We start from the raw sequence: 60,948 nt of genomic DNA, 5'->3' as shown, positions 1-60,948 counted from the left end.
CATAATCTCCGCTGATTGTGTTTACGATATATATTGTAATAAAAGGTTTCGAATGGAAAGGAGTATTTTTTTCGACTCGAATGACATGCATTCGTTCTCACGTAGAGGTTGTTGGAAGCCAGGACGTTTGATTAATTATGCAGAAAAATGTCACGCTCAAGGATGTGCCGTTGGTATGGCACAACGAAAGGAAAAACAAAAATTCTGGCCCCTCCAATTTCCCAGATCCCACCGAAACATTGGATGGGTGGACTGTGACCGGAATATAAATAAAAACGAAACAGTTGGGCGTCCTTGGACGTGTCCAGTTCGCGAGGGACGTAACGTGGAAAAAGCGTGGGACATTTTTCAATCCCCATTCTCCCCCCTCGTTGGTCAGGTTGCACAATAGGCGAGGTATGCCCAAGGGTGGGTGTAATAAAAAGAAATGTCCCCCATTTTCCCTTCCGAACACAAGGATCAAAAAACCCAACAAATAGACTGTGAAGCGTCTCGGGAAAGTCGCGCCATCCGGCAGTCTTACCGGTTCGGTCGAGCACGCACGTGCCTTCGTGTGCCAAGAAGTACGGAGTTTAACTTGCCCATCGCTAGGCGCCAGGATTCGTGAGTCAAGTGCCTGTGTCTGTGTGTGGCTTGGCATTAGAGGGCAATAAATTGTAATTGTCTTCATTTCCCCCTGCGGCACGCATTCATCGCAAGGATACCTTGGGCGGGAGGATCGCTATCTCTTTCTCTGTCCGGGTCGTGGCGCGGGAAGTCCTTGGCAAATGCCCGTACCCCCTTGAGCCGGGGCCGGACGCGCACCGGAACGGGAAGCAATAAAAGCCTTAACACTTGCGACTCTGTCGACGGGTTGGGATTGTTTTATCTCCATTGCACTAACGGGGTTCTTTTGCCTTTGGAAAATGCGCCCTTTTTGTCATGGGTCGAGGTGGATAATGTGGTTCGTTTCCCCTTTTTTTTCTTTCCCTGCATGCCCCAACAGTGACGAGTTCGACGAGGACGAGCAGCTCAAGTGTTCGAAATGCTGCTGCGCCTGTTGCGCACCCTGCTGGACACGGACCTGCCTGCCGTTTAGGCGATGCTTCCGGAGCTGCAGCGGGTGCTGCGGTGGACGACGGGGCCGACTCGGCAAGCGTAAGGCCGACGGTGAGCTGGCCAAGGAGCCGGCAGCATCGAAGGCGACGCGCCCGGAGGAACAGAGCGGCAACGGCAGCTGCTGGTCGCGGTTGCTGGGCTGCTGTCGGAGGTGTCGCAACTCGAAGACCTCGCCCGAGACGGCCCTCGTGCCGAAGCAGGGGGCGACGGGTGGTACGCCGGAGGAGTCGACGAAGAAGTCCTGCTGGCAGTCGCTGAACTGCTGCGCCAGCTGTCGGCGGAACAAATCGAGGGAATTAGTGGTAAGTATGTTGTGACGCTGGAAAGTTCATTTGCGTAAAAAGTAAACCATGTGTTTCGTATCAACTCAATTACATCCTGTGGCTTGAACTTTTTTTTTAATTTTTAGTATAAATCACATTAACAAATGTTTTATTTTCCTATTTTTAACACTTTGAAAAACTGTTTTTTATACATATTTTTAAGATTTTTTTTTTAATGTGTTGATAATGTGTTGATAATTTTCAAATGATGTGTTGATAATTTTCAAATCAACGGTTTTCGAAAACAAAGCAAAGACTAAGCATCCCAAAGGATTGATTCGTAGATTATTACAACTTTAATGTTCTATTTGTTATTTATTTTTGCCTTTACAACATTTTTGAACTTATTCCAATTGAATTTCAAAAATGATAGCAGTCAACGTGTTAGTAAACGCGATAACTTTATGTTAAAAACAATGTCTTTGTGAAGATTAACAATTGTGTACATAATTGTTGTGATTTTATAATTAATTGGATAGACAAATACAGGTTAAATACTTCTTGTTTTGTATGTTTTGTTTTATTTTATCCAAACAGATTGACATTACAAATACTCTTGTTTGATTATAGTATAACTTTTCCTCATGGTTTTGATAGAAAAGATTTTGTTATATTAAAGCGATATTAAGTTGTACTAACAGTAAACCTTGTTTTTACGAACAAATTATTGATTCGTTTGCTTCGTTCTATTTGTTTCTCGCCCCAACCTCGTAAAAACCAGCCCCGATCGTCGATCGACAGCGATCCACCGGCCGAAGATCAGTCCCGATGCCGATCGTGCTGGAGTAAGCTGCTGTGCTGCTGCCGCCCAAAGCCCGTTCCGCCCGGCAAGACCAACATCAAGCGCACCAGGATGGTGGAGAAGGAACCGGTCGAGATGGAGACGATCAAGTGTTGCTTTTGCTTCAAGCGCCAGCGGCCGAAGGTGAAGGCGAAACCGAAGAAAAAGGTGCCGGTACGATCGAGGTAAGGGGGTTTTTGGGAAAATTACGATAAGCAAACATTTCTGAAACTCTCTTTCTCTCTCTATCACAGCTTCAACTGCTTCAGCTGCTGCATGATGTGCTGCCGGAAAAAGGGCGATAATCAGAGCCGGAGGACGAGCAATCTGAGCAAGAAGCAAAGTATCGCCCCAACGATTCCACCGGAGGTAAGCAAGCTGCTCAGCAAGGGATCAAAGGTCTCGCAACTGATTTCTTATCGTCCGGGTTTGTTTACTTCGTGCCGTTTAAGGATTTGCGGCCGAAAATCGATATGTCGCTGGTCGAGCACTCCTCTTTGATGCGTGGTGCCATTCCGGTGTTGCCGCTGTGTTTGGCCTACTTCTGCTTGGTACGTATTCCGAATTGAGAGGGTTTGATGATAAATTTCTGCAATATGGAATCAAAATTATTTGCGTGGAGTGATTGTGAATTTTTCTACTTGCTTTCGTTCACTTCTTCTGACTTTCTTAATGAATTTACCTTGCGATTTCACGATCATACCAGCTCCTCAATGTGCTCCTGCCCGGCACCGGGACGGTCCTGTCCGGTGGGCTGTGTTTGTGCATCGGCAAGCCTCGTTTTTCCCAGCACGACTCGATCAAAGGTCGCATAGGATCGTTTATTATCAACTGCATCGTGGGCGTCTCGCAGTGCTTCACGATCATCTTCTGTGTCGTCGGCTGGGGTTGGGCGATTTGGTGGGGGACGATCATGTTGCGGTTGGCAAGTAAGCATAATACCACGTACACACAGAGAATGCCATTGCTTTAGCAATACAAACAATTGTTTTTATTTTCCACTCATCAGAACAACACCAGAAGATCCTGGAAATGGAAGCTAATCAGGACGATGGGGAAGATCAGACCACACTCTCTCAGCGGACCGGTGCTTCCAACCCGCCCGTGGCATTGGTTTCCAAAACGCACCGGGACGTGGAAACGGGACGATAAGTCAACTCAACTCTAATTGTGGTTCTCCTCTTCGTGATATCCGTGCTTCGAGGGAAGATTGAATCGAAGGACCTTCTAAGGATCGGGTTTCGTGTTCGACAGACTCGTGTTTGGAACACAAGTCGAAGATGGCCGCTGGCTGAATACTGCCCTACTTTTGTACATTAGATCCACTAGCAAGCGGAAGCAAAGAATTCCCGGGGGGCGGACGAACGCTGTAAAAAGAACGTTTAAGTGGGTAGTAAAAGTGAAGTGTAAAAAGAAAAGAAAAACCAAACCAAATCTAAGTAAATACCAAAACAAAATCACCTCCACCTCTATTGCTCGTTTCTCTGTTTGGTGCGTTAATTGGGAAGAATAAAGTAAAGTCTTTTAACTTTTACACAAAACATCCAAACGATCGATTTATCTCATGTTAAACCGTGAATGTTCTTTCCTTCACAAAGATGCAACAGTTCTTTTTCAGTAGTTCAATTTCACATTCCGCAAACGTCGGCCATTTCGATTTTATTATTGTTATACACTCCACAAGCAACGGATTTAGTTCGCCACAGTGTTGTTTCCCTCGTAACTCCGCCTCTGTTGGGTAGGAAACCTACTTACATAGCACAAGTACGTACGCAATGTTATGGATGTATACAGCTTACGAGAGAAAAATATATATTTATGATTTTTTTTTCTTTACTATATAAGTATATACTCAGTTTAGAAGTATTCAATGGTTGTATATATATGGTATATAAATACAGCTCTGTGATGGTAATTTTTCTCATTTCTGTATCAATTCTATTCGGCCACCATCGGCTATCGGCTATAGGACGTTCCCTTTACCGTTTTCGCTAAAGAGTTTTTGCGTGAAAAATATCGCCATCTGACGTGCCGGTGATAAGCATTTCAATAACCTCACCATCGCCATCTTCGATCGTTACAGTCGTCGACTAAGAAGATAGAAACGGTTTACCGGGGGGTTTTGCTGGTGCGCTAATATTCAATACTACGTCAAAATACATCTTAGCATGCTCCGCAGTGTCATGTAGCAATAGGTGTCGTCGCCCTCTCTTTGTGTCCTCTTTCCATTTCCATTTCCTTCATTCATTATCCCCTGTGTAGTCTTAGTGCAGCGTTTTTATTTTCATTTCATTTTTAACCCGAATTGTTTATCGTTTAAAAAAATCTTTTTTTATCATATAAGTAGTACATTCGTTTACTTTCCTAAATAATCTGTTGTTTTTCCTTTTGTTCATCTACACCCAACACGCTTGCCCAACTTAGGCGATTTGATAGTTGTTGCCAGCTCAGTGTGGTTAATGTTTTATTCGAATTTCAATCAATTTTACTATGTGCACATTTATATTCTCTCCGGATTTTCTCACCGTTTAATACGCGCATGAAGGCTAAAGTTTGACTTTTCTACCTTCACTTTTTTTTAACGTTTGGGGATCTGTTGATAGTGTGTCTATGTACGTGGCTTGTTTGCCACTAATAATTTTAACGAGTTTTATCTCCGAATGCGTGTTTGCAATGGGGCATGGTATTGCGATAAGCATACGTATGTCAGCAATAAGTTAATTTACGTGATCCTTTGCGATTCGTTATTTAAATACATAAGCTAGATGATGAGAACGCGAAGGGGCAAACTTTTTGCAATGGTAGATGAATGAATGTTTCATACTAGAATTTAATTGTTTGAGTTTCAATCATTGCGATTTATATTTAGTTTTCAATACCGGTTTGATAAGTGAAGATAAATTACCTTTTTTTCTCAACAGTTTATATTTTTGTGTCGTAGTTTATTGGACTATCTAGTCACTGGGTTTACCGTCGCGCTACTGAGTCATAAGATGGATACATGTTTACGTCCTTCCAGGTGATATAACTCACTTAGAACGCGTGCGCGTAGCAAATTGCGTGCTTGTAGGATCGATCCTACAATTTAGCTCACTGATCACTTTGCCTTTCAAACGATCGCAGCGTTCGCTCGTGAAAGCAACAGAAGCAGCAGTCAGTCATCTTCGTGCCAGCCGAAGCAAATTCATGTTTTGGGAAATATATAGTGGGGGAGGGGAATATGAAAATCTCATACGAATTGAGCTGTGTGGGTGAAAACTAAACGAGCTGATTCTCATCGCTGCATTTCTTTGGCTCTCTAAGTTATACCTTCTTCAAAGCTCAAATTTTTCCTCATCGACGTTGTTTTTCATTCGTGTTGGATTAGCGTCTTGTAGTTCTTTTCACCACAATTCTCGTTTCCACAAAGTTTTATGCGTCGCAGAAAATCGAAATGTGACAATTTTTAATATTAAAACTTTTATTCGTCAAGCAACTTCAACGCGTACGATCTGAAAACCCCTAACTTTCAGTTGTCAAACTTGACTTGTTTCATTGGTAAGATGAAATTTAACTGTTTTGCTCTTTCAAGTACGTCTAAACCAACATATTCTAACCTTAGCCATACACCGCATCCTAGGCGGAAATCGATTTTCCCAAGGGCTACCCAACACCGAGTCGCGAAGTGACGCGCAGATAGGATCGAATTTGATAAACTAAAAGAAAATTCTTCTTCACCGCTACAACCATCCGTTTCAAACAACCTAGACATTACACTTGCCCAATCCCAGCCCGATGAGTATCCCCGGAAAGCTGTGGGAAAAACCCGTACCCTGGGCGGGTCCATTTCCGTTGTGACTAGAATATCTTCCGCGTGTATAATGTTATTATTGGGGCATAAAGCAATCCTCTCACCGAAGGGTACTCGAAGGTAGCAGTTTACTAGCGGTAGTAAAAGAAGTAAACTTGTTCTCTGTCGAGATAAGTAGATGGGTTTAAAGAAGCATGAATAGATAGTGCTGATTATTATCAAAAAGCAAAAGCCTACACATTATTTCTCGTACTCTTTTGCGCAAGTTTACAAAATACGACAAAACATTGTTTGATAGCATTGCGAGTTTATATCCCCTGTGCGCTATGGTACATTAACACAATGAGGAAGAACTGAAAGCGTCACCTATACGAAATTAATAGTAGGATATTTTGCTGAATGAGTTCCATTTTTCGACACATTTCGAATCGCGAGTTATCGAAAGTGATTCACCGCAGCAAAAGGCGTCCATTTCGGGGCGAATCTTTGTTGGCAGCTTCAACAACAAGCTCCAGCTTATTTTTGTCTCTACATTATCACTACGTATATCTACTATCTGTTAGAATAAGATTTTAGGAGTATAAATAAGAATTCTTATAAAATCCTCACTCGGTTGCCTCGCTCTAATATCACTTCGAATGGTTGTTGGTTGTTTTTACTCAGCTCAGGCATCATCATTTTGTTATTTCTTACTTTTTGTTTACTACGCAAGCACTTATTTCATCTCCTTCCATCACGGTCCTTTTCTCTGACTATTTATCTTTTTTTTTCTCTCTTCAATCTGATGCCTTTCTATCCACTTTCACTGTTTCTAACGATCAACGAGAAATGAAAGTGAAGTTTATAAAAATAAACCTAATGCAATTGGGTTCGTTTTAAAAGAAATGTACATGCTATGGATTGATGATGTAAAAGGACGATAAGTTAAAAGCATTTACGAAAGGTTCCCTATGGTAATAAATAGGTGTTCCGGGCTAAGCGGGCGTGTTTCATACCGATACCGTTTTATACACGATCGTCCATTCGAGAGACCAGTTAGGAATCTTAGAAAATCTTATTGCAGAAGTTACGTTTAGGGTGTTTTTTAGGGCAATAAAGAACCACGTGACGTTTGCTAAATAGTCAAACCACCAACAACCGTTTGCGACACAAACGAATCGCTTACACAATCAATATAATGAATTCAACCATCCATGAATCAGCCTCCATTCGTCGAGTTTTGTATCATCCTGCCGTGGATTCCCTTCCAAGTTCTCTTGGGATATACTCTAGCTAATTCTCTGGTGTTCGCCTCTATTGCATTATAAGCATCAGCGCTACTTGTAACCTGAAGGTCGCTGGTCAGGCCGATCAGCTTGGTGAATACACAACACAACAGTCTATGCTTCCTTTCCAGGAAGAGCGGTACACTCAACTATTAAACCCACACACACACACACACACACCAATACACAACACGCTACGCACACGTAGTCTGCGGACGGAATTGATCACGAAAAAACGGAATTCAAAACCTAGAACGGAAATGGCTCTGGTGCAGCGCAGGCGTGTGTCGTCGTGGCGAATAAACGATGATGATTGTACTTGTACGAGTTGCTGGTTGTTCACAAGGGTATCCTGGAGGGGATGGATTCGTTTCCTTCCGTGACGTGAAATATGTTTAACGACTTTGCGAGTCAAGTATGTGCTTCTACGTTCGCTCATAGCGCTTCGATTGAGAGAATGTGCTCCGGTCGTTTCCTGGGTGGAACGTTATTGAGGCAATCTAAAATTGTAACAGAAGCGGGTTGATAAGTATTTCGAATAGAAAAGAAATTAATATAAAAGTTGCTTTAAACATCACCAATATTTCCACCACGCGTGGCGTACAAAATGAAAATGATATTCAATTGAATGTAATTGTTTTGAACTTGACATGGAAAATTGCCAGATCAAACACAAGAATAGTTAATTAAAGATAGTTACTGCACTAAAAAATCTTATTTGCTTCCTTGAATTCCTCTTAATTCTTTGTTATCGAACATATGTCTTCATTTGATAAAAATTGGCGATATCTAGAGCAGCATTAACATAATAACTACCTCTCTACTGAATGACACATTTTTCATCCTTCTGATTAATGTCCACGGTTTCCAGCTTTCGCTCGATCTCATCGTCATCTTCAATACTGCAAAGTTAAAAATGTAGAAAAGAAAATTAAATTCCAATCTCTGTAATCTTGCGGACTAAAAACTTACGCCTGTTCTTGGCTGTGCAGATTCTGTACAAGCTCGTTCCGCTTGTCCACGATCGCCACCAGTTCCGCCAGCAGCAAAGCTTCCTTCTCACGCTGCTCCTCGGTTTTCTGCCAGTCCTCGACGGAGAGGGCAGCCCGCAGCTCCATGTTTAACATTTCATACTTTTTCTCAAGATCGTTCTCTTGTTCACTAGAGAAGGAGGAACATAGTAGGATATTCAATCATTATGGTTATTTCCGAAATACGAAATAAAACTAAAATTACACTCACAGTAGATTAAGCTGCATTTGTCGTCGTAACAGTGCATTTTTCTTGTTAACTAAGGTAAACCATTGGGACATTAGTTGATCTTCCGTTTCGGAAACGTCTGTTGACGAAAAACAAAATAAAAAGGTACGATTGGGTTAAAGAAACCATGGATTGGAATGGTATTTAAAGGCTGTAAAGTGCAATCTTACTCGTCATTGTTCCACCCATCACAGCGCGAAGCTTCTTTTCCAGCGCGTTGGCCTTTAGATCGATCGCCTCCTGCTCACGTTCCAATTTGTTAAGCTCACTTTGAATGTAATTTACACGTTCAACCTGGAATAGAAGAGGGAAAAGTTTTAATTTGGTAACTTGTTTAGTGCTTTCCATATACATTTACTCCCTAGTCTTTGACAGATTGTGCTACAATCAAATGTAGCAACTAATTATCAGCCTTTATCATAAAATCTGTTTCAATTCAAGTTCTCCGCAAAATAGAAAATGCTTAATCGGCAAGTAGTCCTATGATCATAGTAGCCCACACAAAAAACTTCACTCGTTTGCATTAAAACTGCGCAATTCAAATCGTTCAAACCTCACGCAAAATACCTACCTGGCCACCGTCGTCGTCACTCTTTGGTCCGATAAACTCGATTAACTTGCTCGGCGATGGTGTGCCACGCTTCAGTAGATGGTGGCTGTTACTATTTGCATCGTCCGTGTGCTTCCCGGTCCCCCCGGTACCAACACCGAGTTGCTGCAACGACGGCGAAGACAGATCCTTCCGATGGTGAGAGGGATGCATACCACCGCCGATAGGAAAGATAAACTCCGACCCATTGTTGATGGGCGAGATGGCACGATCTGGCGATAGCGGTGGTCCTCCTGTTCCGGCGCGTCCCCCGGACGGGAACAGTTTCGTCGGCGACGAGGGTGAATCGAGCCCGGAAAGTTTCAACTTTGCGCCGGCAATCAGCTTTCTCGCTTCCTCACGCAATCGTGCCTGTCGTTCGGCCTTTGGTTACGCAGAGGTTGGCAGAGGTGAAAAACGGTTACGAAAGTGGTTGAACAAAAAACAAAACCATTTCAGTTAGCAAGTTCAATAGCAAACTTAACAAAACAAATTATTTTAAAAAAAACTAAATTAAGTAAAAAAGGACTAAGAGCTGAAGAAAGAATAAAACAAACACCAAAGACTTGAAGAATAAACAAATAAAATGTAAAACACTTACTGCATCCTTGTCCCCTTTGCTATCTACGTGCGACGATCTAAGCCGTTCTATCATGAGCCTTGCCCGTACACTCATTTCTTTGTGCCGTAAAATCAATTTCTAAAATCAAAAATGAAAGCCAAAAGAAAAAAACAAAACCAAAATACAAACCGGCAAAGAAAAGAAGGTATACATATATACATAATCAAAATGTTCAGCGTCCATCGGAGCAATCCGTGAGTGTGTTGTTGGGTTTGAGGCATAGAGAAAATTATTAAAACAAAAATGTACACACTACAAAGGAAATGAAATTGAACTCATTCAACGTACGAAACTACAATCGTAATATAAAGTGCATCAACAAACTCCATGCCAACAAACGTTTGAAAAGGGAAGCAAAGGAACTCTCGCCTTAAGCTTGTCGATTTGAACGCGCACACACTCACACGGAACCGGACAATATTACTTACGTTCGCTTTGCTCGTATCAAGCGGATTGAATGGAAGCGTCTGAATCTCTTCATCATCGCCACCATCGCCACTGTACGAGGGATCGTTCGTTTCGCTCCGGTTTCGAGCATCCGTAGACCCAGTTCCGTTATCCTCCTCTTCGCAGGCATTGTTCACGTTGCCTCCATTGTGGTATCCCTCGATGGCACTGTCCACCGTAGTTGGCACATTTCCATTCTCTGCCGTTCCATCACCGTCATTGCCACTGCCATTCCTTGCCGAGTTATTATTAACACTGTTATGGTTACCACTTATACCATTGGATATTCTACCACCACCGTCACTACTATTGCTGTTATCACTGAGTCCGGTTGATGCTTTGTTGTCGGTGTTGCCAAAGTCCGCTGGGGACCCGGCGGTGTTACCGGCGATATGACCGGGACCGAGAGGACCGTCCAGCAGATTGAAGGGAAAGTTCGGAAGCTTATCTTTGGTAGGGGACAGCACGCGACCCAACAGGTGCTTGGAGTTAGCAAGCAGGGCCGCTTTGGTGTCCAGCTTCGGCCCTAACGGATCATCGTTGTTCGGCGTAATGATGTCGGATAAATTGAGCAGGTTTTTGCACAGTTTGTCCGATTTGTAGTTACCGATCACATAACTCGAGTCGTCCGTTGTTTCGCCTGTAAACGGGGGTAAACATTAGTTATGGTAATGGACATGTTACACACTTTTAATTAAAACAATGAATATCAAACTAAAAACATCATCATTTTTCAATATCACTTTTGTCAACTGAAAGCAATCAACAGCATTTAGCGAAGTGTTAGTATAATTTTGTAAAATCAAAAACACCAGGAAATTATTTTTAAAATCCTGTTTTAATTTACTATGGGTAAAGAAAAAGGTCGGCTTTTATCAAATATCAAAGGTTAGGGTAACGAAAAAGAAAAAAATAAACAAAATAGGATAAAAACGCTCAAATACAAAAAAAAACGTTGTTTTTGAAACTAAACCATTCCACTTCAAACCCAGCGTCCCATCACATTATCGGGCCAAAGACGAAACGTAACACAAAAAAAAGTCGTATAAAATTGATTTTCACTCCAAATGTAATACCAGTCACTATCTTGAACAACTCTATTTTTGTTTTGTCGTGGCAAAAATTGCCTAAATTTGGCAATGTGATGTGTAAAGTGATAATCAACGTTTTACATTGGCTATTGAGGGATTTGCATAAGATTCACTCTGAATCACTAACGCCTAATAAACAAACGCACCGCAGAAGGCGACGATCACACAAGAAAAGCGATTGCAGCGGTTAATGATTAGTTTGCCATGAGATTTTTGTACTTTTGTATGGGCTTGGGTGTTGTTTAAGTCATTAAAAAAGAACTCTTCTAGAATCGCTTGCCTAACCACTCGTCAAACTCATTCCATTACCTCCTCGGCCAGCGCTCGGTGGCGAGTGGTAGGAGCAAACGGCCTGTTCCGCCACAAGGCAGCACGCCCGACACACGATACCACCATCTGATCCGAACGGTTAAAGAAGAAAACATTTGACAAAAATACGACGCAACGACGCAACGACGCTCCCTCCCTCTCGCGGGGTGTCCTTCCCCTCATTTCGACAGCTTTGATTCGTATACGTACCGATCGATTGGACCTCCAACTGATGACCGGTGAAGTGTGCTCGCAGCTGATAAAGGTATGTCATTACGGCCAGCTTGTCCGGTACGGCAAGAAGATTCATATCCCGTGGCTCAATAACACGCGGGATGCCGAGCTTTTCCGCGGCATCGAACGCTGTTCGACAGTTTTCGATCACGTTCCCGGGGGACAGTTTGCTCATGTCACTGAGAGGGGTTAAAAAGATGAAATAACAATTGTATTATGATAATATTGGATTAGAAACTTTACGCTTCTTTACGGATTACTTACATAAGATTAGGATAAAAATGATGTATAACAGCACAGAACGCCATCCCGTTCCGCCAGCTGGTGGTCAAGTTCGTCACCTTGACGCCGTTGTAGTTTCGTGTCACCTCCTTGCACCACTCGAGCAGATCCTGCCCGGGTGTACTATCCTTAAGAGTGCCGATGGGTCTCGTAATCGGTTGTAGCGTAGCCTTCGTGGTGGATTTCGGTACGTCCACCGTGTCCGGTTGTCTTGCGGGTGCGTCCACCGCCACCGATGGTACAGTGGGTTTTTCCGGCGTGTCTACCTTCGGTTGTTCACCGTGTTTCTGATCGTGATCATAACTCTTGACCAGGTTCAGCGGTTTCAGGTCAGATCGACTACTGTTGAATGCTTGTTTACTACTGTCCGGGGTTATGATCGGCGGGATTTTTTGGGGTTCCGGTGTGACTTCGGTGTGCTTTTTCTCCTCGACGACCGGTGGTGGCTGTGGTTCCGGTGTCGGCATCCGGTCCGGTGGTACCGATATGATCGGTGTTGAACGCCCGGATGCGTCGTCATTAAAATCACCATTCTCCTCTTCGTCCGCGATTGCCCCGAGAGCGTCCAGTTGCTTGTCCAGCGGGTCGTCTTCCTCTTCTCCGTGACCCTCGAGCGACCGCACCGTGACCGGTATACCACTACCACCACCGTCCATCTGACTAGCGTGTGCAATCTCCTGATTCTCCTGCTGTTGTGATGCTTCCTTGGCGTTGTTTTCGTTTTCATCTAGCTCTTTCCTTTCGTAGCCCTGATCGTGCAGCATGTCTAGGAACATCTCGCGCGACCCTCCGACGATCGGCGTTTGGTCGTCTGAAAGCAACGACGGTACGCCACTCATCGGCGTCAGCAGCTCCGAACTGTTCAGACTCGTCGTCAGCTGCTCGAGCTGGTTCGTCAGGTCGGACATGTTCTCGGTGAAGTCGATCGAATTTTCCAGATCGGGAATGTCTTCCAGGTCGTCGAGGGGCGCAATATCGGACACGTTGTTCACCGACATCAGCGAGATAATGCTTTGCATGTCCTCATCCGTCGCTTTGCCCTCCCGCAAGAACACGCAGCTGAGCGTGAGTTCGAGGTTCGCCGCAAGGATTTTCTTCGAAACTGGCCGCAACCGAAGGGTAAACGTTTGCTGCGTCGACTCGATACTGGCGTACTTGCGCATGTTGATCGTGGCGGAAGCGAGTGCCCGCTTCTTTCCCATCTGCGATACGTCCTCGAGCACGAACGTCCAGTCCTTGTCCTCCAGCTCGTGCGTCCGGATGTCCTTGAACAGTGTTACCGCGATCGTGTGGTTGTCGGGCATTGGCCACGACATGGTACTGCTCAGCGGGTTGATAAGGTCCGGTTGCCACTCGAGGGCACTCGAGAGGACGCGACGAGACCGACGCGTCCAAACGACGTGCAGTTTGTGCGGGCGCCTACAAAGCAGAAGGAGGGTGAAAAAAACAACAACCGTGGCCCAATTAATTAAAAGTAATGAAATCAATTCGCGAAAGCAATTTATTTATTGGAACGCGTGCCACAGTCGGGCCTCTCTCGTGCATTCGTATTTTCCAAGCGGCAGCAGAGGATGCGAACCATTCGTCAACGGAACGACCGGAACGTCGATGGGACTTAATTGATTTGTTTTCTGCGTCCAGAGGTTTGCGCAATGTGCGAAATTGGCATCCGACAAATTGTTTGTTTTGCTTGCATGTGAAAATGACAAACAGATCTAAAAGTAGTTGAATATGTTTTTGTGTAAAATCACTAAGTAAAATAAAAAAAATTTAAAAAAACATTTTACCAAGAATTTTACAAAATTAATCAACTTTGCAAAAACCATGAGCCACTACATAAAATCTCGTATAAGTTATCAATTCAAATAAGTGGACAATGAATCATTCAGTCAGTCAAATATAAGAAACATGCATCCGGCTGCAGCCGCAGCCATGTCTCGATCATCTTAAATTTATCGATGGTTCGGTTACCAAAAACAAAATCGAATGCAGGTCGTCCAGAGCTATTAATAACCAGGGGCTGATGCATGCTGGAGACCATAGCGAAGATGGGGATAAAATGGAGTAAATGGGGAGAAACAATCTGCCTCATCTCAAAACAAATCATAGTCGGCGTGTTCTTAATCAATGTTAAAATGTTTTTTTTTTCTCGTTTTTCATACTTTTAACGGGTTTGACTGAACTGACTGAAATTCAATACATTTGATTGTGCTTTTATGCAATACATTGTAGGCTTCAGGGTGTTATCCATAATGCTTTAAAAAGTTATTCAACAGCTTTATATCCCGCAATGGGTAAAACAAAAAAGGCTTTTAGCTTTTATCCCTCTCTTTACAAGCGTTTCTGACGTTTTCTTCCAATTTCACGCTAAGAAATTACTGCTGCAACAATTTCGTTCCACTGACCATACGAACAGCGAATGCTGGTGATAATGAATTAACCACAAGTGCATGCCGATCACTACAAGATGGTCGACCCCGCCACCGATATACTCGGAGTGTGTGTATGAGTATTCTGGGCCATGAGGGTCGGACGAAGAAGCCCCTTGAGGAGATTTCGTGCAGCTACCCACCATGTTACGTCCGGCAAAGAGCTGGACACAGAGCTCACAAGCGTAAAGCTATTTGTATCATCATTTTCCTTGGCAGATGAACAAATTCCAACGATGCACCATAGTTGGGCGGGGGTTTCGTACATTAAACTTCCCGCTCTTTTGATAAGAAACGACGAATAGGAAAAAAGTGGAGTAGCGTAACTCGGTGCATTTTTTATTCACAGATCGTTGGCGAACGGCATAAAATTCCGCTATGGTTGGATTGAAATCTTTTCGACCGTCTTCGGAATGGTGAGAGAAGATTTGGTTCGGCAACAACAACATCCTGCCCTCACTCTCCCACCCGCTGAAGGTCAATTGATAGAGGTATGCGTTTCCGATGCATATGCGCATTTCAAAAAGATCATGTTTGGCAAAATTTTTGAAGACGTTGCGTGCCTCGCGTACCACATGTTTTGTCGGCACGGATTTCCACAGATGTGAATAAATTGACCATCAGGTTAACCATCAGGTTAACCTGGCGATAGATTATGGAGCCGTTAAAATTCAACAACTAATCGCAAGGAAGGAATAAAAATTCGAAGAAAAGGCAATTCGTATCACATTCCATGAATAAAAAAAAATCTGAGAGACCACCCCACGCGGACAGTATGACGGCAGCCCCGGGATCGATTCGAGTAAAAAAAAAATGTAACACGCTATCTAACATCGAGCGTAAAGACCCAAAAGACGGTAGAAGTGGGTGAGGGAGATGCGGAAGCGGTTTCTCAAGCAAAAGATAAACAAAACAAGCCGCGACTGCATCGAGATGTGGGCGATGACGCGATGGCACGTTGACGATAGTTCCCTTGTTGATGTGTGTGTATTACGGATGATGATTTCCGAATACGATTACGTAGTCGTCTTCTTCGTAGTTCAAGGAGGTTACAGTACCTTCGAAGTAAATCGAGATACAGATCTACAGCTTTGCCCCGTGATCTCACCGGTAGATCTTTGGGTAGCTTATTGTCCGATTGGGAAAACGATCACATCATTTCCGTAGAAAGAGGATGATGATTGAGAAAGGAGCCAGCTAAAAAGGAAAGAAATGCATTAAAGGGAACCTACCATCTCGCAGTTGTCTCCAGGAACAGCTCATGGTAGGACACGGTGAAGGAAAACTTGGCCGCACGCTTGTTAACGCGCTGCAACCGCTTCCAAACGCTTCCCATTTTGTTCGCTCGAGAACAACGAAGATGTTGCCTGCTCGGATGTTGTTATTCTTGAAGGTTTTTCGTTTTCGGCTCGCCTCTTCTCGGTGTGCCCTTTCCGGTCTTCGATTTGTTTTTATTCTGCTGTTCGCTTGGATAAATGAAAAGGCAGGGTGCCTTAGGAGTGTCCCTTTCCGTTCATTCTCAGCAAAAGTTTTCCGTGCGGTGCTTTTGTCCCGGATCACATTACACACCCGGCGGGCAACTGTTGAGCGAAGCCCATCACCAGCTAAACATTCTGTTTAGCGACAAACAATCGTCTCAAATCTTCCGCCGTTAGCTCATTAGCGGTAGCGCTCGCGATCTCACTGATTATGTTTCATACTTGCTTGCTTTTCTTTATTTCCAAACAACACTACCGTTGCACTTTTATCACGTTGTGCCACTTTGGGAATGTTCACTGCCACAATTGCCTTGCGCGCACACGGATCGATCTAGTGACCTCGTGCACTTAATCGTCAGCGCAACTGTTCCGAACTGCACCAGCTACTTTCGTCGGTGTTGATTTTCCTACTCTTGTATTTGCATAAACAACGATCGAACGAAGAAAAAGTGCACTGCTGACGCTTGGGAATACCAACAGGAATTCCGATTATTGCGTTGTTTTCGCTTTGCTTACTACTAGTCTGGGTCGCTGGTAGTTTGCCCGCTTGGACCTTGGCCTGGTCGTTTCGCCGATTTCTCGTTTGCTTCCTTTGACGTAGCTCCGATGATCGGCGACAATGGTTCACGTCACAAGGTTGTTTTTACTATCCTCCCCGAGCAGGACGAACAGTAGCTGTAGCCGCTTGTTTTTGTTTGTTTTTTTTTCTGACTTTTTCCTCCACCAAACCTGCACCAATGTTCCAAAGCAAGTCTAGGCCAATCCTGGGACGGGGGTTTGGGTTGGTCGCGTCTGATTCATGCTCTGATGCTCGTTGGTTCTACCACCCGACGGTGTACCAGCACTTCTTTTTTACATTTTTTTCGCAAACACATTTCATACAACCCGTTCACAGCAGACGGACGCTCCTACCTGCCGTACCGTTACTACCCTTTTGCCCATGGCCGATCCAAGGTTTCGGTTTCATCATTTTTTTCCACTTCGACAGTATTCCTGCAGCAGAGATTCCTGCTAGTACATTCGATGGTTGTTGGGTGGTGCTACCGAGGATAAACAACAGAGCAGCAGCACACCCGCACCCAGTATCACACTCGCATATTATGAACGCCACTGTTTAGAGAGCCTTCCGCAGTACAGCGAATGTAATAAATTCGATGGCTCGCGAAAAGAAAATCCGTTCGACTAGCACGGTCTTACAACACACTCTTTTTGCACAACTTTACCATAATAACTGTTTGACAGATTGGTTTCACGGAGCGAGTGATGGAATGAGCCTGAAGCGGACGGGAGGGAGGAAGCGAAATGGCAATAGTTGGTTGTCAGTTGGATTGTCAAACAGGTTCGCGGGTCTATCACGATCGAATTTTGTTCCGATTACGATGGAAAACAGTAAAAAAACTGAGAGTGGAATTGAAACTAGTACCTTTAACGATTCATATACACAATTTATTAAAAACACTGTACTAGACATCTCAACATTTTGCAATGGGCAACTAAACATCGATGACCCCTTGGCTAGTGGTACCCAAAGATGCTTCCATCCCATCGGCTAGCTCGGCGCGGCAACAAAACGTCAAAATAACATTCCATCTCCGTCAACAAAGTTTTGCTGGAACATAGCTGCGTGAAAAACGCACAGAGTGGAGGGCTTTTAAAGATTAATGTTGCCTTTCCGTAAGTGGTCATCTCGTGTGGACCGTGGGCATTGAGTGCTTTGTTTAAACAATGTCGTGTTATCTTGTGTAGACAAACACGGCGCGATAAGATTCTTCACTTGCTACTCTGTGATTCTGCCGATCCCACTTCTCATGTTGCTCGGCGTCGAAAATGAAATTGCCCAGTTGGATACTGCAATGGCCATCGATAGTGCAAAATAATAGCAGTGCAAATGTGCTGGAAGCCAATCAGCCGTGAGACCATACCGACTCCGAACGGGTGTACGGTAAAGTGAAAGTGAAATTGGATCGCCCCGGGGCAGAAAGTGGTGTGCGTCCAAGCGTCGTTACCGCCGACGTTTTCGTCGGGGTACTGTGGTGTTCCGCTGATTGCAGTTGCAAAATCAAAGCAACACAGAAATCACTAGACGTGGCTAGTCGTTGCTACTGGGCGGCAGGTGCTATTTGCGCATCGTCAGCATGTTGCCCAACACCCGATCCCGAGTCGGCACCGTGGTCAGTTCTTGGCTGGTGCTGTGGTGTGCATGTTTTTCCGGTGGCTTCGAGCGGTCGGTCGAAGCAGCCCACCTTACGGGCACGTTCGAGGTAGACGAGTTCTTTCGGTTTTTGCAAAAGTTTGGCTTCCAAAAGACGGAAAAGCACTCCCAAAAGGATACAGAATGGGACACGTTTGGATACATCTACGGGAATATTACCGCGCAGGTGAATTTCACCGCCCCGGTCACGCTGGCGGTGCTGGATAAGCGTAGTTTTCTGGAGTACTACGCAAACCGCAACGATTACGATCGAGATTCGGCCTGCCAGCGGATGTTCGACAAGCTGGACAAGATCGTGTACAGTCGGGCGTGCAATCCGCACGCGGAAGCTGACTACCTGAGGCGTATACCGTGCGAGAAGGGAAAATTGTGCCCTGATGAGGACACCCGAGAAAATGTCGTTCCGGGTAGTCAGTTTACGTTCGTCATTAGTGATCCTAATGTGCCAAGGTACGGAACGTCCTTCAAATTGTCGGCCGATATCTTTCACCTACTTAGCTAATTGTCCCACTGTTCTCATGCGAGATTTCTTTCCGATTACTTATCGCCCACAGGTTCTGGTACGTGTCAATGGTGGCCTGTTATCAGAATGTAACCACCTGCCAGTGGCACTACTACGACTATCGCAAGTACCACACCGAACCGCCGAAGATAGAGTTCGATATTACGCTGGTGAATGGAAACCCCAACAGGCAGACGCTTTCCTTCTTCAATCCGCTCCTGTTTCACTTTTCCTTCGATCGACAAAACACGCTGGAAATGTATCTGATCTTCTTCGTCGTGTACCTACTAATGGTTCCCCTGCAGATCTACGCCGTACGGATGCAGAAACACCCCGTCACGCGGCTCTTTACCGTCAGCCTGGTGCTGGAATTTGTGAGCGTGTGTCTCTTACTGACGCATACCATCCGGTACGCCGTGAACGGCGTCGGTAACGAGAAACTGGCCGTTATGGGGGATATATTTGATATTTTTAGCAGAGTGAGTTACGACGTTATCATTCGCCATCATTACAACAACTGACTGTTCTCTTTTTGATTTTATTTTGCAGACCTCATTCATGCTAATATTGCTACTCCTGGCTAAGGGGTGGGCTGTGACTCGGTTACAAATCAGCGTCAGCAGTTGGATCTTGCTGATGGTCATCTGGATACCGTACTGTGCCATACACGTGCTACTTTACATATGGAACAGGGTAAAGCAAAATGCATCCGGTTGGTAGTAGTGCCTTAAATAACTCTTCTCCCATTCTTCCACCAGACGGAAGTTGATATTATTTCCGATATTGACGAGTACCAAACGTGGCCCGGATGGTTGGTGCTAGCCTGCCGAACCACGATGATGCTGTGGTTTCTCTGGGAACTGCGTACGACCATGAAGTACGAGCACTCATCGCAGAAGCTGGACTTTCTGCTCCATTTCGGCGCCTCGAGCCTGGTGTGGTTCATCTACCTACCGATCGTGGCCATCATCGCTGTGAATGTTAGTCCGCTGTGGCGGTATAAGCTTTTACTAGGTACGATGCAGCTATTCGGATGAAGAATTCTTGTAGCAAAACGGGTAATTTATTAATAACAAATGTTATTTTAGGTATAACGAATTCCGCTGACTGCTTGGCGTACTGTGTGATGATGGGCTTACTGTGGCCTAACCGTGCAGGGCAATATTTGCTGTTGACGGGATCAAACTTTGGTGGTAAGTCGATCATTTTTAGTTGTTTTATTTGATATAATTTAGTGAAGATAGTGTTATATAGTAGAGTTGTGTAAATCTGTATGAATCTCTGCTGTTTGAGGGAATCATGAATCATTCGTCGAGAGATTCATGAACCCCAAACACATACCAAGTGATGAAAAATGAGCAGCCAAAATGGGGAGAAGAACCCACCTTTGTTTTTTTTGGTCCACGCTAATGAAAGAATTGTGAAGATTTGTGACAGATACATGAAAGATTCATGAAGATTCATTAAGGAAGATTCATTAACCAGTCGAGCTGAGACAAGTTGATACTCCCAGGCATAGATTTTCTTTTCAACCAATAGACATGAGCAAGGTTAGGCAGATATGTTTTGACCTGACCAAAACGGCAGGAATAGGGAATGTAAATGCAAAAACTTTGCAGGATTGCCTTCATGTAGCAGGGGAGACGCTCCTGGATTTGATTAACCAATCGATGGAGAGGGGTGTTTTTTCGGAGACATGGAAGGAGTCATTGGTTGTACCTATTTCAAAGCTGACTGGAGCTACCAAAGCGGAAGAGTTCCGCATCAACATGCTTCACACTGTCGAGAAGGTCCTGGAGGTTGTTATCGAAGACCAATTGGTACAATACCTGGACCAGACTGGACTGCTGGCCCGGGAGCAGTCGGGATATCGGGAAGGACATTCCTGTGAAACTGCACTGAACCTGGTGCTTGCGAAGTGGAAGGGGTTGATGGACAGTGGACAGCCGGTGCTTACAGTTTTCTTGGATCTAAAGCGGGCATTTGAAACAATATCGAGACCCTTGTTGATCACAACACTTAAACGATTCGGTATTGAGGGAAGGAAACTCAGTTGATTCAGCGATTATCTGACAGGTAGAGGACAATTTTCAAAAAATCTGTTTCAGATCCCATTGAAAACACCCTTGGGGTGCCACAAGGAAGTGTTCTTGGACCAATTTTGTTTATCATGTGCATAAATGACATAAGCAGGTCTTACGTTCCTGCGAGATAAATCTTTTTGCTGATGACACAGTAATATTTATATCGTGAAAGGACGTGAAACAGGTAGAGTCCCTTTTAAATACAGACTTGGTGGCTCTGGATGGCTGGTTGAAATACAAGAAACTCGCATTAAACATTAGTAAAACACACTAGATGGTGTGACAATTGACCGAGTCTCTCATGTGAAATATTTGGGAGTCATTCTTGACGGCGGACTTACATTCAGTGCACAATTTGATGGGGTCATCGCTAACGTGGCAAAGAAGTGTAGTGTGATAAGTAGACTGGGGAACAACCTAAATTTTTTTGGGAAAGTTCACATCTACAAAGCAATTATCTCACCACATTTTGATTTTTGTCCATCAATATTGTTCCTCGGCAATCGGACACAGCTCAAAAGGTTGCAAAAAGTGTAATGAGGTTAGTGTTGTGTTGTAGTCCGTACACGCCGTCTACTGTTATGCTGGATGTCCTTCAATGGATATAGGTAGAGCAGCGGATAGTATATCAGACTATGATACTAATATTCAAACTCCTGAGGGGCTTGTTACCGGGGTAGAAAGAGTAGTTAGGGGTGCTGACGTTCACCGGTACAACACTCGTAGGACTCATGACAAATTTATTTTCGATTAGGTATTTTTTCAATATTTTGCATATGACTTCTTTTTAAACCCATAAATAAGTAGTTCTATAATTATCCAAAGAAATTCCTCTCCGTCATTCTTATCACTCGGTCATACTATTGCTCCTGGTATTTGATCGTAACCCGATACTTCCGATAGGTATGGATGAGCTGGATGAGTTCAATGAGGCACCGCACATAGTGCATCGGGACTCCGACACGCTCCACAGTAGCAACGGAGATCTGGCGGTGGACGACTATCTGGACAATGATGACGATGAGATAGAAACGCTCGTGCTCAGTACTGACGATCTGCTGCATGCGGGCAACTCGCTGCCCATTTCGGGTGGCGGTAGCAAACCCCTCACGTTGCACAACGGAAGTGCAATGAACGGTGGCCTCGGTAAAAGTGGTAGATCCTTCGACTAGATTACTTCGACTAGGCGCAAAGGGCATGCTTTCTCTCAGGTTCGATCGGATCCGAAAGGGGCAGAACTAAACCGTGTCATTAAGAACCCCAACAAACACACACGCATCGTAGTGTAAACGACGAATCTTTAGAACGAATTTAATTCATCCAATGCCAACCGGTGTTGGGAGTAGGGGGGTTTGTCACCGCGTATCGATCGTAAGGAACTTTTTGAAACAATTTTTGAGGAAAAGATAACCTAACCAACAGAGGAAGAAACATTCAAGCCGTTAAAAAAACTCGGCATGAAATAGATATAAAAATATCTGGTCACTAATTAATAACGACCGAATTAGTAGGAAACAACGTCGTGTATTCCAGCACACCAGTGTGAACCACTAAAGCCACTCGCTCAACGCTACGTTCGCGTTTGAGAAACTCTTCCATTTGCTTGAACAAATTATGAATATAACGAACTATTTCTTATGCGTCAACCCGACGGATGGTGCACGGATAGTTTTAACGCATGGGCTCAGCGAGACATAAGAGAGCCCTTATCGTAAAACAAATATGCAACAATAGCAGTAAATTGTAGAGAAATTTGATCGGATGAAACGTTTGATTTTGTAGAAACGCCGATTGGAAGGATAGAGGGAAATGAATGAAGTGAAAAACAAAACAAGTATTGTGTGATATGGAATTCATAGCAATTATGCAAACCGAATGAGATATAAACTATTAACTACTTTTACTAGCGCATTAAGCATAGTCACTATTTTACCCGTACACTATTTTAAATTTGTCTCCGGGTCTGATACTGATAGGATACGAACAGCTGTGTGGTGTTTATTTTAAGTATTGCGTGTAGTATTCTCTCGATCGCTGTGGTAAACGTATTGATATTTCCAGGAGCGTTACATTTTGAATGTCCCTTTTCTTCATACATACTTACTTACGCGACGTCCATTTTCCACATTTTATTTCTGTGTTCAAGCAAGCATACTTTCGGCTTCAAATTCATTAGCCCCCAGCGATGGGTTTTACTCGTTAGCGTAACATGATATCAATTCGCTAGCCCACCGTCCTTGAAAGTCAATACTGTCAATACTTACCCACGAATTATGCGTGGTACATACGATAAATACTAATAAAACTTTAAACTATCCTCGCTTTAAATATTGTTTGTGTGATCTTTAAACCTACGTCAGTTTGGAAAGCATGAGTGTGCTTGAAATCTCTGAATAATTTCCAATAAAGTGAATCTTTTTCTTTGCTGACAGTATTCTGCAGTGTCTGTAAGAGGTACGAAACCGAAAAGAACCAAACATTAGCGAAACACACTAGCTTAAATTAAATTGTGCAAAGCGATTGAAATGAAAAAAAAAAACATGTTTAGCGCAGCGAGGACAGAGTTAAAAACAGATGGCCGTTTTAATGAAAAAAAAAGTTCATTCATCAACCTGCTACCTAGTTGGGGAAATAGATACAACAATATTTTTAGCTAAGCAAAACCTCACCAAACGGTCAGTACCGATCGTGTAGAACGAGTCACAAACATAAATTCAAACACATTAAAAAGGGAAGACACAATTTAAACAAAGCCTACAACTTAAAGTACCTTTTTTTAACCATACACACATAGCTTTGCTGAGATGTTTTCAAAAAGCCGATGGCTACGAAGTACTAAATACTAGTAAATGCAGCACGTCGACAACGTGCACTAGAATCTGCAAAACTGCTTAGTGCGCAGCATTAGAAACAGAGCATTGAATAGTCTTACGCACTCATCAACCAATGAACATTTGCTTATAATGCTCAAAATTGTTGCAAACATTGATATACAATTCTAACTTCATAAAGCAAGCGATAGGAACGAAAACAAGTAGTGAAACTCGGCGTCACCGATCGATCGGTTGACGAATAGCGCGGTGATCGGCGGTAGAAAACAGAGAGCCCCAAAGAAAAACAACACCTCTAATCGATAAAGACAAAACTCTGACGCTAATCAAACGCTGTGTGAATGTTGTTTCCCGTGCGACGTATGTTAACGTTCGAAATGGGAAAGTCCAGTCAACGATCAATTATGACAGTTTTAATCCAACGAGTCCCCAAACTTTCTTGCGTACACAAACACGAACAACTATTCAGTGCAAGCGTTTGGTCAGATGGCTCCAACCCGGCACGACGGTGCGTAGCTGAGAGAGTTGTGATAGAATAATAAGAATATTTTTCTATTTTTAAAACAAAACTGATGCAAATGTCGGCAGCAAGAGAATCTGATCGGATTGGAACCCAAAATACTTACTGCTATCCGGAGAACGTATGAAGGAACGTTCCACAAAACGTATCCGATTGTTCTGTGAGGCGTAACGGCAGAAAGCAAACAAACTTTACTTGTACAAATACTAAAGATAGTTGTTGGGAGATAAGAACATTAAATTCAAATTCATAAACAAAGGCATTTGGGTCACTCTTTTTGTATGTTACATCCGATATAAATGTATTTTCGCTGTTTTTCGTAGCTTTTGTTTTGTGCTTATGCTTATGTTATATGTTAGAAATAAACCTAGTTACATTATGGTAGCCATATAATTCTATAACAAATGCCTAAATACAGAAGTTTCGCTTTCCTGCGTCCAGCAAGATGCTCAATCGATGCACCATGATTAAGGGTGTGTGTTATTTGCACTTTTTAACGCTATAAACCGTGTTTCAAGCGTATACTTTTGAAGCAAACCTTAAAATACGTAGTGATTTCTTTAGTTTCATATTTCGCAATGTTGCCTGTAACGATCGTTGGATCAATCCCCTATCGCTTCTTTTACTTTCACCTTCATGCAGCAGTCCTTGCAAGTCGTCATCGGGACTTTCGTTGTAGGAAAGCGGACTTCTCGACGGTGCCTGTTGGCCTGCCAGTATTCTCTCAATTGCGACACTTTGGTGTTGTAGACGACTAAGAGCAGCCACTCGATTCATGTTGATCAGTTTATGATGTCGGTTGAAAATCACTTTAAATGGATACCTCTTGAAGTTTTATCTTGCCGCAAAGTGTGGCAGAAATAATGTATACGATGGGTTCCCACTAGAGGCGGATGGTGGAATGATGACCACTGCACAGTTGACCCAAGTTTTTATACAGGAGGTGCGGAAACAAATCTCTACTCGACGGTTTCTGTGAGAAGTGTCATAGCCGAAGCAAAATTTTGCGTGTAGGTAGATGAAGTAGTGTACCTTCAAGCGAAGAATGCTGCGGGAAAAACCTTTTAGAAATACAGGTATTCGACACCGCAAATCGGTTTGACCGTGATATGTTAGTTTTTGTGTTCTGTGATTATTTAGACGGGTCATTTTCTTACCTGTAAAAGTAATCCTTGGTGGGTTTTTACTGGCATGGCGTGAGATCTCACGAGAAATTGGTCTTTGGAAGAACTTAGTGTTTTAAGGGTTGTTGGGATATTCCATGGGTTTTCCTTTGCTGCTTTCAATTTTTATCGTTAGATCTGATTTCCAAAACATTGTTTCAATAATGATTACTATTCATAGTACCACCATGTTTCGGAAAGGATTGATCAATACCTAAAGCGCATTAGTTTTGTTGATGATGATCTGAAACATATCTTTTATTTTTCACCTTACTTCACCTCTTTGTTCTACGGTCCGACGGATATTTCACGATCGTCTCTAACGGTACGTGACTGATCCAATCATTTCCACCCTTCTTTTTTCCACCTTTAGCGATCGACATCGCTTTGCTAATTTCAAAATTTTTAACCTTTCCTAGTCGATCCATATGCGCGTTCAATAAGTTGTTCCTGTGGCGGAGTTAGTGGTTGTATTAAGATTAATATAATTTTTTCCAAAATCGCTTCCTCATCCGCTTTCATATCTAATGTTCCTTCTCTCACAATGGATACTATATTGGTTTGCTTTTGGATCTGCAAAGACGATGTAAAATGACCGATTTCTAATATGTTCTTACGCCACGTTTCGTTTCATTTATTGCGGTGATGGAATTGGATAACAATAAAAAGTGACAAACTTGGTTGCACCGGAACGTAACGCTACCTTTCTTAGCACAATTTGGTTCTATTTGGAATTCAAAGGATTTTCCCAGGTGTACGGTGTGAGTGTGGGTACTTTTTTCCATTAAGGCGATTTGCGCTACATGTATTGTTAAATATTTATGTTGCTTTTAACTATGGCATTCGGTACTGCTAGCTTCGTTCGTCAATTATTCTTCTCCTATAAGTGCTTCTGTTCGTACTAGTAATGGTTGTTTTAATTAAGTCCTGTTCTATAGCTTCTCTTCTCCTCAACGAGCGTGCTTGTGAAAATGTTGATTTCTTAATCCGTCGGTTTAAATTTCTTTCCATTTACCTTGGAATAAAGCTAGCTTGTAGTTTGACAAATAATTTATTAACGAAACGGAAATCAACCGAAGGTAACCCGAGCCGCCGTAATGGATAAACTTCTTGTTATAATGGCATTTTTTCTGTATCCTGTCTGCTGCTCGAAGTCAAGGTATGTTTTATCTCTCTACTTTTTCCCCTTTTTACGATCAATGGCTGATGTGGTTTGAATTTAATATTTCTATTTCATTTGATTTGCATCGAAGCGGGGTAAGAATTGGTTGTAGATGAATATGGGTCGGGATTTGCTTATGAACTTCTGTAACATGTGTTTCTTTAACCTTCTCGTTTGGGTTGTTTTCTCTGCTGTTTTAAATTGTATTGATTTAGCTTAGACGTTTACCATTGGCTATATGTTTTCCAGTTTTCCTTCCTACTTTCGCCCGATGTCAAACGAAGAGTTTCTTTTACGTTATTCTTCTCTATGATACAGTTGCTCCCTCCGTACGCTTCGCTTATCTATTTAGTTTATCTCGCCTCCTCTTTACCTTCAAAAATACTATACGATAGCTTAAAGCACTACGTTAAAGGTTAACTAAGTTTAACTTAAGTGTTTAGCGTCTGATGAAAAAGAAATCGTGCGGAATCGAAATGAAACGGGGAAATGTTGAGGGGGTCAAAGGGGAAAGCCTTCTATACTTGTACCATCTGGATGGTGATTGCAAGAAAAAGGAACTGAAAAGTATGAGCTATGGAAAATCAACGAAAAACATAATTAAAACGCCCTTACATACAGTTAAAATATCGACTAAAGACACTGGGAAGGAAGGGGTGATAACGTGTTCGATAGCCTAGCTTAACATGGATGGAAACGTAGTGTGTGTGACCTATAAACATAAGATATCTTTTGAAAGGAGGATGTTTGGAGTGAAATATCTGTCTTCCAAATTTCAATAGTATTTTAGGCGAGAGAAACGTGACTGTAGTAGGATCCAGATTAAATTATCCTTTTTAAATGTTATCAGAAGGGGTTTTTTATTCTCTACCTGTTGTTTTTAAACGATTTTGTTGGAATTTAGTCGTCCAATTATTAACGCAGCTGCCGTCGACTTTCAATATAAACTTTCATTCTGAACGTTATCGTTGCTGTGCCACGTAGGAAAATATTTTAAAAGGCAATTTTTGGTACTTTATATATTTTTTCTAGGACATTCGGATTCGTTGTTCTCTTGTGTCCATATCAAAAGCTGCATATTTTCGCGTGCATTTCAAATGGAAGGAAAGGCATTCAAAGGATTTGTTAAGTTTTCTCTTTTTAGTTTATCGTACGTTCCTACTAGGACGACTTGCATGAAACAGAGTGTGAACTGCCAAACAATCCTTGTAGAGTTGGCAACTGCACCGTAGCAAACTTTTACACTAGTTTCCTTCTAGGAGCCAACCTTGCACAATCGAAGGACGTATGGTCAACAGGTGAAACAATAAGAAGGAAAAATGATTCGGACAGAACGGAAAAAACAACATACGAATGTAACAATCAGGTTAACATACACGGAAAAATACACTTTCTAGACTGATGTGAAGATTCTTCTTTTGGTAGAATTGTTTACTTCCTCTTTGCACGTTTTCATCTCTTTGCCTAACAAATACACCTAATTTCCTCGCCTACATATCCATATACTCTCCTCTCTTTCTTCCCATCATCTTCTTAATCCAGGTGGTGGCTTTTTTACAAAACGATCCAAGATTTATTTCTTCCCTTTGGAGAAGCGAATGTGTTCGTTTAATGCCACTCGCATTCGTTTCCCTTGGTTCCCTCCAAGTTTGGTGATTTACAGACGGTTCAAGACCACAAAATCACATGCCCGTTGACGCATTACGGTATCTGCTAACTGATCCTGGATGTTTTTTTGGGTTGGGACTCATCCCTGCCGGATGATTAGTCCTTCGCGCTAGCGTCAACGATTTGTTCCGTCCGTCGCAACCCCACAGGCATGGAGTTAGTACAATGTTTTTGGCTGGATAATAAATACACTAGCAAATCCTAACTGCAGCAGAGGATTCGTGTGTGTGTGTGTGTGTTGCTAGGATGTGTGTTGCGTTTACCGGTGCCGGCGGGCATCCGCGTGCACGTTGCGGTTGCTGTGTGCAACCACCTTTAGTACGCCATCGATTGTGCGCAGAAGGGCAGCAGAAGCAGCGCCAGCAGAACGGCAGGCACGACCGGAAGCGTCCGATGGCTGGCGCCCGTTCCGCCACCGATGGACGCCACCTGAATGTTGTCCATCGCGTTCGGGATCTGGAACTGGTGCGGGGTGTTCTCGGCGGCCGACCAGCCCTCGGTGTTGCGTGCCCGCGCCGTCACGAACCACGTGCCCTCCGGGAGTCGGATCGATTTGCGTACCCTGCGCAAACAGGAAGGCAGGAAAGACGAACCGGAAACGGTGGGAAATCGGTTAAAAGGTATGCCAAAGTGCAACATGCGGAAATGGGTAGGCTAGGGCTGTTGAAAGCTTTTCCAAAAAGGACTTAATGCTCGTTATCAATGGATGGAAGAAGAACGCTTTACGAAGGACAAGAAGAGGGTTTTACTTACATCCAGGTATTTCCATCTTGGTTCTGGTCGTAGCTGGTAATTTCCGCATCCACTACCACATAGTTGCCCTGCGGGAAGAGTGAGGGAGACAGGGGAAATAAAGGCATAGGTCAAATGGTTGGCACGTCTGTCAAAATTAATTCCCATACGTTAACGGATTTCGATGGTAGAAAGGGGAAAGGGTTGTTGCTAAAAGGTGAAGGTATTACGGGGAATGCCGGGGAACCGGGTTTTATCTGTACGCTGGGGAATTTTCCAACTGTCCCTCCGTTAGATGGTAACCGCCGCTCAGGTAGAACGTTAGTGCAGTCCTTTTATTATTGTTTAAAATTAGTAAAAACAATGGGTTTATCGGCAACCTTTTGGAAATTTACTGATACTTTAGCCTTGAAAGAGGATAAAGCATCGATTCGAAGTATCTGTTATAGAATTGTGGTTTATGTATCTTTCAGCAATATGTGAGAGCGTATTTTTTTCCTTCCTTCGGGTAATCAGCGTTCCATGAAAAATCAACAACTCATGAATCACACAATTTTCAAAAAACTCATTGATCCGGAAACCTTCACCTACAATTCATAAATCATCGAAGATTAATGAATCTTCAACGAAACCCGATATGCCAGCGGTGCATGAGTTCTCCAAAATCTGAGCAGATTTAAGCACTGCTTATTTTGCAATTTGAGAGTTGTCGGATTTCTTAGCCCACACAAAGCATGTAGAGAATCCGTTCAATGATATTGGAGTAATTTTCACATTTTTTGAACATCATGTCCGTAAAGCTTCCTAAGAATCGATCGATATACCTCAGATATTGCCCTTGATATTTGGTGCCGTTTTCTTTAAGTATCATCCCTTATCGGATATCATGTTATATCAAGTACCGACTGTTGGTATCGTTTGTCGAAGCGACATTATCTTTCCTCCCTTGCTTTAGACAATACCTTACGGCAGCACGCCGGAAAAAACAACTTTAAAGGCATTACACCATAGGCCGTACTCGACTTGGGCCTGTTGAGCGTTAGGCGGAATAATGGAGTACCACGATGGTACATCTGTGCGTCATAATCGTACCATTTTGGAGGGCCATGGAGAGCTTCCCCAAGAGGAGGATTCTCATGATAGAAATGGAGGATAATGGGAAGGCATAACGGCTGGAAAGGTGATTCTTATCTTGCCGCTGTAGAATGATCTTTGTTTTGGAGTAATGGCCAGGCGGTTACAAACCCATTTAGGTTTGTTTCCTGATGTGATTTCAGCTTCTATCAGGAAGTTCAACAGTATACTCAATACCTTGAGTATCAATGTAAATTTGTTGCTCTTTAGAACTTTGTTTTGTTGATTTGCACCTTTTTTCGACAAACTTTTGTTTTTGAATTCCTTCAGAAGGTGTTTTCAAACCGATTACCAAAGTCTCTAGTTCCTTGGGTTGAGATTGTTGCTACCAAAAACCTTATCCGCAAACGTTTGGAATACTATTTGTTGGTGATTTGTAGCTTACCGTTTCTGCCTTGTAAAACAACTGCACTTCGGCAATCGGTTGCTTGCTGTGAATCTTCCACCACGTGTGCAGCAGCCCATCGGAGAAGTTGGAATGCATCAGATGGGCGCCACTGGGTTGAAGTCCCACGAACGTCTTCGAGGATGCGTCGCCCAGTTCATTCTTATGAACAAATAAATAAAATAAAATAACGCCAACATGTACCAATGGTTAGAGAACCATTCTCCCAACTGCACCTCTCTCGGCTGTTGGCTACTTACATCGATCCTGCAGTAGTACGCCACCAGATCCTTCTGTTGGATGTTCTTGATCAGCAGTCGCGTGCGATCGTGATGGTTGTGATGATCGTTCGTGATGGTCGTCTGGCTGGACGGTTGAATCACGCCATCATTCTTAAGCCACTGGATCTTGGTCGGGCTCGGGTAGCTGTCGTATAGGCACACCAGCTCCACGTTCTCTCCGATGGCGGTGTTGACGTAGCCAGAGTGCTTGTGAATGTTGGGTTTTCCTGTAAAATTGGGTGCGATAGACTGGATGAGTACTTGTACATCAGCATCCCACGCAGCGAGCAAGTAAGTGAAAACTGGTTGGTTGGATGCAAAACGGATTAAAAGTAAGTTGTTATCCGGGGTTGCATTTAAAATGGGTCGGGTTCGTTTACGCATCAACTTCTAGTTGGTGGTGAACTGTAGCGAGCTAGATACGATGGATGTTTGGGGTGGTTTCAGCAAGCAGGACATTAGACTGGAAGGAGAACTTGTAAGTGCCGTTGGGAAACTGGTAGCTTTTTAAAAGGATTAACCGCAGCTATTATCTACTTCATAGCTACTTTACTTGTTTATGTGATACACTTTATACTTTTTTTCTGATAAGTAAGAACCCAATCTTAAATATTTGTTCTAGTCAACAAAACTTTTTAACAGTCAAATAATTGACTATATCCAACTAAGTCTATTTCAAAAATCAATGTTCAAAGAAATAGACAACAAAAACAAATTTATATTTTAGTAGTCTATTAAGCAAAGTACTTTCATCTATTTGCCTAGTGCTCTCGAGAGCGTGCTATCAACTTTTCAGTGCTAGGTGGTGCGTGTCACTACTGATGGTGCAGTTAATGAAAGTCCAGGCAGGTACAACGCGTTACTACTCTAATGATGTACTAATGATGACCTTTCTCCGGCGGCGTGGTGGTTACGTTGAACGACTCGTTCTCGTCGTCGTACAGCTCCTCGGAGCCATCTGTTGCGGTGCAAGCGATAGGTTAGCGGCCACGCGTGGGGGATGTTCCCATCGTAACGTTAGCGGTGGAGCGTTTGTGAGATGTGAGGTGTGAGTCATAGGATGAAATGTACACGTTAAAAATAAAGTGATCCATCATGAGCGATAAAACCTCGGCAGAGAAAGAGTCAGCAGCCGTATGAAACTTTGATAAAAAGTGGGGAAACTCCAGTAGGGAATTCTCGTACAAAGAAAGTTCTCACGCAGTTCAATCCATCGTACGTGGATGTTTCGAATGTTTAGTCCTTACAATCAAACACGGGTTTATTTACCTTTCACAATAACGGCGACAGTTCGGCTAACAGGTTCTCCAATGCCGTTCTGCGCCAGACACTCGTAGTCGCCGGCGTGCTTTGCTTTCACCGTATGAATGTCAATGAACTCATTGCGCAGGACGATACCAATTTGCTGGCTGTACTCCTTATCAAGATGGCGGCCCTGTGGAGAAGAAGGAACATATTTATTTGTTTGCTTAATCTCATAGGCCTGTGAATATTTCTTTTCAGAACATTCCACCTTCTTAAGTCCATTCCTATTCTTTTTTTTTTCTAGTAAAAAACATTTGAATAATTTTTCTTACTCCTTTTTTGCATACTTGTTTTATAAATGGCAATGGGTTGAAATATACATATATTTTCTCGCATTCTTTATTCTTAGCTAAACCTTTGCATTCCTGATTTCGAATTGTCAGATCGGTTTTTGGAATCATTGTTCATTAGTATTTGAGCATGATTTGCAATATTCCCACAATAGATTATAATGCAATGATAATAATTCATTGGGTATCATGCATAATATATTCCTTGTTTATGTTATTTTGTTTGAGACTTCATAAAGTTCATAAGATATGGTATAGGAAACATGTGTCAACTTGTTCTACCATAAATTGCTGTTAACTTATGAGCTGATGGTGTAACTTATGAGTTGATTTAATTGAATTTGTTCTGTGTACCTGACGTGCCATTTCTTGTCTTTTTAAATTTTCAATTTGCCATTTGATTCACTAAGTTCTTAAATGGTTTTGTGTAAGAACTTACCTTGTAGTACCAGGTAATCTGAGAGGTTGGATGACCCTTGGCAGAGCACAACAGGATAAACCTCTTCTGGTTCGCCTCCACTTCCACCGTCTCGTTAAGGATTCGGTTACCGTGCATTAGGTGGACATCTCGTGGAGGACTGAAAAATAAACCGAGATAGAAGGGAACGCGAAGATAGAGCAAACCAAAGTGTACCACTGGTTTGATTGATTGATTGATTGTCCGAGTGATACTTACGTTTTCACCTGCAGTTCAATTTTGACCGTCACATTATTCGGTAGCAGCTGGCAGGAGTAGACGCCCTCGTCCGATACCTGCACGTTTTCGATCTGTAGCGAAAAATCTTCGTTCCTCTTGATCCGCGGGTCGGTGGACAGTTTGTTTTGGGCCTGGTAGATGACCTGTTTCTTGAAGTACCACAGGATGATGTTGGTTGCTGTGGAAACACGAAGCGAAATCGGCGTTTGGATTAATGGAAAAGTAGATCCATACTCTTTTAGGCTTAAAAATGTTTGTGTTTAGCTAGTGAACCTAAACAGGTCAATGACTAGTTGACTTAAAACATCCTAGTTTCTGTCTTCAGTGAAGCAAACAAGTGTCGTCAATAACTTGTTCAAAGGGATAACATTCTTAGGGTGCCGTTACACATTTTTTAAATAAAAAAAATACTTCCATCAAGCCAGACTACCTAAAGTTACCGTGCCCTTGCATTCCTTAAGATTTCTCACCGTCCGTTGCTAGCATTCCTTGGCGCGTTGGTTGGTTCTGTACCGCCGCACCGTAGAGAAGTTCAGAGAAGTATAAACGAATGACCTCATCGGCATGGCACGGACTGGGAAACGGTTGGCACTAATGCATTGCGCCTTCGTTTCGTATGAAGGAACTAAATAAAATGCACCTGCACATGCAAATGCAATGGATTCAGCGGGTGGAAAAAATAGCTCCACCTGCAACGGACCCCTCCCTGTCGCAGTTTCTGTTTCTTACCCTGTTACCCTGTCGCTGTTTCTGTCTTTTTTACCCGTCGGTTTTCATGGCACCTTATCGATCGCTGTGCTAATGAATTGAGCAATGTAACGGCTAAAGTTTCAGTGCTCTACACGAATTCAGTGCTCCAACGTTTGAGCCGGTTTGAGGAGAATTTATCGCAGCCCAGGATTCAGTGGAGCAATTGAATTATTTATCCTTCAGCGAGCACCTTGAGGCAAGATGTGAAGGAGGTACGTTCCTTTTGCTCTCCCAGGTGACTGGGTCCTTGTTTAAACCGTGACTGCGGCATGTCAAATCGGCGACTTGCTTGACGCAAGTGCAGCTTAGAAACTCCCCAGTTGGGAGTTCACCACCGTCGCTGTTGGAAGCGGAAGCGTAAATGGTAACCGCTTTTCAGTGATCGCGAACCAATGATATGCGGGGCGAGGGAGAGTCTTTAACGGAGCCCGGCGTGATAAAGCTTTAAATCTGTGATGGCAAGCTCGATCGGCGGTAAAACTGTATGGCAGATAAGGATAATACGTTCTGTGGCTCGGTGAGTGGAACTTGAGAACAAAAATTACCATATTTACGCGAGCTACAACGAGGTCAGCCTTGAATTGTAATGAATTATTTTATCATACCGTTCACATAAACTTTACTTAAGTACGATTGAATAAAGCTGTCTCATGGTGGCAGCAAGTTCACTTCACAACCGTTCAGGTTTGTAAAGCAATCTACATCTTATATCATTAATCCTATTCTATTCTTTTTTAGTGCAAACTCGTTAGAACTATTTTATAGCAATTCTTAATACACACTTTAAAGTCATTTGATGTAAAAATAATCTAAAAATTTTATGAAGTCGTATTGAAACACTTTTTTTAAACTTAAATTTATCAAAAATAAAACGAAAGATTGATGGTTATATTCGTTAACAAAAACGTAAAAAGTATCTTTTCAGACCTGTGTTTCGTCGGTGTTCCGCTTTAATGCGAAAACATTGGCACTTGTTTTCATGCAACATTCCAGATGGTTCGCAATATTCCGTTGGCACATGCAGAAAAACACAATTCCATCAACCACAAATTTGATTGATGGGCTTAATATTAGCATAACGTTGTTTTGCTTGCGGTAGGTCAGTGCAATCATTGTGTTTGTTTGCCCTACGTTGCAATCCTTCCTCGCTTTGCGGTGTTATCTTTTGCTGGTGGGAAAGAAAAGCTTCGAAACCCAGGCTTCACCTAAGACTGTGAAGCTCCCGGTCCCTTTTGGGATTCCGTTTTCTAGCTTGGTATGGGTTCGCCCTTTTTCCCAAGCAAGTCCGTTCCTGGACGGCTTCATTAAACCATCAATCAATCAATCGCAAATCCAATCGAATGGTCCGGCAAAGCCCGGATGGGAACAGCAACAAAGTCCTTCTGGTCCGTGGGCTTCCGAAGAATGGAGCGGGTTGTTTGTTTTATTGCAGTCCGTTGAGATGAAATATGTTTCCCTTCTAATGTTTCGCATTGAGGAGGTGGATTCTAGTGGAAATGGAAGAACCATCAGTGTGGCTCGATCTAAACAAAGAAAGCGAAGTGCCACACTCTCGAAGGCTTTCTTTCGCAAGCTGTAGCTGTCCGATTGCACTCCGACTCGCAAACCATTTCCATATGCATGGCAGTGGATTGGAAAGCTTCCCGTACGGATTGCGGCGGACATCGATGAGCAATCCTGCACCCGATGACTCGTGCTCCTTTTTGTCGGCACGCCGGTCACGTCTCGGTGACGGCATCGTCCAGCCGGTCGGGTGACAAACCGTGACCAAACCCGGGTGCAACTGAACCGAGTGCGATGAGCGGGTGGAGGCAATGGGGCATTGTAAGCACATCCGAGCGATGGCGTAAAATGTCGTGGATCACAAATGCCATTTCCCGAAGGAGATTCCCCGTTTCGGGGGTGACTGATGGTTTGTGTAAGCTGTCTGCGAAGTGATTGCTTGTGAATAAGTGAAATTCTACCGTAACCAACACGTAGCACGGCGACATTGTGGAGTGATGAGGAATTACTGGAGAAAGATAGAAGAGCGCTATTTCTGCAGATTTTTCCAAGAGAAATTACGTGCTTCTTGGTGACACGACCAATTCATGTAAATTGATTCGTTTTCACTTTAAGATAGTTTTACTAAGAAATTCTAACCATATTATCTACGCTTGTTGACATCGAAGAACAACGGTTTTCTAGTTTTTTGTTTCAATTGTGCTACCTTTTAAATTTACAAAATGACCGGAGCATTTTATAATTACGTATGATAATTATTTATTTCTTTAACTACTTTATTTTTAATTGAATTTAAAGCATTCAGGGACATTATAATACTTTTAAGGTTACTCCAAAGCAACATTTATATACTGTGGTAAATTTTTTGCTAAATCGATTATTCAAATATGCATTATGTTGGAGTAAGATATTCTTTTTCTACTTGCAAAATATTAACACTAGAACTATCGGACCAGTCATTTTGACTGGTCAGGTACTTTTTCAATCACATTTATTTCTTAAGGCTGAACAATTCTACCAAATGTTAATGCATAACTTTCACACATCCAATTGAATGTTAATTTTTGTGTATTCAAAAATAAAATTTTCTTTTTAATATTGAAAATAATTCGCGTTAAAGGTTCAAGCGTATAAACCGCGGTAGTTCTAGTGTTAAGAAATATGCAATAACGTTTGGTAATAGTTCGTCATCATATGAAATTCAATTTTTGTTGTATTTTTTTTTTTTTTTTTTATGTGGCACGACATCCCCTAATGGGACAAGGCCTCTCTCCGAAGAGAGTTTGTGTGACCGAAAGACGGTATATTATAGATCGGTGGTCAGCCGTTCGTAATACCGGAGGGTGCCAGACTCGAGATTCGATCCCACACCTGTGGTGTGGTGTTTCCTCGCGCTACTGCTGCGCCATGGGCACCCCCATGTCATTTTTGTTGTATATGTTTTTAAATAACACCTCGTTTGTGTTGGTATTCTACATATAGAACCCACTATGAATTAGATTTTATCACTATACTAATGTAACATATTGGTATCCATTCCCATTTTAAATGTTTTTTTCGTAAACACATATGTTGTATTATAGTAATTTTTAAACCTATCTACTTGTACAATGATTAAAATAATCTCAATTTCATAATGATTTAAATTTTCTTAGCATTTAGGAGGTTGTGCTTCCAGTACAAACTTAAATTTGCAATAATTCGGTAAATTTGTTGTCCTAACTTCAATTTAATTTTGGGTTTCAAAGTAAAACTGTCACTTACGCTGCGGATTGGAGACGTCGCACTTCAGTGTCACCGTCTCGCCGGGATCGACCTGCTCGATGTAGTCCTTGGTGAGCAGGTTCGTTGCCGAATTGTCGCTAACCACCGGCCGCTCCTGCGACGGTGGATCCTCCTCGTCCTCATATTCGTCGTACTCGACTGGCGAATCTTCGGGCGCTGTTCCTTCCTGTTTCGCGCGCTGTTCCTTCGAAACGCTTATGCTCGACTGTGGAAGAGCTGTGAAGTAGACGAAAACGGAAGAAGATGCTGGATTAATTTATCGTAGCTTTGGTGCAACTGTTTGTTTGCTATAACACTGCAATCGCTGAAAGGTGACCTCGTTGTGCCAAAGTAACTGATGTGACCGGAAGTGTCTTTGGACGCACGCAACGCTGCCCGGGGGTTAATTTCGTCGGAATGCTAGCAACGCGATAAAGTGTTAACAGCGCATTATTCCTACGTTTATCTCTCGACTGGGCCCTTCGCCTCGTCTTTACCGAAGCGGGAGGGATGACGCATCGGACCCTACTAAACCTCGGCCGTCGTTTCGGGATACATTTTAGGTACAATGTTTTCTCCTGCACGCTCGCAACCCAGCAATGGAGTTCGCCCCATACTTTAACCTTCGGGTCGCTGTTTTCGGCCGTACTCAATGGCGCTGGTGGCAGTAATAAAACCATTTATTACTCGTACACACCGCACGGGCGAGGGCCGAGGATCGAGTAGGATGGTGGAGTGGAAGGAAGACAAAAAAAATGGGAGTCATCATCGGGCGTGCCATCAAAGTGCCATAATTGTGGAACGATGGAAATACAATTGAGTGTTATTAGTTTTTATTGCATTCCGTTCTGTTGTTCGACCGCGACTGATTATGCGTGAGTTGCGTTAAAGGTTTGGAGATTTGTAATTCTGTCGGTTGTGGAGTTGTAGCAGCTTTGCAGCTAGAATGTTGTAGGTTAGTTTGTTTGCCATGGTATCGTTGCGCCGTGACCAACCGCGTTAATTAACTTCCATCGTCGGTTCGACAGAGGGAGTACTTTGTCTGTTTCTAATCAGCATTCTAATGGGGAATGCATACTGAGAACTAACACCTCGTAAAAGGGGTTTTACTTAAGAAAAATATATTATTACCAGCGTAAATTGATTTGAAAATACCGAACTGTGTTATTTTGAAATATGTACAAACACCTGTTTAAGGAATGTATTGACATCATCTCTTCAGTATGAAGTATAGTTATCTTTTTTGCAAATTGTAGATGATTTATAATAATAAATTAAAATTTCATTTTACATTTAAGTTTGCCTTTACTATACTGTCTTTACTAAATATTTTGTTAGAAGTTTTCATTTATTTTATTTTTTACTAAGACAAGCGTCTGTGCCTTATTACAGGATACTGTTTTTGTTCGTATTAGAACTTATTTTCTTATGTTAAATAACATATTTCAATAAAATAGCAATGCTACATTGCAAAAAAAGCTACATATCTTTCCTTACATCAACTAGACTAATCCAAAAAAGCAGTAATTTTTAACAGTCAAGTCAAAATTTAGCAAATCGTTTGTGTAATAAACTAATTGTTTTTTTCCTTCAAAGTTTTAAATACATCCTTTCGTTATCAATTAGGAAGAAAATTATTTCCATTAAATATTAAATGTTAAATTACATATTTCAATAAAATAGTTATGCTACATTGCCAAAAAAAGCTACATATCTTTCCTTACATCAATTAGACTAATCCAAAAGAGTAGTAATTTTTAACAGTCAAGTCAAAATTTAAGAAATTTTGCACAAAAAGTCAAAATTTAGCAAAACACACGTATGTGTAATAAAATAATTGTGTGTAATAAAATAGCATCCTTTCGTTATCAATTTGGAAGATAATTACTTTCAACACTTGCTTGTGTGGAATTTCTTGCAAAAATCAAACGCAAAAAGAATGGACAGAAAAACATGCCATTTATGAAAGTGGTTAGATAATGCGTGCGATCGTTGGATAATTTTTTCTCCGATGCATTTCCATTATTTTTCCTGATGCTCAATGGAACGACTAACAGGGTGTTGTTATAAACGACTGAATTCACGCATCTCGTTGCAACACTTGCTGATGGTTGCTCGTTACGGTTCCGGCTTTCCGGCTAGACGCGAATGAATCGGATTGAATTCATTCATGGAACGGATGGTATGAAAATAGTTGCGCCGGGGGGAAAAAAATGGTACACCGAAGGGAATGTCATTTTCATACATGAGCGGAACGAAACGCATCTTGTTCACTTGCTCATGTTTAGGCCGTTAAAACAAACCTGAATAGCATAACATTCCTATCTGCTCGTCAACGGTCGCAGCGACATTCCTTGTGTTAATGTGTCCCGGGTGTTTGAGATGTTGACTACAGATTGCCATCGATGAAGAGTTGAGCACTTAATCACGTTCCTTTTTCGTCTCTAACGGACCGCGGGCCACCTACCCTCTCGGCGCGTCATTAGGAATCGGTTGATTAACATAGTCTTAACCGGTGTCTGGTTGGTGTGTTCGCCTGCGATGGATCAACACTTGGCGCTTAATCGTGCATGAATGTGCAAGATCTCGCCTCTACCCCATCCATGTTGTCGCCCGGGCCCCAATTGTTGTTCCCCTTTTGTGAGATGTACAATCGTTTAATGCGTTTTCTTCCACTTTCAGCGAAAGCAAGCCCGATTTGAATGTACTCTAACTGTACAGCAGTGTCTCGATCTAAGGCAAACGCTTCCGAAAGGGCTTAACCTGTTTGCCCGCTTGTTGTTCAAGTCTTTTGTCGTGCCTTTATGCAACACACCCGGCAACATAACGGGGGACGTGCCCGAATACTTGCAGACCCCACCGCGCCGAGCAGAAAACGAAAGTGACAAAAGTGGCACGAAAATGTCGTAAAACAACATCCTCCGGTCGTACCCCGGCAGCTAAACATCATTTGTCGTATGCCCAAAATTGATCGAAATGTAGACGGAAAAGAAATCCCTACCAACATCATTGAATTGTCCACCGCCCGAATGGGACTCCAATTAGGAAAGTTGGCCGTATGCTGAACAAACGAATTGTTGAACTCGAGCGTCATCATCGTTTTGGGCATGACAACCGAGCGCCAGCTATTCCTATCATCCGCTGTTACACAGTGAGGGCCCGGAGGATTTTTAGGCCAAAGGTTCCATTTTTGGAGAACCGCTTTTAAAACGTTACGGATTACCTTTTCTCCATTTTGTTTTTTTTTTGTTGCGGAATTATTTCGCAAAACGAAATTAAAGCATGATCCTTCTGTTGATCTAAATTTATAATGCTCCCTTGTTTCCTTTTCTGTTCGAAATAGTCTCTGATTGCATAATTTGATTTTGCTAGACAATGATTTAAAAGGAATAAATTCGAATGGAGAGATGATGTAATACGCCAGATTAAAGTTTCTTAAATACGAATGTGCAACATTTGAAAAGTCATTTTACGATTTTTATATGTCTAGTAAAAATAAAGTAATCAATTCGATATAAATATAAGAATAAAACAGTATCGATTACAAGAAATCTTATTCGTTGCAAATAAGCTCTAATTCTTTTGTCATTAAGTACTAGGTTAGTACTAGTTCTTCGTTGTATTAAAACAGTATATAACCAAATTTCGATAGCATGTTTGCGACCCAATTCCTATCGGAAGTATGAGTCATTGAGACGCCTTGATTTTGCATCATTTTTATTGCTGTTCATGCCAGAAAAAGACTATTGGTATCCCTTTTGGAAAAAACAACACGTACATTCCTCAATGTTCCAATTGTGGCACCAGGCTCGAAAGGGATTTGGTGAACGATTGGAAATACATCGAATGCATCATCGCACTAGCCGTTTGTCCAGGCCGGTCACGTACTGTAATTGTTATTAACACCATCGCAAATATGGTTCGCCGAGGCAAAAGGAAGAAGGCACAAGCTGGCACGGCAGAGCCATAGGAAGAAAGTGTGCTACCAATTAAAATCATGTACTAGCGCTTGTAATGTGCTCCCCCCGTGGTAAACGCCATGTGGCGGCCGACAACTGTGACGATGACGAATCGTAGCTATTTCGATCGTAACGAGATCCGGAACTGCCCCGTAGTTGGTGATAGGGCAAAGGGGGTCTCGTTTGTGCGTCGTCAAAAATCTGCCGTTAGTCCCAAAAATCGAAAAGACAAACGGGATTCGACGCACATGGGGGTAACATAACAATGGTGGAAACTTGGCAGGAAAAAGCAAACGAAGGGGAGGGAGGTCCAGTAAAGGGTGGCACGGAAACTGCCGGAAAGTTGAAGGAAGAGTTCGAAAAGCGGGATGTGCTCAACAACCGGCCCTTGACGCCATTATGCGTAAAGTTTTTCGGTGTTTGACAAATATGAGCAAATTTATCATCCCGATTTCGATTCCGTTCGCGCGCACGCTTTTCCTTCTTTCCCACTTCCCGCCGAACGTTGGTGGTTGCTGCTGAGGGGGAGAAAAACAATGGGTATCAAAGGGCCCATTACTCGAACCCTTGCTTCATGCCAGGATGTTTTCCACCAGCAGAGTTTCCTTGGTAATATTTACCGGATCGAAGCTCGATGATAAGACAACTTTTAGATTCTCCGCACAGTGGTTATGAAAGTGGATTTGCTAGCTTTGTTCAAGTGGATTTACAATAGGAAGTAGAAGTTTATGATAATTTCAAGAAGAAACCCAAAAAATCATGAAAATAACTTTGCAGTTACCTGTTTTTTTTTTTAAGTTTAATGAAATTTGTTTTAAAATAAAGTGCTTTTGAAATAAAATTCGGAACAGAAAACATGAAATAAAGTTCCTCATATTAAGGATTATAGGTTCAGCGATAAAGGTGTATACAACTTCTAAAAAAAAGGTTTCTTATGTAGAAAGCATCATATTAGATATGAGTGTTATGAAGGTTACTTTTACCGTGTTTCAAAAAAATCATAAAAATATATCAAATTTTTATTGAAACTTCGGAAAAGTACGTTGATAAATCTAGTACTGTTTAAAAATGCTTTTACACAAAAAGATTGAAAAAAAACAAAAAGAGTTAAACGCAATTCTAATTTCCTTCATCGCATTGTCCATTGTGTTTAAAACCCCTATTGCGATGACTAATCCCAGAAGGATTTGGTTCACAACTCTGCACAATCCCGGAACGGCCAGTTGCCGCCAGTGTCAGGATGAGGCGATGTCCGAACTTGCGTCATGTACCGGCGGTCGTGCGTCGTTGCGCCGGAGGCAAAGTGAAATGAGCCACAAAAACTACACCAGGATGTGTTCGTCCTTGTACGACACAGAAGACCGTCTCCGTCGTCGGCGAGCAGGCGTCCTCCTGGCGGGACTTGCTCCTTGTTCCCTTTTTTTACTCCATTGAACTTGTACCTTTCTTCCCCGGGTTGGGTGGAGAAACCATGGACTTTTGTTTTACCTTCGATGGAAGTCTCCATGTTTCCCTTAAATTGTGATTTTTTAGCCCAAACTAGGTCAGTGCCTGTTCGACAACCTTAAAGCAGTTCGCAATAGAAAAGAAACCAGCCGTTCGGCAAGCAGCAAAGCAGCAGCACTTGACCTTTCGGTCCGAAGACGCCTTCGCGACCAAAATAACGAGCAATGAATGATGACAGCGCGTTTGTTTTCGCTTCCCGAACGAAATGTCAACGCTGGAGGTCCCGGCTAGCAAACGGTGCACTTTAAGAGCTGATGCACCAACGAGGCCGACGTGATGCTTCCGATGGCTTCCTTGGGTGCCGTTAGGTTGAGCCGCCGGTAGTCGAGCGAGCGGAAAACCCGGTCGACCTGTTTATGCAGCGACGGGTTTTATGGCGAAGAATAATGGCAATGAAAAAATAATCACACCCGGAACGTGTTCTTCTTCATGCCGCCATTTAAGTGTTTTCATTCGGAAACTGTGTCGACCACCGAAGTGGCCACCACCATGAAGAATGAAGATAATAATTAAAGAATTTTTTTTAAAAGGATACTCTCACTCTAACTTATTAAATGTTGGTTAAACGACAAAAAATTATGAAAAATGTTTTTGGTCTTAAAGACGAAGAAAAGGCAAACGCTGCGCCTCACAAATTCTGTCACACACTGTACGTTCCCAAGCGATTCATCATGATGCCACTGTTTATGCCACGAATGCAAATTTGTTAACTACGTTAAACAACAACGTCTTCACTCACTTTTGCTTCTCTTGTTTTTACTTTTGCTGCTCCCTTTACATATCTCTTTCCCTCTTTCAGCTGTTATTAATTTCCATTTCAATTGCAAACCACGAGCCCTCGCGAAATGCACTTTTTATTATGCACATCGTTTCGATGCGCTACGGTTGTGGTACTTGTGTTAGTCACTGCCCATCGCTGGCCTTCGCGTTACTGTCGTCGATCAATGAATGATATGTTCGGGCACCGCGCGAACCAGTTGGCAGTGGATGTTTTGCTTGCCAAGGACCGCTGCCCGCCTCTTCCCGCTTCGACCGCTGCGTCGAAACCGTCGGCTTCCGTGATCGGACTCAAAGATTGCATTTATTTCATCATCATCAGCATCATCTCCGTGCTTATTTTCCCGTCCGATCGCCAACGGGCGCTGACATTACCGGCTCACCGCTCCTGTGGCTTTTTCTCTGCCCGATCGACGTGTCCATGAAAAAAGGGGTAAATTATTGCGATCGTTGAGGAAAACGAAGGAAAGGGAATGGTTGGAAATTCACTGATGTGTGCGTGTTTACCATTTTCACACGAAATCGCTTCTGCTGATCGTAGGGAGGTACTTCCTGCCCTTAAGCAACGCTTAAAAGAGCATAATTTAAAGCTTAACAAATAAATAAATAATATTGAAGACGTGGGAGGGCTTTCAGTTTGTTTAAATCCTTCTTGAAATGAAGAACTTTTTGAAACGTTTCCTCATCGTATCGTAATGATCTTCAAATAGATATATCAATAACGTTCATTGGTGATACCTTGCTCTTCATTCGATTCATTTAACTGATTCTTTCAATTTACTGATCCAATTTTTATCTGTTTCATTTCTTGTTGTTCTATGACGATCAATTTTGGGCTTTCGAACTCGGACATGTTACATAGTCTGATCGATTCAATACACATATCATTCAAGATATCTTGAGAAACTTTAATGTTATTTTACGAAAAAGCCTACAGAAAAAAATCGTTTTCATTCAAATACAACAAATCCATCTCTGGATAAAATGTTCTCTGACAAATTACTTTGTTTTTCTCCGTCATTCCTAAATACTTTGAAAACATTTTGGTCTTGTGTCGTTCTTGTGTGACATTCCATTTCTCGTACGCAGTCATTTCGGTCGTTGCCCCATTTCGGGGCGATGGTTTGGACCGCTTAGCATTGTTCTACATTTCAAATCCCACCCTCATCCATTCCAAAAAAAAACAACCAAATTTGGTTGTTAAATTGTAACCAAAGTGTAAACAAACACTGTTTCTCCCCCAATTCGGCGTTCAAATGCGGTCCAGAGTGCTGTCGTAAATCATTGGCCCCGAATTGGGGGTTTTGCTGGAATTTATTATGCATGGAGATCGTTTTAAGTGAAGGGTTCCTCAAAACATTATGTGCTCATTATTCGAAATCTTGCGCCGTCTTGAACTTTCGGAACGACGTAGTTCATTTGGCTAATGGCGTACGGTTTGTAACATGGTTGAGCCAAGTTATTCACAAACTAAGCAAATCTCCCGCCGCCAAGGCTCACGAGCTGATTGTTTCCCTCGATCCTGGATGATTGCAAATTAATTAGCACCGGTAGCGTTCTGAACCGCTCGAACTGTGCATTGTGCCGTCGAGTTCAATTTTGCCCATGTCAATTTAATTCGCAGAGGAATTGGTTCGTTTGGCAGAATGGGTTTGTCAAGGCGCTCGCTCGAAGCGACTCGCCCGAAGCACCGCACGAACAACGGGATCGTGTCCGTATCGATTCCATAAATTCCATCAGCATTTACGGTACCGTTCCCTTGCCCTGCCAATCGTTTTGCCCACTTTCCACGGCCAATCGAACGAACAAAATCGCGTCTGTCAACGGCTTGCCGGCGCTGCCTTGCCGTCCGAGTTTGCTAACGGCTCTTTTCCTGCGCCACGAGGATAATGAATTATTAATCGGAATCCCGCACGGTAACTCTCGGAGCACGCGTCTCGAGCGACATGCCAGTCTTATGCGTCCTGATTCCGGGGGAACTGGCGCTAGAGCAACTGTCAGATTTTGCCTTGTAAAACTAGTTGCGTTCCGTTGTAACCATGCATGACGCACGGTGGGCACAATGATGGATCAATTTCTATTTTCTTGGGATTCTTGTGCTAGTTTTTGTGAATTAGTCGAAGAATGGAGATTTTCCGTAATTAAAAAGTGGTTTACTAAAGGTAGTGTTTCTTCTTCGATCTTTTTTACAGTTCCAACTACATGTTTCCCCTCACAGTTCAAAAATACCTTTAGAAAACGACAAAAGTTTAGCTCAAACCCACAATAATTATCCTAGTTGGTTATAAAACAAAACTTCCAAAGGAAGAAGGACCGTGAAGTCTATAGGTTCGACTTTTATCTACAAAACATTAAATATTCATTCGCCATTAACTACTAGTACTACTACTGAAAGTAGTGAACAATATTTTTTTATTTTTAAATGACTAATTACATTGAAGAATTTAATTTTCTTCTATGTGAAAAAGTGTTTCTTTTATTATTATTTTTTAAAATGATGGTTGTAACATTTTTCTAAATATTGCGTTGGATGTGTTTGTTCTTTGAAGGATACCAGTTGACATTGAAGGAGTCGATCTTATCTATAATTTTATCGCAATGCCATTCCTTTGCTATACATTTATTGTAAAAATAATCAAAGTTGTAAAATTTGGAAATATTTCTATGTCTTAGAATAGAAAATGAGGTTGTTTTTAATTGTTCACAACTATAGTTCCCTTCCAACACGTTTATTTCATTGAAAAGAAGAAAAAGAAGAGATAAATTGCCGTTAACCCTTTACTGATATATCTATCCCTGGTTGGGCATAAATCTTTTCCAAATATCGCCATAAGGAACCCCATAGTTTTAGACCCAATTTATCTAACTCGCTACTTCGACATTATGATCCTAGCGCTAGTGGAGCAGATAAACGGCCCTCCGGTAGGAAAGTAACGAATGTCATTCCGAAACAATAGAAGCTCTCCGCTCTTCCCCCCTCGGCAAGCCCCGAGGGAACAATGTCCAGCAGCCATCAAGGAGAACCGAGATCGCGCTCCTATGGTTTCCGATGGATCGAGCGGATCGAAAAGGGGGAGGTTCGTTCGAAATTAGGTTAGGATTGTGCGCGTCGTGAATTGTTCCCCATTGACATGCCAGCATCAGTCAGACCGAGCTCGGCACGTCTTTACTCACCAGGCACACACTTGTTTGCGCGTCACGAACCACGATCTTGCTGATTCGACTCGCCAGAGAAAGGGTCTCCTTTCATTCATGGTCGCCATCTGCTGGCCTTCGTTACGCCGCCGCCTGGAAGGGCCGGAAAATGGGCCTTTGTCCCGGGGTGTACAGGCCAACAGTTCGCGCACGTACACGCGCCGTAACGGGGCAAACCGGGTAAGGCGCGAGTGAGTGTTCTGGACCTGGACTGATGACATCATGCGCCCGGGTAACGTCCCTACACCGGCCGCCATTTCTCGGACGTCGCGCGAATCGACGAACAACAACATAATCGCTTTATGACAGCGCAGGCAGCGGCGGGTGTTGTACATTTGGCGTACTTTTTGCGCTCAGCTAACCGTGAACAGCCGCAACCCCAGGCCGGGAGCTGGCCGCCTGCTCGCCTGGCCCACATTTTCACGGATCGCTGCCACCGTCAGCAAACAGCGCCCGGGCGAACGATCGGGACGCGCGGGTCTAGGGGGATTACGGGTAGCATATTTTCACGTTCGCGCCATCGATATGCTGAGGAACGTGGCCGTTTCTAGTGGAGTATCGATCGATGCTGGCGATTAGGCGAGGATTATGGTGCTGCTGTTGCGCTATAGCACTCGATGCCTTGGTTGTTGCTCAGTTGGCAACCGTCGGGTTTGGGAGATGATCGCGTCATGATTTCAGCTTTCATTAAGCGGCTTATTTGAAATTGATTTCCAATTGCTTGATCGCCTTTCCAATTTGATTAACAATATAGTTGTTGCTAAAAGCGTTCAAACTGAATGAGCGTGATGTGTGATTTGCGCAATATGTTAATTAGAGGTCGGAATAGTTAATTTTTATGATATTCTATATTTTCTATTCCAAATTTTGTCAAAATACTGATGTGATGAACAAATTATTTTTTACACAAAGTATCTAGTTCTTTGTTGGAATAATCTATAATAATAATAAGCAACACAAAACAAAAACCTTTTGTTGTTTAATGTTGTAGCATCCCCATTGCACCGAGTTATGCCATGAATGGTGTGTATTATAAATATTTAATTTTTATGATTTTAATTTTTGTATACAAGTTTAAGTTTTTCTATTTTATACATTTATACAACACGTATAACATTGTTACATCTGATGAAAAGTAGAATAACACATTTTTTCATAAACGAAACGTAAATACGAATAGAATAAAATTCTTCTGCATAGTTTTTTATTTTAAGCCTTTAACTTTACTTATCCTTAACTTATCTTAAGGATAAGTTAAACATCCTTTTTTACTTGACCTTTTTTATGTGTTTTTAATCGGTTTTTTTAAGAAAATTGATGCTTTATCCACTCTCAAATTACTGTTACACCATGCCATGAGCTTAGATAGCAATAGCATTGAAAGCGAGTGAAGGGAGCGCGAAAGTGAGATGCAGACAATTTCTACGCGTTAGGTTCCCCTACAGCGTCGGAATTTCCCCTTAAACGCTTTGCTGTCGCTAAGGATACTATGGATGCAGGATGGAAGGGAAACATTTTGTTTTTGGTAATCGATGGTTACATTGATTATCGATGGTTACTTTGCTGGAAAATAAAACAAAGCAAAGCGGAAATCTGCTGCACAGTTTCATTCAATGTTTGTAATAGGAAGGAAATGAAACGTTTTCGTGATTTTGGGGACAATTTCGAATCGGACATTGCATTTACTCTTCGGAAAGGTTGTGCTTCACGTGATGAAAATGCCCTACGCAGAATAAAATCAACAATAAAACTACATCCATAAGGTTTGGCCCTGTAGCCGGGACCTGTAAATTGGCCGTATTACCGGGCCATGTAAACGGGCCATGTTACCGGGCCCTGTAAACGGGTCCTGTCAACGGGCTCTGTAACCGGGATCTGCAAATTGGACGTGTTACCGGGCCATGTAACCGGGCCATTTAAACGGGCCGTGTTACCGGGCCCTTTAAAAGGGCCATATAAACGGGCCGTGTTACCGGGCCCTGTAACCGGGCCGTGTTACCGGGCCCTTTAAACGGGCGCTGTAATCGAGTCCTGTAATTGGGTCCTGTAACCGGGACCTGTCAACGGGCTATGTTACCGGGCCCTGTAAACGGGCACTGTAACCTGGCCCTGTAAACGGGCCCTGTAACTGGGCCGTGTAACCGGGCCGTTTTACCTAGTCCACTCTAAAATTACTGTTACACCATGCCATGAGCTTAGATAGCAATAGCATTGAAAGTGAGTGAAGGGAGCGCGAAAGTGAGATGCAGACAATTTCGACAATTTCTACCTTGAGCTTAGATAGCAATAGCGAAGATGCCGAGCGAAGCGAGCGCCAAAGTAAGATGCACAATTTCTACGCGTCGAAATTTCCCCTAAGCGTCGAAATTTCCCCTTAACCGCTATTCTGTTGCTAAGGGAAACCAAATACCGTATGCGTGATAATGTTTGCACCACCGTGTATACCATACCGTATGCGTAATAATGTTTGCACCATCGTAGTAAAATAGTTCCCGTTGTCTCTGGGCATACAAAACGAAATGAAACGTTTTCGTGATTTTGGGGACAATTTCGAATCGAACATTGCATTTACTCTTGGGAATGGTGGTTCTTCAACGTGATGAAAATAACCAACGCAGAATAAAAATAACCAACGCAAAATAAAACTACATCCATAAGGTTGGGCCCAGTAAACGGGCCTTTTACCGGGCCCTGCAAACGGGCCACGTAAGCGGGTCCTGTTAACGGGTCGTGACACCGGGCCATGTAAACGGGTCCTGTAAATGGGCAATTTAACCGGGCTCTGTAAACGGGCCGTGTTACCACCGTTTACCGAGCCCTGTAAACGGGCCGTGTTACCGGGCCATGTAAACGGGTCCTGTAAATTGTTCGTGTTACCGGGCCCTGTAACCGGAACCAGTCAACGGGCCGTGTTACCGGGCCCTGTAAACAGGCCGTGCTACCGGGCTCTGTAAACGAGCTGTGTTACTGGGCCCTGTAAAAGGGCCGTCTTACCGCCGTTTACCGGGCCCTGTAAATTGGCCGTGTTACAGGGCTCTGTAAACGGGCCGTGTTACCGGGCCCTGTAAACGGGCCGTGTTACCGGGCACTGTGACCGGGTCCAGTCAACGGGTCCTGTAAACGGGCCCTGTAAACGTGCACTGTAACCTGGCCCTGTAAACGGGCCGTGTTACCGGGCCCTGTAAACGGGCCGTGTTACCAGGACCTGCCAACGGGCCCTGGAACCGGGACCTGTAACTGGGCCGTGTAACCGGGCCGTTTTACCTAGTTATGTAAAAAATATATACATGTGTAGAGTTTTTCCTTGACAGGATGGCAGCTACTAAGAATTTACTTACATCTCTTGAAGAGATGTTTAAAGATTATGTAATGCCAGTCCATTGTTGCTTTAAAGCTTGAAACACTTGTTTTTAATTGGTTGAGTTCACCAACTCATTATTTTTTATTCTTTTTCTGTTTTGATATGTTTTTTGAATTTTTCTTCTTTTTTTAAATAAAATTAGCGCTTGTTTAGAAAGCTTTTTCTGTAGAATGTAATTCAGCACATCAGTTCAAAATCTTTCCACAGGCACATCCGTTTTCGTACTTATATGTGTGTAAAATTGAAAGAAATGTCTTCTAAATATTAAATTCACTTATTCTTTTGAGCAATTCGATTTTCTTTGATTGCTATATGAAATATTTATATCTACCACTCTAACTATGTTTTAGAAGCTTCATATCCAACCGTTCCGATTGAGTTGTTCCCGACTAACGCTCGGTTCGGTAGAATATTTATGGTTTCTGTCCAAGGAGAAGGGCATAAACACAAATCATAACGTGGCATTGTTTTACACTTACTGTTTGACGTGGGAAAAAAACCCGGGTAAAGGTAATATTGCAAAGTGACATGCATCGACTGCTCATGGAAACTTCACACGGTACTATTGTGTGAACCAGGGAGTTTATGTGTTTTTTTCGTTTGCTAGGATCATAAATTTTCTCTTAGAACACCAAGGATCGACATTGCCGGGTTGGCATGCAAAACTGGGTGCGATTGGGAGCAATTTCGCCCGTTTTATGAGTGACCTTGCAGTTGTTCTATTCGGAGCACTAAATTACACACCGAACAACAGCGTCTAACGCGTGGTGTTGGAAAAAAAGAAAGCACCCGGTTTGGGAAGTATTTTTTTGTCCCAAACGGGTGTGTGACTTCCGAGAAGCGAGGAATATTATAGCAACCTGTTCCTCGCCCTTTATTTGGTGAAATAAATCTTTTTCCTTTCCCAAATGCGCTTTCCCTCCTTTCGGTAGGGGGTTTGGCGACGTCTACGCAGGAGCTTTTCACTATCACACCGACCCGAGAACGGGCAGTAACTGTCAATAATAATAAAAAAAAAACTACCACCAATATGCACCTATGCTGTGAACAGTTTGTGCTTCGTAACGAAAAACCAAAAGAAAAGCAGTATATCGCTGTGCCACACCGTGTCGTAGACGTATTTAGGTTAATTTGATTCTGGTGGTTCTGATAAACGATTTTACGATCGTCGCGTTTGAAACCCTACCGCTTGCTGATGAAACAACGCCAGCGAGCATTAACCGAATTTTGTTGTAAAGGTTTTATTTTATTATTGTCACAGTTGGGCTCCAGTGGCCTAAAGGTTTTCTTTCTTTTCAACCCGACATGAGCGGAAGTTTTGCCTAGTGTAAACCCTAAACACCCACCGGTAGCCCAGCCGGTAGGAAATAATCCGGAAGTTTATGGTTGCTTGCTTCCCCCGCTTCTCTTCTAGTTTAGTTGATGGCTTGTTTTTACGGTAGACACGAATCGAAATGATTTTTTTTTCATCTATCTGCACTTGAGAGCGGGAAACTCGTTCAAATCGATCCGGATTGCCAAAAGGCAAATAGCACCCTTTGCGGGAAAATCAATTAACAAATGGGGTTTTGGGTGATCTTTTCCGTTCAATCCAATCCCGCACTCAATGGCCCGAAGCGAACAGGCTGAAATTGGGACAAAAAAGCGACACAGGAGTACCTTATGACTCGTAAAACAATATTCTCGAGAATGGGATTATTTCAAGGATCAAAGAGTTTCGTTGTAAATGGGAAAATGGGTACCCAGTTTGATACACCAATTAAAAAAGGGTTTGTGGTCAGAAAGAGTTTGATAGGGTAAAAAAAAGAAACCCCGTTGAACTCAATTCCTTTTAGCGAATAGAGAGCCAAATCCGGTCGTCAATCGGAAGGATAATGGAAGGATAAAACACACACACACACACACACTAGCCCTTCGGGCGCAAGCAATTATCCATCAATTACAACCGATCCATAAGTGTCACTTAGGGAAACACGAGTGTTGTTTTTCTCCGTTTGTCCTCTTGCTCTTCCGGTCCTACGTGAAAACTCGGTACGATCGACCCGTGATCCTGACGTCCAGGACAATGAAAAATGGTATCAAACATCCACCACCACCACCGGCAAGCGCGTGACTCCTGGACGGAACGGGGAACATTATTTCCTTCCAGTTACAGGGAAACATGTCGCCAGTGCGTCGGGAAAGTAGGGCACGTCGGATATTCCCCAGCCTCGCTCCCTCGGGCGGGCCACGAGTGCTCCCCGCTTTATGGGACATCGCTTTTATGGCATTGCGTCACCGAGTCACGGAGACGCCCCGGTTGGAAGAGTGTTTGTTCCGCCCCGGTTAGCTTGGCCCGACTCCAACGGTTTGGTACTGAGTCGGTGCTTCGTGCCCACATAAGAAAGTGTGTAAGGGAACGTGGAGGAAGCCGGTGGTGTGTGCGGCAAGTGACAGTGTTTGCGGGATTAATCATAACGATAACGAGATGGGTTCCCGTTTTTATATCAGCTGATTCTTTTATATTCCAGAATAAAAGAAGGTATTTTTTTATTTGATCTGTTCATCAACGATATCTACTCGTAGAATGTTTTATTTTTTTTAAATTGAATAATACTTCGTAAACTTTTCATAAAAATACTTCAAATGGGTTATGAAAACTATTTTTAGACGAAACAAATAAAAAGTTATCAAACAAATGCCGCGAAGTGGTAAAGTGAATGGGAACAATGGGGAAAATATGATGGATAATAACAGAAAAAACAACATCCACAAAGTCTCGTTGACGTGTCGTATAAATTCAAAGAAGTTGTTTAAGTCATCAGTGTCGTGCAATTTGTTGCGACTCTTTTCTCCTCTTCGTTCATTTTATTTATTCTAACACTTCATCTTTAACACTACTATCGTTGTTACTGACCAAACCAAGTTTAATCGTCGTTTTGTTTGTTTGATGCTTGAATGGAATTTAATATTTTTTTGTTTTATAGTTCTCGATCATTCTTTAAGAAAATAACTGCTGACAAAAATGTTTCAGTTCAAAATAAAAACAATTTCTATGGAAAAGTTTACGTAAGTTCCAATAAAGTGTAACCTAGTCATATCTTAGCTGTACTCCAATTGTTCAATAATAATTATGTTGTAATAAATCATTTTTAAATATTTTGCTAACTTCTACCAATATTTAACTGCTTTATTTTGGTTTTGGAACGATTTAAAAAAAGTGATAGAATTATTTTGCATCTTTGTGTCGGCATTTCGATGATAATGTAAATTCTCAGGCATCACGTTTCACCTTAACCAAACTAGAAGAAAAAAAAGGGTAAACATGTTTGCTTTAATGGCATTCTGTTTATGCCGGGTTTATGATTCGAAGGGTTATTTCTCGTAACCGAAGCTCAGAATAACAAAAAAAACATAAGCTTTAGCAACATCAAATTCGCATTTTCACACAATTTCACACGTTCCGCTAATCCATCCGGCGCGGTAGAGTCACGTTTAATAACGCTAGCTTATGAGCCGGGTATCGTATTTTTGTTGTGTTTTTAATTGTTCTAGTTTATTTTGCCTCCCCGGCAGCCGTTAGAGAAACGTTCGCATATCGCAAGGGAATCGTTTCCACCCCAAAACGGACCTTCCGTTGCATAAGAGCAGTAAGAAACGGGAACAACTCCGCTGCCGGTTAATTGTCGCCATTCAGCGAGCGCGACGGGTCGGTTGGGGGTTATGTTGGCAGTTTTGTTGTCCTCTTTGCCAGTTCCTTTAACCCTGTCCCTTCAGCCTTGGGCCCCCCGTCAAGGTGCATAACATTTACACAATTTTCCACTCGGCGATGATTACCACGGAATGGTTTTGAGCTTTTGCTTGCTTTTCTACCACCGGCAAAAACGTGCGATCCGACAAGAGTTTCTCGCGTTCTGAGGTGATCGGTTTGAGTTTGTTTTGTTTTGTTTTTTTTTCTCCAACAGTTTTCTCTAGTTTCATTGAGCCTTTCGCAGAGTAGGCCTTCCCGCGGTTTTTTTTTTTACTTTCGCTGCTTATTTTGTCTCGCGCTCGTTTCGATCCGGTTTTGTGTTTTATGTTGCTGAACTTGTGTATGTGTGTGTGTTTGTGCTTGGTTTTATTTTCATAGCGAAGCCTATATCCGAGCCACTCCTTTCGGAGAAACACTCCACGCCTTGGTTTATCTTTCGCGGAACGCAAACCGTGCACGGTTCGGAATCAGCAAAATTTATTTCCTTCCTGTGCCTGGCCTTTGCGAGGACTCCTCGGAGGTGTAACGAAACCGTAGCTTGTAAGAAAAAAACAAACCTGCTCCAGAGCGGAGTGCGATACTATCAACCAATCGATCGCAATAACCCGAACCCCACGATGGCGACGGCTTACTCCGGTACCGATCCAGGCGGTAGCTTTTGGACGTGGAAAAGTGTGGGGAAAAATTATCAACTTCAACATCTCTCCACCGTGGACCACATCGGTTTCGACGTCGTCCCTCTCGACCCGATGCAGAACGACACCTTTGGCCTTGCGCCTTGGGTGCGGATGGGTTTTGACCGTGGCAGCTTTTCCTCAGCTCCACTACGACGATGAGTCATCGCCGCGCCGGACGTCATTTTCCACTCCCAATATAATATTTTATTTCTTCTGTCACCGGTTCCCCCCACCCCTTTTCTCCTTGGGCGACGTGAGTCTTTTGTGCAGGTTCCTTTGGCTTTCGAAGCCACACAAAGAAAACGGGTCCGCAATTTTTGAAGGAAAGAAATAAGAAACGTGTGTACTCTTGCAAAAAGGGGGAAACCTCACTGGAAATAAACCCCTTTAGGATTTCTTATCATAGTTTATGGTAATGCTCGGGGCGTTTTTTTTTTCTCATACTCGCTGCCGTTCCGCTTTCCTTCGGTCCACCGTTCTCGGTCACCCCCGCGGGGGCTCGTGAAAAGAAAATAGGAAAATCACGAAAGTGCAGTTTTGAATAATTTATCGAAGTGTGCTTTGTTGATGAAATTTTCTAAGCTTCGTGTTGCCGAAGTGTGTCAAACGAGGTGGTCTTTAGAACAGTTTCTTTGCTTCTTTTTTTTAAATTTCTTGCAAGGAAATTATGAAAATCCAAAATTATTTATTCGTTTGTCTGAGTTTGTGATAGAAATTGTTTAAGTATTTTTTTTTAAACAGAAACAGTGCTATAATTTCATCTATATTTTTCTTTTCCTGCAATTTTTTTAACATCTGGCACATCATTTAATGTTAAGAAGTTTCGTAAGTTGTAGGATCTAAATTCTTTCATATGAAATACAAAACAAAAGACAATCAAACATTGATAATCTTCTGTTCATCGACTTCTAATCGACCGCCGATTTCGGCTTCTCCATTCCACGAATGCTCTTGCCGGTAAACGGTTCAATATTTATTCGAAAATTCCCCGAAACCACCCACTTCCGGGCCGGGCCACTTCCTGCCCGCATTCCAACCAGATTGCACCCTGCAGCATATCGCGCCACCCTGAAGGTCGGCCGTTTTGTTTGACAAACATAAATCTGGCGACACCGTGGTGGAAAATCGTCCCAGCTTTTCCAGAAGGGGCTCTCTCTCTAAACAAAAAAAAGAAGTAAAACAGAACAAAACAAAAACACATTCCCCCCGAGAGTGAGAGAAAGCTGGCCTTTGTGCCGGGTAGCCCAAAACCTGAGGCGATTGTCGGTGAAGGCAAAGTGAGTAGGAGAAAAAATGGGGAATTTTTCATCCCATTCCACAATGCGACTTCTTTTCCAACCTGCATCATTTTCCGTCTTTTCACATATGGGCAGCGCAACCGGATGAAACATTCGAATCCCCGTTGACAGCCTAGGCACCGATGGGGTTGGGGGGAGTGAACAAAATAGAACTCGGTCAATTTCCGCGTATTTTTCCTTTCTAGTTTGCTTTCCGTTCGCGTTTTGGAAACTGTCGCACACATATGGTCGAGCCCTTCGCGGCGCGGTTCAATATTTCGCTTTATGCGCAGCAAATAAGACACATTCTCGGCCGGTGGGGGAATTGTGGAGAAAGGGGGATGGCAGACGGGTCGGTTTCCAACCAGACGGAGTTTCGTTTGGTAATTTATTACGAAGCGTCCATTTCGTGGGAGCACGGAAGATGGATGCAATGGATGAGTCAGCGTTGGTAGATGGAAGAAGTTTTTATTTCCGGTTGCGGAAAACTATTTCATAGTTTTGGTTTTCCTTTTCGCAAACATGTCTTTCATATCCTGCTTTTACTGATCTTTCAAGGTTTGTTTTCCAAACTTAATTTAAATTTCATTTTGTCCATTTCAATTGTCAAACCTCTAAAGGTATCTTATTTCTTTGCCTTCAGAAACCACACACTCGGTTAAAGGTTTCTGTAACTAAACAGTTGAAGGGATTCACTGCCGAGAGTCAAAAAAGCAATTCCGTTTGGCGCCACCGTAACAAAAAAGGCACAACCGTTAGGCGCCGTAAGCTCCGTTTTAAATTACCGAACCACAAAAGTCAGGTACAGTTTAGGGAACCGCAAAAGCTATTGATTTCCCTTGAAGGTGAGATGTGTTTTAGACTGTTTGCTAGTTTTTGCACAATTTCCATTTCCCTTCGAGCATAAAAAGAACAGCTAGCTTGAAACAAGAGTTCCTTTGCTGAAGGGGGCACTATTTTCAAATATCTTAGCTTCCCGCATGAAGAGCACTACTATTGTGTGAAGGGGTTTTTTTCCTCTCTTTGTTTTCCTTTGCGCTATCGTTTCAATTGAATCCTTCAAAAATTTCTTTTCTACTTCAGATGATGGAAAAACAGAATAGTTCCCCCTTGTGCGGCGTTATAGTTTTCCATTCCACCACAAGTCATCGTCGGACGTCGGGTATATCTTTCCTGTTGTGCTGAGGATTTTCCACAACAATGGTAACACGGTGCTCACACACTGCCCCATTTTGGGGTGCAGGTTCATCAGTGCTCTGCCCTTTTTAACTGAGCGTTTGCCGGAGGCACATACGTATAGACAAACACATACACCCAGAAGCAGAATCAACCCTCGACCGGAAAGTCCCTCGGTGGTCTTTCTTATTTTGGGGAGCGTGAAAAACTACCCACCACGCTATGCGGTACATAAAAACACACACACACACGTACAGGCAAACGGGCGTACATGTCCATGCATAATCGGCCATACATAACGTGCCGCGTTGTACGCGTTTCCTTCCATGATTGAGTGAAAATCCCTCGAAAAACGCGGAAGCGGGACAAAAAGAAATGGAAACGAATGTCTCCCCAGGCGGAACCGAAGTCAACTACGGACGGTGGAAATGCGGGAAACATATTTATAGTTATGACCGCGCGGTGCTGATATGCGGACGGCATGATATCTTTATACATCCATATATTCATTGAAAAACATTGCTTTTAGGTTTATCGATTTTCCCGCTTCCCGCACGCTTATCAGTTGGTTTCTTTTTCCTTCCTGCAATCCGCATCCCGTTTTTCCCGTTCCCATTTCGGCGCGGCGCACCCCCCCGTGTCCCTATCCTGACGGCTAGTCTGCTTCGTTGGCGCCACCGAGCGACGCATCGAATCGACGTGTAGCCTTGACCAGTGTACTTGTTTGCCGAACCGAACCCGAACCTCCGAGAGAGCCCGTATGGGGAAGCGCTTTTCCTTGGCCATGAAGTTACTGCTTTGTGCTGGGGGAAATGAATTTTACCGGCACCTCGAATGCAGGTCGAAAGGCGGCACCAGTGACGCAGGTCATTGCCAAGGGAGCGGGACATTGCTTTGCCAATGTTTTCCCCCGTCGGCACTGGGATCACTTTTGTGGCCAACTTTTTCCTGTTGCCGGTTCCATATGTTGTCGGTAAAGACCGTAGGTGTGTTGCGGAATGGTTCCGTTTTTTTACTGTTGCCCTTGTCCGTTTGGCATTGTGTGCCAAAGTTTTAATTCGGACGAAAATTTATGGCTCACCTACTGTTCTGCAAGGTACATACGATCAATAAAGCTTAAGGGTTGGTAAACTAAGGAACATGGCAACTTACTTTTATCTTGCCACCCTACGAGGATTCAGATGGTAGACTAACTGGATACTATATTTTATATTGTAGAGAGGGAATTAAAATTCCAAAGGATAAAAACCACCAAACAAAATCTATATTATAATACACATCGGCAAAGTACGCTTAAATAGCCTTAATTCCTGCCGTTGAATAGAAGCGATATCGGGTACTGCCTTGAATTATTTCCAGGTACAGTAAATTTATTTATCAAAATTTATATATCTTACATCGTTTGAATTTATCACGGTTACAGTTGATGGAACTCAAATTAATGATTAGCACAACCTGATTTCTTTATCTGCGGTCATTAGGTTCTCCTTTAAACTGCTTTCTAAAACATGTTTGGTGACGCCTGGGGTATACTATTTATGGCTGTTGGAGTTATGGTTAGCTACAGGTTTTACTCTCTTTGATGTACAGCATACAAATTTAACGAAAGAAATATTTGTTACAGCTTATTACTTTATTAGTCTGGCAAATTATTGATACTGACATTTTGGACTTTCTTATATTCAAATAGAAGAAACCACAAATTTTGAACTACTAGGTTCTCTCTAGTTTTTCAATTCTTTTCGACAGATCTTGCTCTAAGTAAGATTGGACCCAGTTCAGGAAAACATATCGCCCCTGGTTTTGTGCAACTGAAAAGAATTATGATGCTTTTTTCAATTCCTTCGAGGATCTTGTGACCTACTTTCCGCAACGACAGCAGTCACTCGTCATGGGAAATGAAAAAATCATTGGAGATCATCTCAAAATGGGCACCCATTGCTTCGGACCGACGGACGGGAGATATACAACTCATTGAGATTATCCGAAACCCAAGAGTGCTCTAAAAAGTGTTAACTCCAATAGGGCTCCTACCCCTTTCGCGTCGTGTTCCAATAGTCACAACAGAACAGAAGCGGTTACGTGATTTTCCCGAAAACCGATTACCAAATGCACATCCACCGGGTCCTCCGAAAAGGGGAGCATGTGACCGACGACTGACGTTAGGTCGAACTGGTACATTTCGGAAGGCCAGACACGAATCCGAATCGTAACTAAAACTCATCGCCAATAATTCAACAGCGAGCGGGGAACGGAAATTTATAAATGTAACCCCCCATCAGTGTGGGGGGGGGGGGGCGTAGGGGGGCGGTTGCATTCAATCGATGTGGTGCCAGAGTATTCCGCGCCCGGAAATCTATATCAGCTGGTAGAGATGACTCGATGGCAGCACAGGTTCGGTCCAAGGCACACCCGACGCGGATACGTTTTCACAAAGTTGGAGGAGTTGCATGCTAAAAATATGCCCTGCCGGTCGAGGCGGGTCCACTCCACACTTCCCGGTTCCCCCGTCGTTTAACAACCACCCCGGCTGCGCTGGTGCTAGCTTCCGATGACGTAAGACGTTAGATTTTGGAACGCGCAGGGATGGAAATACGGCAGCACGGCTTAAAAACCTTAAGCTGTCGTTCTGCCGTTCACCTCGACATGCCTGTCGAGATTATCGGCAGCTCAGCCGGGTTTGGGGAACAAATAACATCGGGAGCGTAAAACCCGGCGCAGAAGAGGCACCCCGTGCCACCGTGACCGCAAGGGTCCAGTCTTCCATCCGCAACCTTTTTCGGCGAGCCGAGCGATCTCTCCTGTATCCCGGCAGGTCCCGGCACGGTCATGGCCTTCTTGCCCTCGCCGGTCCAAGCACTCACTCGGCGGCCGGAAAACCTACGCACACTCAGCACCTATTTAATATTTGGACCGAGCGAAACGCCAACGGAATGGAGTCTTCCGCTCCCAAGTAATCGATCATAATGGAGCAAAGGGAAGCGGGGAACGGCAGGACGGCCAAGTGGTTATAATCTAAATCGTGGTTCTTCAGAATGCCAGGAAAAATCTACCCTAGTCCAGGGTGGTACTTGGGGCGCCAGGGGTTTTTGGAAATGAAAAATTATTATTAGACTTTCAAGTATTTCTTCCTAATTCATGGAATTTTTAACCTAGCGTTTCTCCTTCGTAAGTTTTTTTTTCCTTCGTATTTCCAGTCCATCTACCTTCAGATATCGCATGAAGGTAGTTGTAGTTCCGTTCCGTTCCAATTTTTTTACCAATTTTGTTCCACCATTCACCACTACGGGATTACTTCCTGAATTGCATCGGGTGCACTATTTTGATCATCGCACTGAAAAATTCATTCAATCGATGCTTCCAACGTCCGTTGAAAGGGACTACTTCACAACTTCAAAAGGGCTTCAACTACACGAACCTCTAGCTGCAACTGCACCGTTTGGAGAATCTATTTCTTTTTCTGTTTTTCTTGCGCCGTCGCTCGGGAAGTATAAACAGACGGTGAACATTTTCAAGATCAATGGGATATGAATACGGGAAATATGGTGCTCGACCATCGAAAGGTAAGGAGGCATAGATGGTATAGTACGCGAGATCGAGTTACGATGTTTGTAATCAAAACATTCAAATCTCGTCGATCCAATCGTCCGGTAGAGCGAAAGCTGGATGAAAATATTATTCTTTCACGGTTTGTGTCTTGCCTCATTTTCACCTCCCCATCGACCGCTGGTGTGAATCGAACGCGAGGCCCCCTTTATGCTGCTGGCCGATCAATCATCATCGGAAGCATCCGAACATGGGTTGGTTCCTCCATGGAGTGGAAGGAATTCGTGACTTTACATTTCTCTTCGCTAAGCGTTAGGATGGACGGAAGATGCCGGGATTTATTCCACACTATTTGATGCGTAAGGCAATCGAATCTTGGAGATGTTCAAGAAGCTCGATAAACTATCGGTACGCGATCGGATGGGGCTGGACTTTGGCAACTATTTGGAATTCATTATAGTTCTAGTCTATCCACGCGCGCTCGCCCAACTACCGTTCCCCACTACATTGTTGGCCAGATATCGCTGCTCCCCGGGAGGAGGATCGCCATTAATAACCTCAAGTAATGGCATCTGGTAGCGTGTGCGGCTTGCCTACTTCCTACTTCCCGGGCGTCTCGACAATTAATGCCCGAATTAACGGGCACGTTGGTTGAAGTTGTACGTATCACCATAACTAACTGCTGGTGGTGGTGCTGGTGGATGCGCACCAGAGGCAGATGCTATCTTTGCCCGGTTAGCTTGCATCAGGGGATTTCCTAAAG

At 43.0% G+C, this 60,948-nt stretch overlaps 3 protein-coding genes across 3 annotated transcripts; 1 reads left to right on the top strand and 2 right to left on the bottom strand.

Annotated features, from left to right (window-relative positions):
• Positions 1-6,089: 6,089 nt before the first annotated feature.
• Positions 6,090-17,221, bottom strand: LOC131260901 (EH domain-binding protein 1). Its single transcript, XM_058262749.1, has 11 exons — positions 15,753-17,221; positions 12,074-13,510; positions 11,786-11,988; positions 10,157-10,815; positions 9,708-9,806; positions 9,089-9,490; positions 8,688-8,811; positions 8,500-8,596; positions 8,230-8,418; positions 8,074-8,159; positions 6,090-7,757 (listed from the first exon to the last, which is right to left on the bottom strand). The coding sequence occupies exons 1-10, from the start codon at positions 15,854-15,856 to the stop codon at positions 8,078-8,080; spliced, it is 3,396 nt and encodes a 1,131-aa protein (XP_058118732.1). The 5' UTR covers positions 15,857-17,221; the 3' UTR covers positions 6,090-7,757; positions 8,074-8,077.
• A 414-nt stretch (positions 17,222-17,635) lies between these two features.
• Positions 17,636-22,832, top strand: LOC131261309 (integral membrane protein GPR180-like). Its single transcript, XM_058263312.1, has 6 exons — positions 17,636-18,660; positions 18,765-19,191; positions 19,262-19,405; positions 19,471-19,726; positions 19,801-19,905; positions 21,700-22,832. The coding sequence occupies exons 1-6, from the start codon at positions 18,134-18,136 to the stop codon at positions 21,966-21,968; spliced, it is 1,728 nt and encodes a 575-aa protein (XP_058119295.1). The 5' UTR covers positions 17,636-18,133; the 3' UTR covers positions 21,969-22,832.
• A 2,718-nt stretch (positions 22,833-25,550) lies between these two features.
• Positions 25,551-39,485, bottom strand: LOC131265942 (hemicentin-2-like). Its single transcript, XM_058268262.1, has 10 exons — positions 39,449-39,485; positions 36,982-37,218; positions 32,944-33,142; positions 32,707-32,845; positions 31,942-32,107; positions 31,562-31,630; positions 30,652-30,899; positions 30,392-30,553; positions 28,894-28,961; positions 25,551-28,702 (listed from the first exon to the last, which is right to left on the bottom strand). The coding sequence occupies exons 1-10, from the start codon at positions 39,483-39,485 to the stop codon at positions 28,456-28,458; spliced, it is 1,572 nt and encodes a 523-aa protein (XP_058124245.1). The 3' UTR covers positions 25,551-28,455.
• Positions 39,486-60,948: the final 21,463 nt, after the last annotated feature.

This window comes from Anopheles coustani, chromosome 3 (genome assembly GCF_943734705.1).
Source record: "Anopheles coustani chromosome 3, idAnoCousDA_361_x.2, whole genome shotgun sequence".
In the NCBI taxonomy this organism is placed as follows: Eukaryota; Metazoa; Arthropoda; class Insecta; order Diptera; family Culicidae; genus Anopheles; species Anopheles coustani.
This window is presented reverse-complemented; position numbering and strand designations above follow the sequence as displayed.

Coding starts and splice junctions, on each gene's coding strand:
- LOC131260901 (XM_058262749.1), bottom strand. CDS start 15,856: ATGGGAAGCGTTTGGAAGCGGTTGCAGCGCGTTAACAAGCGTGCGGCC. Junction 13,511..15,752: donor CTGGAGACAACTGCGAGATG/GTAGGTTCCCTT, acceptor TCTGCTTTGTAG/GCGCCCGCACAAACTGCACG. Junction 9,491..9,707: donor GCAAAGGGGACAAGGATGCA/GTAAGTGTTTTA, acceptor GCGTAACCAAAG/GCCGAACGACAGGCACGATT.
- LOC131261309 (XM_058263312.1), top strand. CDS start 18,134: ATGTTGCCCAACACCCGATCCCGAGTCGGCACCGTGGTCAGTTCTTGG. Junction 18,661..18,764: donor AGTGATCCTAATGTGCCAAG/GTACGGAACGTC, acceptor TATCGCCCACAG/GTTCTGGTACGTGTCAATGG. Junction 19,906..21,699: donor GACGGGATCAAACTTTGGTG/GTAAGTCGATCA, acceptor TACTTCCGATAG/GTATGGATGAGCTGGATGAG.
- LOC131265942 (XM_058268262.1), bottom strand. CDS start 39,485: ATGTTAATCAACCGATTCCTAATGACGCGCCGAGAGG. Junction 28,962..30,391: donor TGTTTTACAAGGCAGAAACG/GTAAGCTACAAA, acceptor CTCTTCCCGCAG/GGCAACTATGTGGTAGTGGA. Junction 28,703..28,893: donor CAAGATGGAAATACCTGGAT/GTAAGTAAAACC, acceptor CTGTTTGCGCAG/GGTACGCAAATCGATCCGAC.